The sequence below is a fragment of the Chelonoidis abingdonii genome, chromosome 8, assembly GCF_003597395.2.
Source record: "Chelonoidis abingdonii isolate Lonesome George chromosome 8, CheloAbing_2.0, whole genome shotgun sequence".
Classification (NCBI taxonomy): Eukaryota; Metazoa; Chordata; order Testudines; family Testudinidae; genus Chelonoidis; species Chelonoidis abingdonii.
Genome location: NC_133776.1, coordinates 93155434 through 93227522, shown reverse-complemented (window position 1 = coordinate 93227522; position 72089 = coordinate 93155434). Strand labels below are relative to the sequence as shown.

The window sequence follows — 72089 nt, the reverse complement described above, 5'->3', positions numbered from 1 at the left end:
TCTAACCAGAATTAAAATAGTATGATGTATACATATTTGTGAACTTTGCTAGTATTGAGAGCACTGAAAATATCAAGGTTCATCTTTGTGAATGCTGAGTGTCCAGCTAAAATGATAAAACACAGAGCTCTACTTGAGTGTCTAATGTTAAGGGTAGTTTAATTAATATGATTTAGTCTAAAATTCAGTTGCAAATGAGCCCAAATGCTATTTTTAAGGAAGCTATTCTCTTCTATTTATCATAGGAGTTGCCACCATTTCTCAATGGTTTTAGACTTGGAACTTGGAAGTACAAATCTGAAATGGTCTGAAGTTAAATACATATCTGTCACACCTATCTGTGACCCTATAGGCAAATGGCAGCAGCTCATGTCAGCGTTAACCCATTCTGTTCTCGTCACCAGTCTGCAGGCACACTAGCAGAGAGCCTCCTGGGTTTGCATGGAGAGTGAGCCAATCAAGGCTTTTGCAACATGAGCTGTTTCCTGGTTGTGCAGGGTGGGCAGTAAAGTTTTCCCACAGTGCACCATGCACTTAGGGCTAGACTGGCCACATTTTGTGGGGGGCGCTAGGGACTCCGGGATAGTTATTTAGACTCAGGTCTGTGCACTGTAGTGTGGATGCCAGGGCCCTACGTTCAAACATGGGTCAGAAAACTCTTAACCTAGGTTTTAACTACAATGTAGACACTTCAAGCTGAGGATTCCCTAACACGGGTGAGCTGACGTGAGTCCGGCTAACCCTGGGGTTACACTGCTGTATAGACAAACCCTCAGTGAACAATCCAAGGAGCAGCTCGGAGGCTCAGGGATTGTAGTGTGTCTTTCACTAATCAGCAGAGACACAGCAGGGCCCACAAGACCTAGAGGGGAGTGCTTGTGTTGCCTGTGGCCAGGGGAGTTGGAAGCCAACCCATGGCAGGCACAGATAAGTTTCCCTCATGCTAAGGGCAAGTGGTAGTGAGATGCCTCACAACCCTGGGTATCCAAAGGACGCGTCACACCACCATGAGATATTTACCAGAGATAGTCACAAAATCTAAACAAGTGTTCACAAAAGGACCCAGTACAGACCAAGAACTGTAATTACCACCTTCATTTAGTGACAGGCAATATCTTACCAGCCACTGACACTGTAAAATATAAACAGATTAAACTGATGTTTCAGACGTCTTTAGGATGCTGTTCAAACTCAGTCTGGCATATAGCAAGAGGGAGTTATGTACAAAGGGTATTTCTGAGATCACTTGGCCCTTCAGGGCTTTACAGAGGACAGTCAGAATCATCCTGCCCTGCTATGCTTAAAAGCATGTGTAAACACAGTCTACTCTGGCTGGAACTAATGATACTATTCATGCTGTCAAGTAACAATGAAGACCTGCTAGCATATCTTCAAAACAGAGCTTGCTGTTGGGATTCTGGGACACCAGACACAAGCATGGGAAGAAGAAAGAACTTAGACCAGAGATAAATATTAGAAAAATATATGAATGGTTGAAAGGCATGTGGAGTTGTGTGCACTCAAGTGTTTCCAAAACAGCATGGAATAAGCTCACTCAAGTCTGAATACAAGTAATATACAAATTGAAATAACATCTGCAGAATACAGCATTTTGCTTTTCTTAAGCCCCAATACAAAGCCTGCTGATCAAGAGAAGTCCTTCCATGGACTTTAATAGACTTTGGATTGGGCCTTCAAAGACCAGGAGGAGAACATCTGTGTTTCTTAGAGAAGAACCATGGATAGATACAGGGTTACCAGCTGGAGAGACACAGATCAAAAGAACAAGGATGAAATCCTGGCCCCATTGAAGTCAATGGCAAGACTTCCGTTGATATCAGCAGGCCAGAATTTCACCACAAGAGAGCACCTTAACTTTTGGATGTCATTTTATTTTCTTCCTTGCTTGTCAGGCCTGCTTTCTACTCCCAGCATCCCTCCACATCCTTTCCAGTAGCGTATTTCAGTACTGCCTTGACTTTTCTTCCTTATTGCCCTAGGTACTTTAACTTGAGATTAATGTTTCTTTGTGAGTAACTAATAAATGTAGACACACTCCTGCTCACAGACACAGATGAAAGTGTTAACAGTCAGAGACTATACATTGGAAAACAGCTTCCCCAGCAAAAGACCATTCCTTCATTCTGATCCCAATGTAAACAAGTCAGATATACCTCTCATTGGATCAACACTTCTGCCTGTCGCTTAGATTAGTTGGTAAAATGTGCTAGCCAAATTCTCCCATTTGCTGTAATGGTTCTGTAATGGTCATAAGTGATCTTTTCCTTTTCTCTTATCTTCTCCTTTCTTTCCAGAAGACTGTCAGGCACAGAAATTAAAGTGTGTGAGCGCTGATGGACGTTAAAAAGTAATGGATGTTTAATCTCTAGGGGGAAAACATTTAAGATGTGCACTGGGATGTATTTAATAAAAATTTCACTAATTCAAATAAATCAAGTTAAAATGACAGACTAGCCTGTCTGTCACTTTTCTGAAAACCTTTCATTCAGAAAAAGCAAATAAAAACGGTAAGTCCATTTGTCCTTCACTTTTTGACTTGGAGTGGGGCTGACATTGATGTTGTCGTGAAAGACATTAGTATTTAACTACTTGAAGAAATTCATATAACCGTGTCCTCTAAATTGCTGTAATTATGTTCGCCACATAAGTTGCTATTAGCAACTGTTAAAACTTATATTACTGGCTTGAATTGGGCAGAGGGGGGTATTGTATTGAATTCTTTAGAGCTCATCCACTCAGAAATGTTTGAAATGAGATGAATTTTTTTTTCTTTCTAAAAGGTACTTCTGTATTCCAAAAAAGATATTGTTCATTGTAAACAGAGTCCCTAAAAGCCAGCATAGCTGAGAAATAATGACTGAGTTTAATTATATAAAGTAAAACAAGTCCTTCTTAGATTATTGAACTTACCCCTCAAACATCACTTTCTAGCTTCTCAGCCAAAAATCCACAATATGGATATATTATGATATGGCTCATATTTAAAATGGGTCGTAAGTGCTTTGCAGTATCTATGAAAAGAAAGCCAAGTAGGAATGCAATAATGTATTTTATTCTGCATACAATTTTCCAAATTTGTTTCAACATAAAGATCTAGAATAGCAAATTAGTTTTCCCTTTCAATTAATAGAGTTGGAATGTAACATATTTAGCGGTGAAGTTTGCAAATATATTTAATCAGTACCTAACTGAAGCACTTTAATATGCAGTGCCAATTCGTCTCCAAGCAGAGCTTTTCTTGAAGGATGGATGAGTTTCCCTCAAATGTGCAAAAACCAATAAAATATTAAGACATAACATCTGCTTCATAAAATAGAAATCCCGGATGATGACTTTGGCTCAAAAAAAAAAAAAAACAAAGTGGGTTGAACTGATAAATTCTGTATGTAACAAACTGAAGGTCCAGTTGGGGGATACATGAATAGATGGGAATCTCATTGGCTTAAATACTTGCTCCTCCAAAATAGCCAAAATGATAATTAGCAACAAGCTTCTAGATTTTGAATGAGTAGTGAAAGGGGTCAAATAAAAGGTTTTACTTACTTGCACCTAATGATGCTGTTTTTCATATCAGCGTTGTCAAATGAACACCGTGGAAGAGAACAAGACCGCCCTGTTTGGGAATGTGTTAACATTCTCAAAAGGAAGGAAGGATAACAAGAGATCAAATCAGGGCAGGATTCCCAGGTGCTAGGCCCTGTTCTGCTTTATTTACTCTGTAACTTTGGTCAGCTCACAACTGATCTGTGCCTCAGTTTCCCTATCTATAAAACAGGGTATTCATGCTTCCCAACCTTAAGTGAGGCTTAACTAGGGTTTTTGAAAGCACCTCAGATTTAGTTTCTATACAGATATTATAAAATGAAAACACATTCATTTTAGTAACTCAAGAGCCTCAAGTTTCAGGAACAAAATTGTTTCTCGTTATTAAGAAATCTGCCTCTCTCACTCTGCCTTATAGTCTCTTCTCATGCCCATCTTAAAGTCAAACCAAAATCTTCTTTCAATTTTAGGAAGAGGAGTGCAAAGCTTATTGCTATGAATCAGAAAAGACAGGAAATCCTAAAGCTTTTCAATTTAAACTCAAATTTCACAACTATCATATTTTCTTCGCAGGGGAAACCTTACTCAGTAGGAGTTATCCCATTATTTCAGTGGACTAATCAGAGTGTGTGACAGGACTTGGAAAGTCACACGAGTGTCATTGTAAAGTAATGTTACTGTACACAGGACCTGACTGTTATTTGTTGCCTCAGGATATTTGTTAGAAACATGGAAGACAGCAGCCATAACAAAAACCTGTACATTTCTTCCCAAGTGCTTGAAGGAACGTGATCATGTGAGATATGACCACACTGGCAAGATTCTCCCCCCTCCCCCCGTCTTCGGCACTGATTCAGCAGCCCATCCCTATTCAACAGAGCATACATTTAGCTTTAGGCACATGCTTAAATGCCGTGCTTCGGTCCTGGCAAACACCTGTGCACGTGAGTAGCTTTAAGCATGCAAATAATCATCTTGACTATTCAAGAGAGAGTAAAGTTAACCATATGCCAAAGTTTTTGTAGGATCGGGACCTTATTTCTGCTCTCCACCCAAATAATCAAAATCTTGGTGTTCTTCTTAGCTTTTGTTGTTTTTTGGGTTGTAGTGTAGCATCTAATATCCTAGAATAGATAAGGACAGCATTTAAAATAGCATCACCTCATTATTCTTTTTCACCAGTTCGTGGTTTGGAGGGGGTGGGGGCAGTCACCATGGGGTTTGGTTTTTTGCTTAGCTTCTTGCTTGCAAGCTTTTTTTTGGCCCATGGGATCTAGACTTCATTCAGCTCTTGAATTCATTTTTCTACTGCATCCTAAATCCCCTGGAGATGGCTGGTTCAGAATATTGAGAGAGAAACATACGCATTTGGTGGAGCATTTCATTTCCTCAAGGTTTCTAAATCAAAACTAAACAGTTAATGATTTATTCATACAGATTGAGCATTAACGTCATGATGTCATGTTAGTCATGATATGGCAAGAGGCCCCATTTTGTCAAACAGATGTAGATTAGCTTCAATGACTCAGATTACTTTATCCAAACAATTCTAGGTGTCAGCATTTTCCTACTGATCATCACTAAGGTGCATGTAAAGTGGTTAATTCTTAATTGAAAAGCTGAATAAGAGTCATTTGATTTCCAAGGTGCCTACTTGAAGCACTGCTATCAACGGAATATAGAGCAATAGTGTTGAAAGTGTACACAACTAGTTCCAGGTTCCTTTTAAAATCAGGATTCGTCACATTGAAAGCCCTTCTCTAGCTACAGTATCTAGCCTTATGGCCGTATAGAAAAGCTTAAATATAAACTCCAATGACTCAAAAGCCAAAAGGCAAAATTCATATATATTAAATATAGACACACACCATAGATTAGATGGATGGATGGATAGAATCTGTAAGTTTCATGATTAACTTGATATGATTTTGGATTCTAGCTCAGGATTTTTGAACACTTGAGCCGGAAACACTGTCCTGAACAGGACAGCTGGGCAGGAGGGATAGCTCAGTGGTTTGAGCATTGGCCTGCTTAAACCCAGGGCTGTAAATTCAATCCTTGAGGGGGCCACTTAGGGATATGGGGCAAAAATCTGTCTGGGGATTGGGCCTGCTTTAAGCAGGGGGTTGGACTAGATGACCTCCTGAGGTCCCTTCCAACCCTGATATTCTATGATTTTGCAACTTTGCTGAGGATCTTGGCGTATATTTTGGTTCTTAAACCAGAATATTCATCACAATGGGTTTCAAAGTTTCCAGATTTGACCCACAACATGTGTCCTTTCATTTGTTTAGCAGTTTGCTCACATCAGCAGAAATACATTTTAGAGATAGTGGTGTCTGGCTGCACGAATGTTTGTAAGTCATTTTTTCCTACGCCACTAATCACGAGTCCTTGCTCTGCATAAGCTGTTTTTTGTTTGCTAAAATGCGACTCTCAAAAAAAGGAAATACTTTTTTATTTGTCAAATCAGTGGCTACCATGGCAACATTGATGTTAATTATTGCCTCAGACCACTTTTGGGGTGACTATCCTACTCAGCTTCGGTTGATTGGTCTTGCACTGGAGAAAGCACTGTGAAATATTTCAGAACAGGCAAGAGACAGATGGTTAGCCATAAAGAAATAGTTTATGGGAATATGGTAGAAATCTGTGCATTATTCTCTAATACTTAAATGTTTATCAAAATTATACAATGAGGTCATGTGTATTTCACCAACATCCTGCTTGTTGAACTTTCTGCACAAAGTGCAACATACACTTGTTATGGGGATTTTTTTTTAAATAGAGCTCTGTTGTGCTGTGCATGGCTCACACTATTACTTTTATGCCTCTTATAAAGGTAGGAATGGGGTGCTCTTAAACCAGCCAGGCAAAATTGCCTGCCCTTTTCCAGGATGAAAACTAGCAGTATCTTACTCAAAAAAAAAAAATTACCCTAGGTGAGTAGAATTTTGCAAGACTGGTTTAAAACTCATAGTGCTGGCTTTATGAAGTGCATTTGTGTTTGCTATTTCCATTTGCCTGGGGTGAGGTGTAACAAGTGGGATTATTAGTCATTCTTTGCATTACAATAGTGCCCATAGGCCCCAGTTAAAAGAAGGGCCTTGCTCTTCTAAACACCGTACAAACAGACAAAAGAAGAGACAAAAGATGGGAAGACCTAGAGAGAGGTGCAGTGACTTGCTGAAGGACACGCAACAAATGATTGACAGCCAAGAAGAGAACCCCCAGCTCACCTGACTCTTAGTCCTGTGGCCTGTCCACTGGACCATGGGATGCAGATAACCATTATCACCACATCTCTGGATAAGAGGTGCTATAAAAATACATAGTATTATATTACCAATAGCCAAAAACAGAGTAACGCAAATGTTACCAAACAATATTTTAGTCTCTTATTCCCTCTTGCAATGCTCTTCAACACGTAGCAGTTCTCCCCCTAGATTTCCTTATGAAAGTTGACAGACTCCTCTTCCATAAACTCAAACCTCCCTTCCCAATACACATTTTCAGAAATGTCTGTTTGAAGGGCAAGGACACAGCTGGATTAGAGTCAAGTGGAACACAGATGAATCATCATTAAAATTGTGGTGCTAACATAGCAAGTGAACCCTACAATTCTGATCTAATAAAATCCTAAGAGAGTTGAGAGCACTCATCAGCTTGCAGAATTGGGCCCAATACGAAAAACTAAAGTGAGGAATTCAGCCCCGAGTGGAAGACTGTCATATTCAGGATAAAATTATTTTGGTTCTGCAGATGCAAATTTGTTATTTCAAATACTATTTTGGTTTGACCAACTGGAATTATTAAATTTGAAAGGGGGGGGGTGTTTGTTTTAATCTATTGCCTTTTCCCTCTCCCCCAAATCTGCGATATCAAAAATTGACAATTTTTTTTAACGACTGATTGTTCAGACATATTCCCAGTCCCACATTGACAACAAGGCAATTCTCTGCATGCACAGAAGATAAATGGAGTTAATGCCACTAAGCAAACATGGCATTTTTGTTGTACTGTGATCACAGATGAGTCACTAAGTAAAATGATTAATCACAAATCAATGTTACTAGGCTCATTTAGAGACGATTCACCCTCTGCAAAGCAGGTAGAAGCTCTAAATTTATAAGCTAATGCGTTTATTCTAGCTGTAGCAGTCTCGTTATTGGTCTTAAGCATCACAGTCTGCAGGAAATTTGTGTGCAATTAAGCTAAAGTGATGGCCTCTTTATACACATTTTGGCACTTTTTTATCTAATAGTGTGTTGTGCAAATATACAAATGAATTCAAGCATTACATAGAAATTACAGTTAATGCAATACTAAGAAAAAAAGAGACATATTCTAGAATTTTAATACATATGCCAATAAGGTATTTAGAACTATCAATTACACTCATTTTATCAGCCTGCAAATGGGTTTGTATTAAGATTTTAGTCACTGCTTCATTTTCGGTAGACTAGCGTTTGTAACTTGAAACAAACAGTTTTATGATCTAAATCCTTTCAGGAGGAAGTGCATGGATTTGTTAAGAATAATAGGTTAGTAAGCCGCACTTATGCTTTGAATGGCTTCTATTTGGTAAATAAACTCACCTTATTGAACATATTTCAGTGCTAACAGATGAGGATGTTGTCTTTCAGACTTCATAAAGGACATGCTCCCTTCCGTGTCAATATACATTTTCTCTTGGGATTAATGAAAATATTTATATACATATTATTTTCATCTGCCTACCAAATAAACCAATATAAATGGTTTCTGATAATATTGTTTCCATGCTGACAAGAATGACTGTTTAGAGCAACAGGAGACATTGCAGCTTAGGTACACTGTATAGGCAGCCAACTTCCTACTCTATTTAAAACAGAGACAGCCAAATAGTACTCAAATAGTGTATTAGTAGAATATTTTCAAACAGATTACTAGGCCTGTCTTCCCCTCCCCCCCTCCATGATTCAACCAACTCTAGTAAACAGGTCCACTACTAGAAATCACTCACATTCTTGTTGATTACACTAAGGATATTATCCGATTGCAAATCATTGCATGATATAAAACAAGAATCAGTTTGGGCTACTTTGAAGGCATGGACTTGCACAGTTCCCAAGCTTTGTAAGGTATATATTGTGCTCATGGAAGGTGCTGGACTGAGATTTGAAGACTAGATTTCTCTGTTTGTCAACCAACCAGATATAACTTAGCTAAGGCAAGTTTCCCCACATTGCTCTATCAAGTTGCCTATTCATCCAAAGGGATTTAAGAATGAAGTGTCTAAAGCTACGAGGCTAACAATTTAGGTGTCATTAAAAATCAGCTACTGGAAGGTAGCCAATGTTTTATTTATCTTTAAAACAGGGAGTGTTTCTGGGAATTACAGATCCATGAGCCTTACTTCAGGTAAATTAGTTGACACAATAAATGAAGTTATAAAACACCAGCATAAGAATAACCTAAGAACAAACCAGCATGACTTGTGGAAAGGAAAATTGCATCTCCAATCTACTAGAATTCTTTGAAGTCAACATGGTAGCAAATAAAGGCGAACCAGTAGATATTTAGCTGGACTTTCAAGAAGCATTTTTTTTAAATGGTCTTCCTCAAGAGACCACCAATACAGCAAAACATTCACAGGTTGAGATGTAAAGTTCTGTCATGGACTGGACCCTAATTAGCAAGTAGAAAACAAGAATAGGAATAACTGGTCAATTTTACACATGGTCACAGGTTAATTGCAGGGTGTCCCAAGGACTTGTACTAGAAGCGGTGTTCTAATGATTACCTGGGAAAAGAGGGGAATATGGAGATGACATTTCCAGTGACATTATTTAGGTTGCAGAGAATTGCAAGGAACTTTAAAGGGACCTCAAAGCCCAGTGATTGGGAAACAACAGATGAAATTCAGTGTGGACAAGTGCAAGGTGACACCCAGTGGAAACAACAATTTCAAGCACTGATACAGGTAATTTAAGAACTCATCAGTGTGTAACAACTCAGAGAAAAAGTAGTAGGTGCCATCGTGCACAGCTCAATCTGAGTATCTGGTCAGTAGTGACAAGATATTAGGCTGCCTTAAGAAAGGGACAGATTATAGAATGTTACTGAATTGGATGGCTTGTCTATCACAAACCCTGTATTCCGTTCTCAGTGCCCTAACTCAAGGGAGTTCTATCATGAAAAAGAAAAAATCGAGAAGGGCTCTAAAGAAATGGTTAGAGAAACAAAGACCTCCAGGCAAGTCTTTTTGCTCTGTGTTTGTACAGGACCTAGCATAATGGAGTTATGCTCAAGTGCTACTGCAATATAAATAGTAATAAGAGAAAATAAAACATTTAGGACTATTAGGTTAGAAGAGAGAGAGTCAAAATAAGTAAGATAAATGGTAGAGAAGGGTTCAGTTGGTCTCTTCAGTTTGCTTTTTCTTATAATACAAAGCCAAGGAGAACAGCCAAGGAAATTAACTGGCACATATTTAAATACTGATGAATGGCAATAATTAACAATTCCTAATTAACCTGTGCAACTCAGTGCCAGAAGATATAGGCTAAGAGCTTCGTTGCATTAAAAAACAAGACTAGGAATTTTAATGAGTAAATCCATCCTACAATTACTTCAGCTGTTCCTTCTGATTTTTTGCTTTATCATTATTTTTAGATGGTAAAAGCCTGGTTTTACAACTCCAGTGACCTTCCTTATAGCACATACAAAATTGTTAAACGGATACAATATAGGATCTCTCTCTAAAGGAGGTCAATAATTCCAGCATACCATCAACAGAGAATTTATGGATCAACCCATAACATTCAAGGACATTTCATACGACAGTCTAAAAGGACAACAGAAATTAAGAAAAATAAATCCAAAACACAAAAGGCATAATGAAGAGGGAACATAGCTATTAAATATTAAGATCCCCATGTCCGCAGTTTTCTTTGATGTACAACTGCTGAACATTTTAATGCTTTATTCCAATTTGTATTGTTTAGTACTAAGAATTGTATTTAGTTATGTGGAAAACATAGGGCTACCTCAGGGGTGGCCAACCTGAGCCTGACAAGGAGCCAGAATTTACCAATGTACATTGCTGCAGAGCCACAGTAATACGTCAGCAGCCCCCCTTCAGCTCCCCATACCTCCCCCTCCCTCACTGCACCTCCTGATCAGCTGTTTTGCAGCATGCAGGAGGCTCTGGGGGAGGAGGAAGGGTGGAGGGAGGGCACGGCAGGCTCAGGGGAGAAGGTGGGAAGGGGTGGAGTGGGGGCAGGGCCTGTGGCAGAGCCAGGGGTTGAGCAGTGAGCACCCCCTGGTACATTGGAAAGTTGGCACCTGTAGCTCCAGCCCCAGAATTGGTGCCTATACAAGGAGCCTCACATTAACTTCTGAAGAGCCTCATGTGGCTCCAGAGCCACAGGTTGGCCACCCTTAGGCTATCTTTGGGTTGGGTTGTGTGTGCTGTTACAGTGGGGAGAAAACACAGGCAGCTACACATCCCCAAGCAGCATTGCACTGCGGAAAAGAGATGCCCAACGAACATGTCCAAAGGGATGTGAACAAATGGTGTATCTAGTTGTAACTCACACACCTCTTTATGCAGCCCTGGTCTCTCCTCTGCACCACCATTTCAACTTCCTTGTAGGTAAAAAAGGTACTGCAAGATTGGGAAGAGGAGAGGACTTTTGATGACCAAAGAATGCCATTGTTAATAGCTGTATGGTGTATTTCATTACCTTTTCAAAGTATATTCCCTCACTCAGAGGCTCTTTGGGTAAACTTTTGCTAGGGCCAGTATTCTAGAATTAGTTACCTAAAAATCTGTCCATCCGAGAAGTTTGCACAGGAAGCTCCTGTTTCTTTACAAAACATTAGAGCAGATTTCATGTGGCTGCAGATATAGACTCAGTACCAAGAGTTTTGAAACTTTGCACCTCCACTCTTCAGCTCTTTCACTCCCTCCCTCCATCCCACTTACTGATGATGTATAAGGAAATGAAGTGCCGCTGGGAATACTTTACATTACAGTAGGTGAGGAGCAAAAATACACATGGCTGCTGAAGGAGCTGAACTGTCAATTTTTCCAAGACAGTTTTCCCCTTCTCAGAGGGAAAACGTGTATGAATAGGAAACCAACTCCACTATTGGAAAGCAGTAAAGAACACTGCAGCTGAGCACGTCATTAAAGGATACGTTGCGTCCGAGACTGTTTGTACATGCAGCATGTCCAACTCTAATTATGCAGCAAGGGTCAGCCTGCTACTAGTAGGATCTAAGCTCCTCCCTCCTTGTAGAAACCAGGAGAGAGAGAGAGAGAGAGAGAGAGAGAGAGAGAGAAAGTGCACGTGTGTGTTTAAAGTTAGGGAGGCTCCTGAGAATTAAGTCCAACTACAGAGAGGCCTAAGAAGGGGCCGGCTGCTAAGTAGCAATTAACGTCAAACCTGCCCACAGGGCAAGGCTTTCAAGCGGGTGAGGTCTTTCCTGGGCAGAGCACCTAAACTCTAAAACAGGGGTTGGCCACCTTTCAGAAGTGGTGGGCCAAGTCTTCATTTATTCATTCTAATTTAAGGTTTTGTGTGGCAGTAATACATTTTAACATTTTTAGAAACTAAGTCTATAATATATAACGAAACTACTATTGTATGTAAATAAGATTTTTAAAATGTTTAAGAAGCTTCATTTAAAGTTTAATTAAAATGCAGATCTTATCAGTTTAGTGTGATCCTTGCCCTCGCTGAGTTTTCCAATGCCTGCTGGCATGTATTTGGATACTTCAAGCTGGACACAGGCTTCCGAGCGATCAGTTGTTTAACCAGCTCCAAGAGGGACAGAGGACAGATTTCATGTGTGAAAATACCTGTTCATTCAGATATGTGGATCCAAATGCTGAAACCATTGCAAATGCAATTTTCTTCAAACAGTTAAATTTCACTGGCAGGGACGTCCAGCAGGTCGGAATAGAGGCCCCATGATCTCTCTCGGTAGCTTCAAGGCTCTCCGCAAATCTCCAAACTTTGATGCCCACAATTCTGAGCTTTTTCACTGAGTCAGCTGCATTTCGAAATCTTCAACACCCATCCGCTGAAATACAGATAAATCCAAGTCGCTTTTGTTGAACTTTTCGTGTTAAATTAGAAAAGAAAGCATTGGGCCAAACCGCTGGAAATCTTGAAATCTGTCAGAAAAGTCTGATTCCTGTTCTTGCATGTACATTGTAATCTCAACATCAAACGCAGTACGCTGTTCCATGTGGCGTAATAGTGATGTAAGCAGCAAATCAGGACTTAAAAATATCCCACCACAGTAGCACTGGAACAATTTTTAAGGTAGGGTGCTGAGCTGCACCCCCTCTTGCCACTGTCTACACCCCTCACTGCTCCAGACTGGGGCCAGTGGGCCATAGCTGCAGAGCCCTGGGATGGCAGCCAGGACCCCACGCCAGCAGTGGAGCACCCAGGACTGGTAGCCAGGACCCAGGCAGTGTGAGTGCCACTGAAAATCAGCTCACGTGCCACCTTCGGCACACGTGCCATAGGTGCCTACCCCTGCTCTAAAACAAGACATTGCTTCCCTCTGTTGGAGTTTAGATGTTCCAGGGGCAAGCACATCCCTGGCTCCAGCCAATCCAAAGGTCACACCCCCATGAGCCTGTCCTGCCTCCACTGTAGATGGTGATCCATCTCTGCACTTTATGGATGCTGAAATCAATGGGAGTTAGGCACCTAAATTGCTCTGGGCCTCTGTGGTTGCAGACAATGCATGTACTGGAGAGTGCCTGAGCATTGCACAAGCAGTGGCTCTGGGCAAGTCCCTGCCTCAGAAATTCTCTCCCTCCTGCCTGTTCTTCACCATGCTAAGCTGGCTATTTACGCAGCATCATGAGGAGGATAATGATACAGACATTGTAGATAAGACACTGTACTGGAGTGTAATACCGTACAGGAAGAGTAGGGCCATAAGCTCCCAGCACGTGCTGAGACTCCAGAGGTACACCAAAGAACACCCTACTCAGCAGTTGTTGTGTATATATTAAGGAAAGATGTTTAATGAGAGTAAAGGGAACAACAGAGACAAGCAGAAGGTGAAGCATTTTGTTTACCTACAGAACAGGTTCAGCAGAGGCAGCAATCCAAGTTTCCCCAAGTCACCAATGAACGAGCCTCAAACTTTACCTGGAATAATCAGTGAAAGGGTAGGAATCAGCACTGCAGCCATTTTTCTGAGGGTGCCAACTGCCATGATCTGAGTTTTGTGATGTAAATACCTGTCCAGCAGAAGGAACTGGATTCAGACTATTTCATTTCACATCAACCACCTAGGCATGCAGCTGTTAGCAACTTTCAGCTAATGTTCAGCAGTGCTGGATTTGAACCAAAGTTCAAGAGACAAAAAGGTTTTCCCTGTTAACTACAGATAGGGTACATATCCAACTTCCAAATACAAGGACTATCAACAGAGAAAAATTATGGCAATGTCACTTATTAAAAAAAAACTAAACTAAACTTTTACAAAAAACACCTGAAGTGTGTAAATTTAATTGTAAAGATAGCTACCACATTCTTTTATAGCTTTCTCTCTCCTACTAAAACATTCTGGAGCACGAATCAGTCATCCTGATAATAAGTATAAAACTTTTCTCTTTGAGGAATAAAGAAAGGGAACTGAATAAAGAACAAGTGTTAAACTGCACTGTCAGAGGAGGTAAATAATACAATCACAGAACTCCCTCTAGTGGAAACAAAGTTAAAAACCTTAACTTTTCTAGATTGCAATTGCAATACTTTGAGATTAAATTGTTTCATTTTAATTGGTAAACCGAGGAGTCAATTCCACCACAAATTCTGCAGCATAGCAGAATACACAAGGCCTTGCCTAAATGGCTCTGAACATATCTATTTAGGATATGTCTTCGCTAGTTAACTCAAGTAATCAGCAGCCAGGGCTGAGCACCCAGGTTAGCCTGGCCCATGTGTGAACTGCCACACTAGAAAGCTCTCGATGCTGCAGTCAGCTGTGTGTGTCACTAGTACTTCTGTAGGCTTGTCCCATGGTTCTTTGTGCAGAGCCACTTGATTCCTTCCCAGTGAATTGTGGGAGAACTTGTCTGTCCTTCCTGGGCTACAAGGGGAAGTGTGGGAAAGCAATGGAGGATTATCAGCCCTCAAGTGGTTTTACCTGCATCTTCACTATAAAGTAGGTGGGTTATCTGCCTGACTGAAAGCCTCACTTGGGCTTTAGCCAATAGGCCAGCTAGCCTGGGTTGAAAGCACCACTAAAGTCAGATCAGAGGTTTGTATGTGGGGATAGATTAAAGACTTCCTGTCCCTATGCACAGCACCATGATCGTAAAGAACAAATGAGAACTTTTGGTGACAGTCTGTACGTGCAAAAACAAGAAGTCCTTGTGGCACCTTAGAGACTAACACATTTATTTGAGCATAAGCTTTCATGGGCTAGAACCCTCGAAAGCTTATGCCCAAATAAATGTGTTAGTCTCTAAGGTGCCACGAGAACTCCTGTTTTTGCTGGTACAGACTAACACAGCTACTACTCTGAAATCTGTAGGCGCAGTCACTGATTAAAGCCAGAGCATTTCTGCTAGCGGGTCTCAGGTTATGTAACTCATTTCCTCTGATCCATCAGAGTTCAACTGAAAGCACATCTGCTTTAGTCAAGTGTATGTTTTACTATAAACCTTTGCTTGGTTATTTATTATGAACAATTAGGGCTGTACATGCTGTCTACTACCAAAGGCAGTTTAAACATGCTGCATTTCTTTATGCCATCTGCCCAGAAGTTGGGCAATGGGCACATAAATCCTATGTCAAACTTTATTGTTCAAAACAAGACACCACATTCAGTTTCATCAGCACATCTTTGCTATGTTACTTTTAATTCCAACCCGTACTTTGATGTTCACATGACTATTTTAAATACAATGCAGAGCTGAAAATAAAGTCAGTCACCAGTGTTGCAGTTCTTCACAACTTCAGAAAAAAGCTTTCTATAAACATTGTGGCAAGTAGGTACAGAATTTACAGAGGACAGTTTTATGTACAAAAGTGCATTGTTGCAATACATGTAGCAGAAACCCTGGAAAAATAGCTCCAATTTAACAGTTTTATACATTATAACTCTTAAGACTATTTGAAGCAGATTTTTCAAATGAGAAATTCCTCCTTGCTTTACTTATGACCTTTAGTCTTAGGGTTCCAATTTAGAATGAATTAATTTGAAAATTTTAACCACATTATGAAATGTTTTAAAGCTCTCTGCATTTCTCTTCTCTGGCTATGATTCATTCAGACCAAAGTGTCAAAAATACAAGGTTTGAGTTTGGCTAAAATCTGCACTTCTCAAATCAAGGGCTGCAAGAATGGGTCTTAATGCACACAACCCATTTCATCTGAGTTTTCCATGCACAAGAATTGCAGGATTAATTAGTCAACAAAGTAATGACCATTAGGCCAGCTAGTCTTAAATGCTGGCCATGAGAAACCGAGGCCTAACATGACGCTTCAGACATCTAAAATACATTTTTAGAAATCACCAATATTTAAAGGCCAACATATCAACCTACTTTTGAAGTTCAAGCAGCCATATAGGAAAAGTACAGGCTTCATGCCTTTCAGCAACTCAGATCTATATATATAGTCAAATTTATATACATTTTTCCACATCTAGTATGTACTCTAATATTTTAAATGCATATGTATAAATTTAAGTAATAATTTCTAAAGAAAGATCTTCACAGGTTTTATTGACCACAATATAAAAAAGTTCACATTCAAAAACTAAATATTGAACCAAGAGATCTGATTTTTGCTTACTGCTCTCAGTAAGCATTCTGTACTGAATGTAAGTTTATCAACTTTCAATCCAATTAAATTTGTCAGGATGTTAAAGGAAAAAAAATACTGAAACCATTTCAAACAAAACAGAAGATGAAATTAGCTATACATATACAAAAAATGAACAGGGCTGTCAGGCAGTTCTTTCTTCTTCACGTTTAATCATGCTCAAGACTTTTGCCTTTTTTTTTTTTTTAAACAATCCTCTTGAAGTTTGATTTTCAGTGCTCCTTCTAAGCCTCTATAGAGAAACAATTCCCAGGCAAACTGTTAATGTTTTTGCAGAGTTTAAATGGATTATATTTATATCACAGCTGTTAGAAAGCTCAAGACAGCCACAGAACAAATACTCAGGAACCAAATAACTATTACCACTTCCTTCTCCACTTGTACATTGCTTCCAAGATTTAAATTTCCATCAAGGGATAAGAAGTAGGATTGGACTTTTAAAAATGCAGTTCAAAGTTCTAAAATTTTAACAGTTTGGGTTCTTTCTATATCTAGGATGCCAGTCCTGCAAAGACCAGATGGGTTGACAAATCGCAGCAATAACTAACATCCATGTGGCAAAACTTAAATAAATATTCTTTTCAACCACAAACCCATAAATTAGATTGACACCATGGCCAAGTACCTGATGAGAATGACACTGCATTTTACAAGCGAATACCAAAATCATTGACAAAAAAGCACTGGGGCTGAAAAAAAAAATTATTGTTTCTTCAAATGTGAGAACTGAAATCTATGTAGGGGCAGAAGTATTTAACTTTTTGCATTCTGTTATGCCTTTTGTTCTTGGAGCTATTTTCCCTCTAGCTCAGATACACAATCTCAAAGTATAAATAAGCACCCCAGAAAAAAGATATTATCTACAGACTGTTTCTGAGGTGCTGAGCACTTGGCCTCTGATGGACTGGTTTTACAAGACAGAGATAAGAAAGTCAAAACATTTAGGTGCATGAGATAAAGAAATGAAGAATGTTCCTTTTGGTGACCAAAGAACCAAATAGTTACAACTGAATAACCAATAACGTAAGATTTTACTTTAGTTGCAGGATGCTAAAAACTACAAACAATTAAAACAGCACCATTTTGGCACCTTTTGGAAGCCATTTTTTCCTCCACTCTTCTTGACTACCATCATCAAATTATACAATGAGGAGCTGAACTCTCCAGGTGATGGTGAACCACCACCACCACCATTAGGCCAAAATAGTTCTGAAACTATTCATCCAAGTTGATGAAAACTGGAACTATCTAACCATTAAGCTTAAATTTAGATTTACACTTCGTTTTATATAGGATCACTAACATACCAGGATAGAAATGCTACTTCTTTTCCTCTCATTTTGTATTGTAAAATATTAATGAAGAATTATATTGGCTAACATTTAAACTGACTCATTCTGCTCTTCATTTCTTTAAAAAATTGTCAGATTTTGTGTGAGGGACCTATTTTAATTAATAATTCATTTTGTAATAATTTTAATTTTGTATTTTTCTTTCCCAATTCATAATTTTAAACAAATATCAGACTCAACTTAAGGCACATTTAAAAGTGATATATCCTCATTATGACAAATGGGGATATACACATCCTTATATACAGAGGTGAGAACTTAAATTAAAGCTTGGAGGCTACTATAACATGTCTTGTTTTAATATTCTAGTATTTTCAAACAAAAAATGAATGTTTTGAATGATATCCAGTTTAAAACAATTATAAAAATAAGTGAAGCATTTCACATAACATTTACCAAACGACAAACAGATAAAAATAGGAAAGCCTCAGGATTTCCATTCCTTTCAGTGAAGTTTCCCATTTCATAGGAACTCTGCTACTGCACATCATCACTATAGCACAATCTTCCTCAAACAACTTAAGGTTTAGATTTAGACATTTATTATTTAGAAAAATTAACTAACTTGCCATTCTGGTAAGTTAGGGTGACAAACTGCTTTGGGGTTCACACTAACATTTACTCTACTCTGAAGTTGGTAATAAGTGACACAAAAAAGTTGCATCTCACCAAAATTAGGATCACCTCTTGCAATAAAAACTAAGAATTTTACGCATTGAAGAGTAGACTTGCTGAGATAGAAAAATAAAGTGACAGTTTCATGCACCAAAAAAATTTAGAGATTGCACCCTTCTTACAATTAATTTCAGCGTTTCAATGCTCTCTGTGACAACCAATGTGCAATTTTCTTTAGATAAAGATGCATATTTCAAAGCCACTGTAGAAAATAAAGGTTGTATTGAGCTGTGATAGATACCTATATGGATTACGTGAAATGTTTCATGATGAATTTGTGAACTTCTGCCACAAAGGTTCAATAACTGGACCCCGAAATTAGCAGTATTAACAGCAATACAATTTCATCTATCCTCCATCTCAGAAACTTGTTAACAGAAAACGTAAGGATTATTTGGTTTGAGTTACACTTAACACTACAAACAAGATTTACTATTAAAGTTTATGGGACTGGTTTTGTATTTTACTATTGCAACCGTGTATAATAGACAAGTAATAATGAAAAATAAAAGCTCACTGCCTAGGACAAGTTACCAGTATATTCAAATGACAAGACAGAAATGACACAGCAGATATTTGAATTTTAAAACTGACAATTAAGATATTTCTCATTGCCACTGAAGAAAGTGGGCAATCAAACTCTTAGTGACTTTTGAAGAATCAACTGAGTAGAAGAGTTTACATTTATTATTTTGACGCTGGACCTCTCTCTTATGGAGCCCTTTCATTTGTCACATGGCATTATAAATACTTAAAGGAATAAATACTTACTAGATATTTCAGATCTCCAATATATTTTGCATCAACTCACAGGTGGTCCATGTTCTGGAGTTCGTAGTCAGCCTATGTCATTTACTACCAAACAAACATTTCCAAAGATGCTACAGTCTAAATGTACGTTGTCACGTACACGTATAGAAGTTTTTATTTTGATCTTCCACTGAAAGTGTGATCTCAACTGTAGTATCATTGTTAACATTTTCTTTGTCCACAGATTTTTTTTCTCCTTAATTTAACTTTTGCAGCCCACCAGAAAACAATAAAATTCTACTGTCAGGACTAATTTAGGGCCCAATCCTGCAAACATTTGCACTAGTGGATAGTCACACTGAGTTGACAGGACTACTCACACGTGTAAAGTTATTTACAAGCAGAGTTAGGTCCCAATCCTGAAAATACTCACTTCAGGACTCCTGTTTTCTGAGGCCACATTAAACTGACAGTAAGAGACAAACTCATTTTCTCCAGAGTGAACCATTCTAAATGATATTCATGAAGCACCACTATAAATCAGAAAGGTCACCTTCCTGAATTCAGAACTGGGTCGTTCTAGTCACCTCTTTCACCTCTAATAGTTGCATTTGAATGAACATACAGCAATTGTATCTAAAACAAAAGATGAACTCAACAACAAACATTTCCATAATAAAGTCAGAAATTCATTTACTAATTGTCAAGAATAAAATCATCTCAATTTGAGTTTCCAAGTGCAGAAATAAAAACTAAAAGGTGTGTCTTGTTCTCCTCCGCAACACTTATTCAAAAGGCTATACAACCAAACCAGTACTCTGAGAGTTAGATTAGCAATGATACAACACCTCATAAAAAAGTTCCAACACCTTAAACTATCCTGCAAGTGGTAAATAAACTGGCAGCATACAGTTAAAACACACAGCTGCATCAATAATTAGGTTCTCTTGCCAACAGTAACAACATATAGTTATTCTTACATAGGTTTTGACCATAAAGAAATACCTATCAAGTTTGGGCATCAATTGTTTGCACATTGGTTTCCAGTAACACTTTTAAGACTTTTTTTATGAATGGTATCCTATGACTGAACCGTAGATATTAGTGTAATGTATGAGATTTTCATTTTTTAGGGTTGTTTTTTTCCTTAACATCAAGAAAGAGGATGTACTGATTAACCATTAACAACATAAACAAGACTAGCAAAGAAACCAAAAAACTAATCATTCAAATATTGAGGAGCAAGATAACCTTTTAGAGACTAAGTTTTACATCTTAAAGAACAGCCAATTCCTCCTAGAAAAAATTCTACTTTTGAAAATGACCGTTTTCTTCTACATTGTTACTAGCTGACATTTGCATTACAGCTTTTTGTGGTGAGAAGTCTGCTTCTGCTTATTACTCCCTAATGGCTTCATAATTCTTTAAATGAAATCATAACCATAATTTCCAAAAATCCAATTTAATTTCATGAAGTACTAGGATTTGATAGGGTGAGGGGCAAGAACAGAGCAACTTATATAACTAAGATCCTGTTTTCATGAAAACAAACCTTCTAATAAGAAATAAGGGAACACACAGAACAAGATAAAGATGAGATTTCCTGTTTAGAAACAGTTTTTTTTCAAAGTTTGCTATCAGTATCAGTGTGTCTAAGAAAGAGTATCAACCCATTTAACAGAACAATCCATTCCCGTTAGCTTCTTGAAACCAAATACCACACAAACCTAATTCAGTGGCTTATTTTTTAGACAATATCTTCTCAGCAGCTTGTTAAAGTCACTGTGAAATTGTCTGTTGAAGTCTCAATCTTAGACAAAATTGTTAGTCTTAAAGAGTCAGCTCACTCTAAGAAATTCTAAATGTCCAAGTTATTAAAATTACACTCAACAGAGGGTTCTGTTTGATACATTGTTAACTCTGTCCTAATCAAAATTTTGGTCAAGAAACGCATGTAAACAAAGATAATACACTTAAGGCTTAGAAAGAACACTGATAAATTCATCCCTGTCACATTAAAACATCCACATCTCCTTCATGGCCCTCCTCAGTCACTTTCAAAGAGAGCACTTCTTCATTAAGAAACAATCCACTCAGTCTTTCCTTACGAGCCTGTCTCTGCTCTTTCAGCTGTCTCTTGCGTAAAGCCTTTTGCTGTAGCTTCCGCTGCTTAGAACGTTTCTGTCAAAATAAAGACAAATGTCAAAGTGAGTTCTTGTATATCTGGACTACTGGAATAAACGGTCCTTTATTAGAAACATTAAAGGTGGATTTTAGTGAACATAAAACTGCTCTGAGAATTGACTAAAAAAGGCACCCTTACTCAGATCTATTCCATGTGTTTATTCAAAATCATACTTAATTTTGTCACTAAAATAAGCAACTTTTTACTGTTTAGCCATGCAGAGCCAATGAAACTAAGAGTGAGCAAGATGCAAATTCTATTCCATGTTGTGCATTGTCCAAACTGTTTAAGTATCTATCAGTTATATTTGTGAAAACTCACTGGAAGAGGATGCATAGTAAAACTGAGCCTTAGAGATGAAGAACCTTAACTGTAAGTGATGAGTCACGAGACCAAGAGAAATCAGCTTATCTTAAATCCCAGACTGAGTTTGCAAAATTGGAAGAAACACACATACAAAATGAAAATCACTGAGACACAGATGCTGTAATGTTACTTTTAACGAATCACTTCTCAGTGTACAACTATGCTTGCATGGGCAAGTAACCTATGAGAAATATGTTGAATAAACAAAAAGAAATTAGGAAATCAGACAAGTTATATCACAAAGATCAAGTATTCTTGAATATTCATGTACTGTGCTCTGAAAGATTAAATTGATCTTTAATAAATTCAAAGAAAGAACACATGCTTTTACCATTAAAAAAGTCAAGTTGATTTATCAGCTCTTTAAATATTCAAAACAAACAAATCCAACTAGTCTAAGCCCTACCACATACACACATCTCAAAATAATTCTTCACTTGCAAAAAAGTTGCACAAAGCAATATAAGAACACCTTTAGACATTTTACTATCATGTCATGGGGCAACGAGTCAAAAAATTTCCTTGGGTCCTGCAACTATCAGTGATACTTTTTCTTTCAGTAAAAATATGACAATCAGTTCACGTAAGTGACTTAAACAATTGATGTGCACACACACTCTCTCTCACATACACGCGTGCGCATAATTGGAAGTTTTACTTTTGAATCCCGGATTCTCTCTGCAGCACTCGTGGATAAATTACTATCACTGTGCGCTCGACTCATGTTGGCACTGGAATTTGAAGCAGAGTTGCCAACACTGGAACTGCTGCTGCTTGCTGAGCTGACCATACTGGCACTGCTACTGCTGGCACTTGCACCACTCACACCACTGGTGCTTGCACAACTGTAGCTGCTTCTCTTCCAGCTTTCCCTTGCAGACCGTTGTCGAGGACCATGTTCCTTGATATAGTTTCTCACCTTTAGAACAAAAGCATTAAAAATGATAAAACCTTGATTGGTACGGGACTGTTTTGTGACAGCATATTTAGTGGAAAAGCTGCACATTTTATGTTTATTACAACTAAGTTCTGGGGGAAAAACTAAACCAAGAGTAGTCTAACACAGTGATTCAGTTAGCCAGTTAAAACTACTTATTGTAATGACCACTACTAACATCGTCACTTCAGCTCTCTTACAACAGGCTTAATTAGCTAGAGAATTACTTGCCTGACATTCTTTTTACTTTAATATAAACAAACATTCTTCCCCTTTCTATTTAATGTATTACAAAAAATATACCACCACATAGAAAGTCAGCCACAGTAGTAAAAAGACAACTAACATTTGTTTAAGCAAAGTATGTTTTATAAACTTATTGTACCACACAGACATACCCAGTAGTAACCCTCAGAAGAATAGATTCTTACCCCTTTTAGGTTAGGATTAGGGTTTTTTAAGTGTTCTGAAATATGAAATGGGCATGAATCTATGAGGGACCTGAGTGCACTCAATTTCGATTGAATTCAATAAAAGCTGAGGGTGCTTGGCATCATGCCAAAACCGGGCCGCAAAACAGGTTCAGCAATAATATAAGTGGAGGGAAAACAAAGCTTATGATAAAGATGAAGCTATGCGGTACTGTCCACCTCATCAGGTGACACTAAGGGTTGGCTGAGTAGCTACTCTGCACACGCAGTGAAGAGTTATTACTGCTCTATTTTCTATAAGGCCAATAATCCTCTTGCTTCAATAAGTTTTTTCCCCAAAAAATGTTCATATAGAAAGCTGCCAAATCAATCAGAAGAATTATGTCGCCTCTCATGAGAATTCCAGTTTTGTAAGAACAAGAAAAAGGGTAAGCTACTTACAAAGTAATGATCCAGCCTTTAATCAAATCTACTCAATATGTGCCTTTGGGTTTTTGTTTTTTTTAAAGTTTAGTTTTGTTTTTGCAGGTACATTAAGGCCCCAGTCCTTATGTAGGTGTATAAGTATAGTCCCACAAGCAGTACCTTCACTTTGGGACTACTCATATGAGTGAAGTTACACATCACAGGAAGCAGTTGCAGGATTGAGGCCTAAATCTTGAAAAAGTTACTCAGCAAGTATTTTGTCTGAAATTGTTTCATATGCCAGAACTAACTTACCACTTCAGCCACATTTATGTAATTACTGTGTTTCATATAAGGTCCAGGATCACATACTGATATGAAACTGTTGAAAAAAGCCAAAGTTCAACAAACTTTGTGTTCCATCCTGCCCACTGGTACTCCATGAATACGGAAAAAAATCATAAGTCACAACCCAATAGATGATGTTCTGAGACATGTATCAACACATACCACAGGGCAATGGTAACTCCAATTCAACAGACACATACTAAAATTTTAACCTACCTGTTTCAATTTTTCATCTGTGAGACAGTTTAATTCAATAATAAACTCGCTATCTGTAGGCGAGATCTGAGCAGTGGGATCAATAATTTTAATAATATCAAGTTGCTCTCGAAGACCCATCTCAGTACTGACTTTCCGACTCAGGTATTCAATATATTCAACCTAATAAAAACAAAACACAAAGTTATTAAAAATTGTTAGCTCTTAATATGAGTCAAAGCAGAAATAAAAGGAAGGAACCAGTACCATGTGGGATCAAAGAAATGCTCTCAAATGTTGCATTTCCTATGATTCTTGACTCAGCCTAGTTGAGTATCATCGAAGACAAAAATTCAGAATGAAAAGTAAAGGAAAAAGATAACCATCTCAATATGAATGCTTGACAAGGAATTTCATCTCTCACTTCAATAGCCATGTACAATTTTTCAAAATCATGCTTATATTGCTGTAACCAATAAAACTTTTATTAAACTAACAATTTAATTGAGTCTTAATTATTCTGTACATCCACACTGGTTCTCTCCAATACAAATGAAAACAAAGCTTACCTGTTCATCATTTGTCATTGCGCTCCATGGGAGTTCATCAAGATTCCTATGTTTGTTTTTCTTTTTTGGAAGCAAGCTCGGAGAGCTTGGAATACTAGGTATGACATCAGAAAGTACATCACTCCCACTTGCAATGTCACTGCCAGGCAACTTATACGTGTACAAAGAAAAAAAAAATAGAACAAAATCTCAAAATATGCTAGGTAGGAGTAAAAAAAACAGTCAGATCAATACCATTAACCATGCAAAATATGCTGTCAAATGGGCAAAGTATAAGTTCTTAATCCAAACAAACCAACAATGATTTACAACTGCAAAGCATAAAAGTTAATTTCATGAACCATCTACGGTAGTGACGCGTAGCAAACTCAGACTATGCAGTTTTCTACTTCATGATTTCCCTTTTCAATTTGCATTCAGGGAAATGGCAGAATTATGCAGCATTTCACTCTTCCCTATCCATTAACATGCTATGCTAGTATATTCTATTCCTGGGGGAATTCTGCACCACTGTGTATGTGCAGAATTTATGTCCCCCCCGCAGAAAAATTACTTCCTGACGAAGAAGCAAAGGGAAGCCACAAGAGCAGTCGCGAACCCCCCCCCCATCCTCCCATCAGTACTGGATGCCCAGGGCAGCTGGCAGAGAGGTAAATTGCTGTGGGGAAGAGGGCAGGACTGGCGAAGACACGGCTGGTAGCTCCTACCCTTGCACTAGGCTCAGCTGCTAGTCCCGGCTGGACTAGGGAGGATTGGACTTCCTCTTCCCCTGCACAGCATCCGGGGATGGGTCAGACCCAGCCCCAGATATCTCCCCCAGCTGTAGGTGTTAGGCTATAGATATTCAGGCCTGTCTGCAAAGGCCTATACTTTTAAGAATTTAGGTGTATTCTTATCACTTAGCTAGTTATAGAGGTACAAAAGAATCAAAATCACTGTCTGCCGGTGTAAGGGCCTTCTCTTATTGTGACAGTCTGAGGCCTGGTTCTTAGGCTAAGGCCTTCAGCTAAGCAGCAGAGTCCAGCCATAAACTGGGAAGTGTATGGTCACATCCTCTTTCCAAACTAGTCACACTGAAATAAGGTGCTACTGGGCTGTTAGGAACACAATCCTGTCCTGATATTCCTATTACCTCCAGAGAAAGGGAAGAGCCTACAAGATGTAAAAGGAAACTTAGTTTGATAGCATCCCGTCTGGCAAGAACTCATTTATCAATAGCTGGAATGTGAAATCCTCATATCTGTATTGTCTATCACTGTAGTCTCCACTTCCCTATTGTTTGTCTGTATAATCTCTGTCTGGTTCTCTGACTGTTTCTGTCTGCTGTATAATTAATTTTGTTGGGTATAAACCAATTAAGGTGGAGAGATATAATTGGTTAAATAATCATGTTACAATATGTTAGGATTGGTTAGTTAAATTTCAATAAAATGATTGGTTAAGGTACAGCTAAGCAGAACACAAGTTTTACTATATAGTCTGCAGTTGATCAGGAAGTAAGGGGAGAATGGGGGTGGGGGAATTGGAATCATGTTTCACTAAGGGGGGGAAATGGGAACAGGGACTGGGGGTGGGGGAATTGGGATCTTGTTTTGCTAAGTGGGGGAATGGAAACAGGAACAGGGACACAGACAAGGCTCTGTGGTGTCAGAGCTTGGAAACAGGACACTAAGGAAGGAAACTGGAATCATGCTTGCTGGAAGTTCACCCCAATAAACATCGAATTGTTTGCACCTTTGGACTTTGGGTATTGTTGCTCTCTGTTCATGCAAGAAGGACCAGGGAAGTGAGAGGGTGAAGGAATAAGCCCCCTAACAGTAGGAAGCTCTGTGAACTCCCCCATGCTTCCTGCACCCATGGCTCTTCAGCCGCAGGGAGAAGGATCCCTGTGCAGGGAGCTGCTTCCCCATTCACCCCATGAATCCGGACCGTCCCACTGAGCCTCACTCCCCGGCACTCAGAACTCCCTCCTGATGAGCCCCACTCCCCCTGCACCTGGACCATGCCAACAAGCCACCCACACCGCGATCCTCACCCCAACAAGACCCATTCAGTTGCATCTGGATGCCCACCCCACTGAGCCCCATTCCCCCAGCATCTGGATGTCCCACTGAGCCCCCCACACCCAGACTCCCCCTGCTGAGCCCCAAACACCTTCACCTGGACCCACCACCCACAAAGTCCCATTACTGTTGCACCCAGAACCCCCCCCCAACAAACCCCTGCGCATCCAGATCTCCCACTGAGCTGCCCGCACCCAGATGGTCCCACATAGAACCCTCTCAACCCACACCTGGATCCCCCCACACTAAGATCCTGCCTTGCTGAGCCTGCCTGCTCACACCTGGTGCACCTGGCACGAAGGGGCAGGGCCTGGACTGTTTCTTGGGCATATCCAGTCCTTGTTCTGCATCACGGTTGGGTGCAGCTTCACCACTGAGTCCGTATCCTGGTGGGGAGCTGCACAGTGAAAGCCCACATCTGTTCAGCCAGTGGCCTGTGCTCCCCAATGCCATAGTGAAGCCTCTCCATCCAACAAATAAAATTTGCAGAATTTTAAAATATTGTGTGCAGAATTTTTAATTTTTTGGCACAGAATGCCCTCAGGAATAATGTTCTCTATTAAAGCATCATTCTCTGCCAAGCATCATCCAACAGGAATGACCATTGTGAAGGGAAATCAAGTGAACCTGATTTGCCTATGTTCTGTTAGAGTCAAACTTTTTATACCAGAAAGAATTAAAAAAAAAAAAAAAAAAAAAATAGCCAAACACAAGCTGGTTAAGCTGGCACTATTGGAGTAGTGCTAGAGCAGCTGGCTACGAACACACTACCTTCTCTGGCATTCTGTCCAATTTCACTCTGTGAGGTTTTGCATGGGCTGCAGCCAACTATATCAATCTGGAGCCTTGCCACATGGCTAATGAATTCTAATGAGAAGGGTTTTAGCCCTTCATTGAGGATTGTTAATGCTTCCCATTGTGAAAGCCAGGGTGCCAGCTATACTTAAATAGCATATGAAGAAGCGCCTGCTCAGAAAATCACTGCTAGTCAATTACTGGACAGTCTCTTACTCACCAATTTTAAGGAAGCTCAGTGACAGAGTGGTACTAAAGAAACTTCAGACAAATACTGAGGTTGAGGGTGCCCTCAAGTAATGCCAGATTTCAGAGGTGGGGACAGGCCAAACTCAATTACAATGGAAGCAATGCTGATGGCTAAGGAGAAGTATCTGGGCACAACTAGCAAAGGTGAAAAGCCCACCTTCCATTTGTGTGGATGTAAGGCCAACCTTTGCCAACAGTTTGCAGTCTGGATTTTACCACTGCACCTGAGGTCTCAGCTATCAGCTGTAACACATACTATCTCTCTTTGTGTATGGCTGGCCTGGAGGTTGTGATCATTGTCTTCTGAGGCATCCCCAAACCAATGATCCATGTTTATTACCTCCAGACTGTGTTACTCCAACACAGGCTACTTGGGGCTAGCCATGAAAAGTCCCTAAAAGCTTCAGTTAGTGCAGAAGGCAGCACAAACCTGTTGTCCGCAATGGCTACTTACTCACTTCTGTGCTGAGTACCATTCAAGAAGATATTTATAATCTGGAACTTCTCTCTCCTCCATCACGTGAGTAACTCTGTCAATATATGTAGCTTAAACTTCCCATGGCAGGGCAAAGTGCTCCTTCTAGAGTCCACTACAGCCAGAGTTTAACATGCTTCAGGGCGGTACAATACTTATCTGTTTGGTCAAATTTCTGAGAATGTTTTATTTAGTTTAAAAACAGGAAGTGGAGGAACAAGGTTTAATTTCTGACCTTTACATTGACAAGCTGGTATTTTATTATATAAAAGTAACTAGTTATTATAAGGTGCTCAGATGCTTAGAAAAGGGAAGCAACAGATTCATAAATAAATTTTAAAATGGTTATTGCAATTGGTTTAAATTGATTTTATAGATTTAAGTTTACTTTGATTAGATTTTGGTTTTCAAAACTGCACGTGTTATATACATACCAATTCCTGGAACATGTGGAATTTGAGTTTTTCACATTTATGTATTAACACATTTTTTTTTAAATGTTTTGAAGGTTTATTTTAAAAAGATGAAGTTTTTGGTTCATTCCTATTAACATAAACAACACTCATTTCAAAAAGACTATTCAAAAGTTTAGAAATACAACTCAAATGACAGTACATTGTTACTTAAACCCAGATGGCCCTAACATTGCAGAAATACTATTGTCATTTAAGGACTATAATTCATTTTTTTTAGACCTACAAAGACGAACGTATGCACATATAAAAAAAATGGTAGCTTTAAATTTCAAAGGGACGCCCTAAAATAAAGGTATTTAATTTTACCCAAAAATTTAATATTCAGTTTACTATATTTTGTTTATCAAGCCACATTTCGAATTATGAGGTTATTTATTAAAATAGACATTCTGAACCATATAGTTCTAATTACCTGCACGTTCGTGTACCCAGGGAACCCATAATTAACCTGTAATAATTACAGGTGTTTAACAGAAGTTATATAATTGGGAATATTTTCCATTGTAAAATAAACATTCTATTCTAAAAGTATGGTTTGAAAATATTGGAAACCTATTTATTTGTACTGTACACAGTAACTACACAAGACACCTGCATCACTTTTTTTTTCCTGTAAGCAACAGCAGAATTTTAACTAGCTTCATTTGTACAACTGACATGTAATTTCTGATCCACTTCAAGTGTAAATGTGACAACTGTATTACTCACTTATGGAATTTGCTGTGTAAGGTTGTAAAAGCAATGAAAAAATCTTTTCCAAAGCTCTACAAGTCCAGTCAAGTAGGTCTCTTCTAGCAAATGCTTACAGAAAAAATGTCCAGTAACCACTCAAAAGGAAAACTGCCAGCTAATCAAACAACCAAGAAATCTTCTTTTAAAATAATCCCACTGTGTCCACCTGGTAATGAACATTTCACATCTCAATGGGGAACTAAGTCATCTGGGTTATTTTCTGAGGTATTTCTATAAGCTGCATTATAAAACTGCAGTTGGAATTCTTTTTGTACAAGGGATATAGTTTAAAATTGGGATTCTAAAGCTGCAGTAAGAAAAACAGAGCTACTTTTAGCTAACGATATCCCACACAATGTCATTTACAGTTTTTCTTTTGCAGGATATCTGTAACATTCCTAATTCATCATGGAATGCTTAAATTGGGGTGGAGGGGGGTTAAATCACATTTGGAACAGAGTGTATGTTTCTATGGCTGCAGAGTATTACACACCCTGTATGATATGACTAAAGTCCATGAAAGATGAAGAGAAGATTATGCTTTTAATCGATGATTACACTTATTCTAGAACAGCATGCTCCATATATTTAACTACAGTTAAAATAATAAAATCTAAACCTGTAACAGAAAGAACATTTGCACGTTCCACAGGTGAAACACTGCTATATGCAAAAACAAAACAAAAATTGTAAAGATACCAAATTAGAATCTGATGTCAGATTGAATTGCACATAACAGATTGGGAGGAAAGTGCCAAGGTAGCACAAACCTCATCTTTGCACTCTGCCATTGGCCTGCTAAACCCAAGGTTGTGAGTTCAATCCTTGAGGGGGCCATTTAGGGAATTGGGGTAAAAAAAAAAAAAAATCTGTCTGGGGATTTGTCCTGCTTTGAGCAGGTGGCTGGACTAGATGATCTGCTGAGGTCCCTTCCAACCCTGAGATTCTATGATTTCTATGATATCCTTGGACCACAGAACATATGGCTGGTCCACAGTGATTACTAATGGCCGCATAGAGCCAAAATCACAAATGGGAATTAAGAGCGCAGCGGCAACCCAGCCACACTGAATGCCAGTGCAAGGTATACACAGCCAGATTCCAATACACATGCAGATGCCCCACATCAAAGGATTTGGCCTCACAGATGCAAGATATGCTAATAACTAAAATTGAACGTGACCATAATATGCAACAGCCCTATTTCAGAAGCTGGTCATGTCTTGTCATCAAAATTCTATATGGGAACTTTGTAATAAAACGGTCTATCAAAACACTTCCTTTACTGCTGAATCTCAGCATAGGCAGTGGGAGTTTATCATGCCATTAAAGAGCCTCAAACATTTACTTCCGAGTCAAAACTGCAAACAGCAGCTAGTAGATCCCACTTCATCTGCTGCGTTGACCACTGAAATAGTTTACCTGCCACTCAAACTCGCTGTCTGACCAATCCCAGTATGTGCTGATAGAAGAAGAGACATCACTGCAGACACTACCCTCTGGGAACAGATCAAAAGATGTGAACTCCTGGTCATCCAATAGAGAGTAGCAGTCATCCTGATCACCAACTGAAACTGACGAAAAGAGCTCCTCGCTGCATTCTGAGCTGGCTACACTTGTTCCACAAGAAGTCAAGTTCCACCTGCAAAGCATACCAAACAAATTAACAGCAGTACACACACTCACCGAAAAAATGCTTTGTCCTTTGAAGATGTACATTAAAATATCCATACCTTTGTATCAGTTGTTACATGTGGATTTCCTGGAAATAAATTCATTCATCTAATAAGATGCATTTAAATAGATATTAAGAGTCTAATTTACACACACAAAATCAAGAAAAATTCAAAGGATGAATACTTAAAGACTATGTGTACTAAAATATTTCAACAGACAGCCATAATTTCCTCATATCTGAGTCTCCGATTTCTAATTAAATGTAGTTTTTAAAAACTATTTCCAGTTTGTTTAAAAGTATTTCCATAATAGGCATGACAAAATTAAAGGTACCAACACTAGATGAGGGAAGGAAGATGGTCTTGTATTTAAAAGACAGAACAGGAAGTCAGCAAGCATAATTCTCTCTCATGTGAGTAGATCCCATGAAGTCAATGCTTGCCAGGGAAATATCTGGGATTCATTTACTCAATATTTTGGGCTCTGTTCTCAAAGCCAAAAAAGATATAGGATACAGAGCTTTTCACTCTAAAGATGACACAGAAGAGCAGAGAATACAGAAAGCGATCCACTTGAAAAAAATCCAATACCTTAATCAATACTAATTAAGAAAGATTGATTATGTTCTCCACAGCTTCATTATTACAAATTATTTAATTGTGCTAATCAGGGAAAGTATATTTCCAACTGGAAAGTCTGACTGGTCCCATAGAAAGCCGTGGAACAGGTTTTCACTCTGATGACCCACTCACATGAAGTTTAGCAAGGTCAGGAAATTTGTTTCAGCATCTCAATTATTTTTCACCAATATGATGAGCAGAGACTTGACTATGTTTCACAATTGGACAGCACGCTGGCCCAATCCCAGAAGAGTTTGGAAAAGTCAAAGGTTTCCAAAAGTCACTGTACAAAGCCATGCAAGCTATGTTTAATATCTGAAGTTTTATCCATTTGACATATTGATTACTATTCGAATATCCCTTTAATCACAGATTGAAGAGCAACACTTTCCGATGTGGGAAGCATGCCTCTCAGCACCTTTACTTGATTTTCACATATGCTTGCTTGTCAACACTTGTTTCTTGGGATGTCATTTGCACATTCCAACAGGCCAAATATTTGCCCTAAATCATTAATGAATGAAGATGGGTGGCCTAAATAATACTGTATTTGCCCATTTCTTATGAGAAGTTCATGGGCTGTAAAAGCCATTGCTAGCCTCCTTATACTTGATCAGACACAAACACCAAAATAGTTCAAAAACTTGATGAAAGAAAGAGTGGTGTCTGGTTGCTGAACATAGTATACCTACATACATAAGAATTGCATTATATTTACCTGAAATTTCAAAAGATACAGAGTACTTGCAGACACTATGGAAGTAAGTAGAATATTCCGAAAGATGACAAGGACAAAGTGAATTAAAAAAAATAATGAAGACAAGTTATACACTTTCCTAAAGAAATGAGGAACTAGCTCAAGGTGCAGAATACTGACGCGTTAACTGACAGAAGCTGGTTACACATGCTCAGAAACTTGAATGACAGGTATGTTATAAGGAGGAACATTTAAAAATAACCTACACATATATTTACAAGCTTGCCACTCACATTTGATCAGAAATACATGAACCTATTGTTTAGGTCACATGCAGGCTTTATAGCAGTATAGTGCAAAAGCCCAGAGGGAGAAAATATAATTGAATTCACACTGAGTAATGAAAGCACACTTATTTGATCATGTTTGTATTAGAATGATGGCTAGCAATGCTATGATTAAGGGCCTGTCAGCTTTTCCACTGTCAACCATGTTTCTAAGGCTATATCTACACTGCAACCCTTACAATGGCACAGTTTTGTTGCTGCCCCTTCTGCAGCCATGCCATTGTAAAGTGCGCTGTGCGGCTGCTCTATTACAGGGAGCGAGCTCGCCTGTCAACAAAATACAACCACCACCAATGAGGGGCAGTAGCTTCATCAACGGGAGTGCTGCTCCCACCGACGAAGCACTGTCCACACAGGCGCTTTTCATCACTAAAACTTTTGTCATTCGGGGCATGTTTTTTCACCTCCGCGAGCGACAAACATTTTAGCAACAAAAGTGCCAGGGTAGACAAAGCCTAAGTTAACTTAGTTTAATGTAAATTGAGCTGGAAGTTGGTATGTTACTTCTCAGTCTAAATTCAAACTTTGCAAAGTACTTGCCATATTTACATTAAATAATAAAAAAGTAAAGTGTGCGGGAATTAGATGTACATGTATAATGCAAAAATATTATAATGCAAGTCTAAACTGAGAATCGTCAAAACTATCTTGAATTCACATCTAGGGCCCAGATCTGTAAGTTGTCGCAACTTCAGCATGACTGATTATTGACATACAGAAAGTCACTTCCATGTACACCTATACAAGATCTGCTTCTTGGGTAGACAAAATTATTTTTTCGCTTTGGGAATTGATTCCTTTGTCTTTTGTAGTAAACAGAAGTGGTAGTTTTTAGCAAAACTAGTTGAGCACTTTTGGAAGTTACACTTCACCAATGCCATAAGACTCGATTTGCGCCAGAAAAATCAAACAGTTCTTAACCGAAAAGTGAAGACTGCAGTAGTTCAAGCAGAAACATTTTGATCCATCCACTCTAGCCATTCTGACTCATGTTCTGAATCTTTGCAGGTTTGCTTTGTGCCCACATTAGTGCTGTTCTAAATTGTTTCAGCTGCAACACCCTCTGAGTTCCTATCCCACAGTTCCCAAACACAATGATTTCTAGAAGATTCAAAAAGGCCACAAATGCACCATAGGATAGCTATCTGAACCCCATTTTAATACCAGCCATAATGTCACTAAACTAATTAGCCCTGCAGAAAGCAAGCCTAATCCAAATGGTATTTGGCATGTATGTGGTCTGGCTGTGTTTTGGGGTGGGAGCTGGGGTGGAGGAGACGCAAATAGTTACTAGGATAGTAAGACAGGATGAAGAGTCCTGTACTCTGTCACTTTTTACAGATCCAGACTAACCTGTCTACCCCTCGGATACTTAGCACAGTATGGGGGTTTTTTTGGCTTACTGGCGTGCTACTATATCACTGTGGCTGGGCAATAATACAGGGATTTGCAAATTTCTTGGGGGTGGGCAAGGAGGGAACTAATGCACAGAAAGGCCTTATCTACACTAGGGAAACGAGTGCAGGTTCCCAACCCAGCTAGCTCAATTTAAATTAGCTCAACTCTTGCCTAAACTCTCATTCTACCTGCCCAAATGTCCAGTTACACTCTGGCGATGGAAGGGTTTCAATGAAGCTGAGCCGACTGCACTCACTCTGCTGGGGGGAACCACCTTTACTCCTACAGGCAGATTCAGGAAAACAGCTCGGTCGGGGACACCCCCATGCGCCCAAGAGGCGGGGAGAGCGCTGAGCACGTATTGCCTGTGCCAAGCACAGCCAGGGGGCGAGGGCAGGGCAAGCAGCACAAAGCCGGGGGCTCGCTCCCCACGCAGGGGATCAGCCCCCCCGGCCGAGCTGCCTAGACGGGGATCCCTGGTCGCCCCCCCGGCCCCGCACCTGCTGGAGTGGAAGCGGCGCAGCGGGTCGGTGCGGTGACACGACGAGAGCTGGCAGCCGAAGTCGCTGACATCCAGGCAGCCCTCCTCGCTCAGGCTGGCGGCCCGCGGCGGGGGCTGGTGGCAGAGCAGCGGGCAGGGCTCGTCCGGGGCCAGGAACTTCTCGTACAACGCCTCGCTCATGGCGCCACGGGCAGGGCAGGGCAGGGCGGGGGGCCCGGGCGGCGGCTCTGGCTCGCCCGGCCTCAAGCACCTGCTGCTCTCGCGGGCCCAGGGCGCCACCATGGACGGGGGCCCGGCCAGGAGAGCGCGGGCTCGGGCTGGGTCCGCGAGCTGCTCACACGCACAGCAGCCGGGCCGCGGGAGCCGCCATTACAGGCCGGCCGGTGCCAGGCTTCAGTCACCTCAGAGCGGGAGCCAGCCGCCGCCGCTTCCGGCTCCGGGAGGAGACCGGGAGGCTGCGCCCCCTGCTGCGACGGAGGGGAACTACAGCCCTAGGCCGCCAGTGATCAGAGCCCAGAGCCATCCACAGCACCGCCAGAGAGAGACACACGGAATCCAACACCACTAGACACATACATGTCCAGCAACACACAACTTATACCCAGGAGCAACCCCAGCCATGCACACAGCCCAGACCCAGCATACACCAGCCACACACACACCCACACGCCATCCCCAGGAACACCCCCTGTCACACACACATCCCCCATCCCCAGCAACACACACACACACACAACTTATACCCAGGAGCAACCCCAGCCATTTACACAGCCCAGACCCAGCATACACCAGCCACACACACACACACACTCCATCCCCAGGAACACCCCCTGTCACACACACATCCCCCATCCCCAGTAACAAACACACACACACACACAACTTATACCCAGGAGCAACCCCAGCCATTCACGCAGCCGAGACCGTGCATACACCAGCCACACACACACACTATACACAGGAACACCTCCTGCCACATACACATTCCCCATCCCCAGCAACACACACACACAACTTATACCCAGAAGCAACCCCAGCCATTCACGCAGGCCATACCCAGCATACATCAGCCACACACACACCATACGTAAGAACACCCCCTGCCACACATACAAACCCCACCCCCAGCAACACACACACACACACAATTTATACCCAGGAGCAACCCCAGCCATGCACACAGCCCAGACCCAGCATACACCAGCCACACAGACACACCGTCCCAGCCACACATCCAATATACACCACACTCAGCAACACTCCCTACACACACCCTATACCAGCAACACACACAGCTGTATACATCCCATATGCAGCAACTATCAGAGCCAGCCACATACACATCCAACATACCCAGCAGCAAATAACTGCATTATACACATAATTCAACAAACCACACCCCGAAACACACACCCCACACACAATAACAGCGACGTCTAAGGGGAGAGCCGGGTCTGCTCTAGAGTGCAGAGGCACAAACATAGATGAGAAGAGGAATGGAATCAATAGTTATTTGACAGCTACATGTGTTAATATCTAGTTCTGTGAGTTTGATCCTGTATCTACTTTTTTGCTTCTCTTTCTTTTTTTAGTCTTTTGTATTTCTTTCTCCTCCTCACCCTCAGGTGCATAGGGTGCCTACCAGTTTCTGCCATTGATTTCACCCTCATGCTGATCTGTTCAGGCTTCTTTCTCTGTTCTTCTGCATCATGCTTCTTTGGGGCACCTTCTTTTTCTCATTTGTATTTGCCTCGTTTCTCTTTCTCTCTTCTATATTGTCCCTTCCCTACAATCCTAGTGAAGCTTGCAGGGAAAGCCCAGGAGAGTGCCTTTTCCCTGTGTTGTGGTGTGTCTGCAATGCTGTTGTTACAGATGCTGGCTATGAAATAGGGCCATGAATTGGTTTACAGGGGGACCTGCAGCCAGCTGCAAACATCTGCACAACGTCGGCAACGCCCTGTGCACTGCAGGGAGTTATTAGCATGGTCTTAGTTCAGGCTAAACTCGGGCCCAAGCATTTTACACCCCCTCCAAGTCCCCGCAGCCCCTTCGCCAACCTCCCAGCTTCCCAAGCGGCGGCGGGCCAGCCGCGGGCGCTTCCGCCTCGGCCCAGCAGGGGGCGCGCTGGGGACGCGGGAGCGGCTGCCGGGCGGGTGGCTGCGGCCGGCATCGGGCCGCCATGGGGCAGCCGGGAAGGCGGGGTCGCCGCACCTACTCGCACCCGGTGCACGGCAGAGCAGCCTGCGGCCGCCGTCGTTCCGGGGGGCCCGGGTGCGCCGCCGAGGGTGGAGGCGATGCAGGGCGTGCGGCCTGGCCAGGAAACCTCTCCGCCGCCTGCTGGACAGGGTAGCTGGCCGGCCGGACTGCCCTCCCCGCCTCCCCTTGGGCCCGGGCTCCGCTCCCCCCCTTGAACGGGCAGGGGCTCCAGGTCCTACCGCGGGAGGTTCTGCCCCCCCCCCCCGCAACGGCAGGGCTCCCAGCTCCTCCCCGGGGCTCTGCTCCCCCCCGCGCAACGGGCAGGGAGCTCCCAGCTCCGCCGGGGGCTCCTGGCACTCCACCCCCGCAACGGCAGGGGCTTCCAGTCCTCCCCGGGCTCCTTGACTCACCCCCCCCCGCAACGGGGCAGGAGGGCGTTCCAGCTCCTCCCGGGTGTCCCTGCTGCCCCCCTGAACGGGCAGGGCTCCAGCTCCTCGCGCGGCTCTGCCCCCACCCCCCGCAGCGGGCAGGGGCTCCCAGCTCCTCCCGGGGCTCCTGCTCACCCCACCCCGGAACGCGGCAGGGTCCCAGCTCCTCCCGGGGCTCCTGTCCCCCCTGTCCCTTGCAGAGGGGCAGGCTGGAGGCAGAGGTAGGACAGTCCGGTGCAATTTGCGAAAGACTGTAGCATGTTTTGGCGTGACGATGACTAGGGGAAAAAGTCACAGGCACTCCACCTTAGAGCTGGGAGGGTGCCGTGAAAATATTTGCAATACAGCAGAACCTCAGTTTTATGAACACCAGTGGTTTAATGTCAGTGGTAAAGATTTCATGCTGAGTTCATTGTGAATTTCCCACTTCCTACTGTAGGGGGAACAGTCTCTCAAAAATGCCACTGTAACTAGAGCATGTAAACAATCTTCCATTGGCTCCCAAACTGTTAGTTAATTTTTGCTTACAACCCAAACAAAACAAACTTTTCCAAAATAAGCAGAGCTAGCACAGGTCTCCCTCTACCCATCTTTTCCTCTTGCTTACATGCTGGTGTATGGTGAGCGTACATGTACTACAAACTATTATTCCATTGAAGGATTGGCAGCCTTGGAAGGCATGGTGAATTTTTTTATATAATATTATAGGTAATGTCATACAACCCCTGAGTTGAAGGTGTAGAAATTCACAAACCAGAGCCTCAAGTTTATCCTGCCAAAGGTAATACAAGCTCTCCTGAATGTAAGTCTGGCAGCATAAACTAATGGCATGTTAGCTCTGACTCAGTGGATGTGTGATGAAATGTTTCATGTTGAAAACAATGTTTGCACTTATACAGCACGCTCTGTTCACTGATCTCAATCAGCATTTAGTTTACCTAACTCACAAGGATTTTTAGCGTTTTCAGAGTTGTATCATTAAGGTGCAGAGAAGTCATCTGTGTCACTTCCAGAGCCTCAATGAGAACCTGGATCTCCTGTGCTCTATCCACTGCACGTGCTGCCTACTAATAGTCAATCTTAAAAAAGGATCAACTGAAAATGTTACTATAATGAGGTTACCAGCATTCCAATCTATCCAGTAAAGCTGTGCAGTTCTAAACAACGTGCTGGATTAAACAGTAGGCATTCTAGGGTAGTGTAATACAGTGGTTATCAACCAGAGGTCTGGGGCTGCAACCAGGTTTCAGGGGGTCTGCCAAGCAGGACCAGCATTAAGACCTGCTGGGGCACAGGGCAGAAAGCCGAAGTCCCACCACATGAGGCTGAAGCCTGGGGCCTCTAGCCCTGCCATCCAGGCTGAAGTCAAAGTCTGAGCAACTTAGCTTCATGAGGCCTCTGGTGGCTTGGGGCCCTGGACAATTAACCTGCTTCCTACCCCCTAACACTGTCTCTGGCTTTTATATGCAGAAAAACAGTTGTTGTGGCACAGATGGGCCATGGAGATTTTATGGCACGTTGGGGGAGGTGGGGCTCAGAAAGAAAAAGGTTAAGAACCCCTTGTGTAATATACATTGTAAAATAGATCAAATGGATTTGAAGAGAAATACTTATAGGATTCAGTAATGAGAGAAGGAGCCTTTTGCTTCTTGGGTCATTTGTTGGCATGTGGCTGCCTGGTAGCCTGTTTGATTATTGATACCAGTCCAATTTCTAGGTCATATCCAAATGAGGAAAACAGGTTGTTTTAAAACATACTAGCTCAGTGGTCCCCAACCTTTCAGTGTGGTGGGCACTGGATGACCAGCCGCCAAAATGCTGCCAAGAAGCGGCCTCATCAAAAAGCGTTGCTGCCAAAATGCCGCTGAGAAGCTTCTTGGCATTGCCGCTTCTTGGCAGCATTTTGGTGGCTGCTTGTCCAGCAGCCATGCTCCTTGGCGGCGGGGCGCTCCCTTGTCAATAGGCGGGTGCGCACAAATACCCCGGCGGGCGCCATATTGGGGACCACTGTACTAGCTGATATGTTGTAAATGACTTAATTTTAAACAAGATGTTGCACTTACCATAGATTGGATTAATTGTGTTTGAAAATGTGTTAGCTTGATCTCACCACCTGCCCCCTCCCATTCTCCTACCCCTGCTAGGGCTGTTCACAACCAGCTAATGCGTTTTAAAACACAACCTGCTTTTCTAGTCTGGACATGCACTTACTGGACAGATATTAATAGAAAAAACGTCCTCACCATTGGTACTAATTGACACTCTTTTAGGCAGTTTCAGCAAAGAAGGAATCTTCCCCTTTTCCTTTAAAGACAATTCCTCAGCTTTAGGGTTGAGTCATTTTCCAACATTGTGGGAAATCTTGTACTTGTACTGGTACTGCCCATATTACATCTGTTCTGTGGATAAATACTGCACCCAACCCAGACACAGCGCAAGGACTTGGTCTGCCCCAGAAACACTCCAGGGTCCTGCCCCTCCATGCCAGGTGCACCGGGCTCAGCAAGACAGGATCCAAGTGTGGAGGGGCTTAGCATTGGGGGATCCAGGTGTGAGTTGAGGGAGTTCTGTGTGGGGCAATTTGGGTGTCGGTGGCTCAGTAGGGGATCTAGGTGCTGGGGGGGGATCTGGATGCACAGGGCCTTGTTGGGGGGATTATGGGTGCAATGGTAATTGGACTCTGCAGGGGGGTCCAGGTGAAGATGGTTGAGGCTCAGCGGCGGAGGAGGGGGTGGATGTGGGGGGATAGAACTCCGTAGGGGGGTCAGTGGGGGTCCAGATGCTGGGAGAGTGGGGCTCGGTGGGTGGGGATCCAGATGCAGCTAGTTGGGCCAGTGGAATGGGGGTCGGGGTGCAGGTGGCTCATCAGGGTGGTCCAAGTGCAGGGGGAGTGGGGCTTGGCAGGGGGTTCTGGATGTGGGAGGTTGAGTCTAAGCGGGGCGGTCTGGGTATGAGGGAGTCTGGATGCACAGGGATTGGGCGGATGGAGGAACAGCTCCCCATACAGTAATCCCTCCCCCTATAGCTGAGGAGTGATGGGTGCAGGGAGTGGGGAGAGTTTGCAGAGCTTCCTGGAGCCTGGGGAGAAATCGGGGTGGGTTGACCTGGCCCTGGATGCCGTGCAGGGAAGAGGAAGTCCCATCCTATCCAGCCCACCAGGGACTAGCAACTGAGCCCAGCGCAGGGTAGGCTCAACCAGCTGGGTCTTCCCCAGTCCTGCCCTCTGCCCCACAGTGATTTACCTCTCTGCTGGCTGCGCTGGGCACCAAAACATACTGCTGGGGAGGGTCACATGATCACTCTTGTGGCTTCCCTGTCAGAAAGACATTTTTCTACGGGGAACATAAATCCTGTGCATGCGCAGTGGTGCAGAATTCCCCCAGCAGTACGTAATGATGAAAGTGTTTGTATCCCATTTCCAGTTCCCTTTGGCAATCTCAAACAGGCCCATGGATGGAGCCCACCCTCCACTCCATGTGTCTGCTTCTCCTCCTTCTCTTCCTCACGTTTATGACAGGGATCTCTGTCTCGAGCTCCTCTGAGATATCCACAGTGGTCGATGGGGCATCAATGGGGGTCTCCAAGTCAGGCATGCGGTTCCTTGGAGAAGCGGCAGGTCTGTGGCCCCACTCCCCCTGCACTTGGACCACCCTGATGAGCCACCTGCACCCCGATCCACTGCTCCTGACAGTTCCACTTCAAACCATAACTCTGATTCCATCAATTTGAGCTTTGTGTGCAAGATATTGTTGCATAACAGACCTGGTGGACAATCAGTTGTGTTTACAAAGACATGGAGTGATATATTAATACTAGGGGGGAACACCAGCCTCCTCATACACACAAATATTTCCATAATTTTGTTTGGATGTCCTTGCACACATCGCATTTTCTCCATTTTAAAGAAGTATCCTGTTGGTTTCTTTGCAGTTGTTGTTAGTGCATTGGAAGGAAAAGATTGCAAAGAATCTGTGAGGGCGATTGCAGAAAGCGTTGATCTGTCAGAAGAGCAGCTCACTTCCCTCATCTCTGGCATGTATACTCTCCTCAGAGAGGCCCTGCGGCTTCCCATATCGACTTTCAAACAAGAAGTAAGTACTGGGAGTGCATGGTGCCTTGATAAATTAAGGTTGTGTCACTTGCAAATGACTGCATAAACTTCTCCATGTGGGGGTGTGTCGCTCAGCTCAAAAAGGTTATGTGAAACTGGTAGAAGGATCTCTGCTGGGAATGCATTTGTTGCTACTAATCTTTTATCTTGTCGTTCTGCTTTTAAAAAGACCTGAAGTACAGATTTACAAGATACTTCTGCAGACATTTATGGAAAAGATTTACTTGCATCCATTTTCTACTTCAGCAGCTTGCATTCTGATTGTGCTTGTCTATTTTATTTGTCTTCATTTTGTAGCAGTCTCTCTTTTTTTGATAATTTGTAATTTCTTTTGCCATCAACTTTTTCCACACTATCTATCTATTTATCTATCTATATGTGTGTGTGTGTTTAGAAAAAACCCTGTGAAATTGTGCTGCACACCAGTTTTTCCTTGCCTTGTATGTGTATGTTGGAGGAAAGACAATGGCATGGTTAGGATACCTGTGTTCTGTTCCTGGTTCTGCTACACGTTCTATGTGCGTTTGGACGAGTCACTTAATCGCTCTGCCTCAATTCCCCCCATTGTTCTATATGATTTTGTTATTTTGTTTCCCTTATCTTTTGCTTTACTTTAACTTTTATGTTTTTCCTTTTTGTCTAATTTTATTTTCTATTTTAAATATGTCTGCTTTTAGCTTCCTGGCATCTTCTGTGTCAAGATGTTCTTTTTCTCTGTCTTAGGGTGGTGTTGGGAGCGATCTCCCATCATGCTGTTACAGTGATGAAGTTTCTTTAGTGGTTAGAGTTTATCTTTTGCAACTTCTGTTTTGTTCTATTAGTTTAAACAAGAACCCCTAAAGTGTTTTCAGGTGACCACAACACGATTCCAAAGGAAGAACATGTCTGTTTAATAAAGATGGAATGACAGAGGTTTTTCTTAAAACTAATGGGTGGAGTTTTTAAATGTGTCTACAAGAATGTCTACAAAGCGCACTCCTTCCAGCAGTGTGTAGAGTACATGCACTGCACATCCCCTATCTAGGGTATAAATAGTAGTGAGACGCTGCTTAGACAAGTAAAGACAAGCCTGAGCCCTGTGGGTGAGTACACTACACAGCTCTCTACATGCCGAAGCAGTGCCTCTCCTGTCTACATTACTATTTTTAGGAGTCCTGCTGCCAGAGCCTTTCACTGATTCATGTAGCTACACGCCACACTGTAGTCACAGCTTGCCTTCCACTGCAGCAGGTAGCTACTTATGCCCTGCATGCTGCTGCCAATGGTGGGCAGTATAGATAGACCTAAGTGATTTAGGAGCACACATCCCAATGAATGTTGATTTCTGTCCTAAGTCGCTTAGGCATGTCTGGAAATCCTATCCAGCATCTATTTTGCCATCTCAGGACTATTAGCATGGAATAAAAATGGGGAGGGGACCCTAACAAGCAAGTAACCACTATTTTAGTTCTTGTAAATGTATATCTTTTTAATGAGGAACCAGTTTTCAGGTCTACATCATGTAAATTGTACATTCCTTGTCTTTGTAGGTTTTTAAGGAAGATCTCCAGGAGCTTAGGTATGCCCATTTATTTCATCTAAATTGCTCACTATAACTGTTTTTGTACAGCTGCTTCCCTGTAGGAGAACAGGCCGCTGTAATCAGCTTTTTAAATGTTATTGTTCTTTGTGGGAGAGAGAGGCTCTGTGTCTCATCACCAATTCCTCAAGCTGGTCTCCTCTAGGTCACCAGTTGAAAACCAGCCCAGGTCAGTATAATCCAAAAGTTGATACTGTCTAGTGATAGCCTTTGTGAAATGAGCTGGTGTTCTCAGTCCAGTGCCCTGTGAACAAGTAACTCCATCACAAAAACACTACCATGATTGGCAGTCACACTTGAGACTCCAAGGATTGGACATGAAGGTAAAACCAGCCACAACCCTAACCAGCTTTTCTCCAGATCATGGCTGACACACACAAAGAGTGTAGTATAAAGGAAATTGTGTTATTGCTGTCTGGGCTGTACCTGCTCAGTAGATAGAGCATTTGAGGCTCCAGGGCTGTCAGACCAGCAGCTTTCACCAAACACTACCTTTTAAAAAAAAAAAAAAATTATAGCTGTTCAAAGTTAGGTTTGTTTTTAAAACGTCAGAGTGATCAATATAGCATCACACCCATGGGCCTCCTGAGACAACTCTTCATCCTTCAAATGCAAGAGCTGAGCCTGCCACTTCATCCTTGCATCACCCCTTCCATCTATTGCTCACCTCCCCCCAAAAAGCTTGATTATCACTTTGCTTATTACCATGATATCAACTGAGCTGTGTGAGATGGTCCTGTTCAGATGTCATTTGCATGTAATAGTTGGATAATGAGGTCATGTGAAGCCAGGAGAAATATTCAGGCGTTGTATAAGTTATGATTTGGCATTGAACTCATGCAGTACATTTCATGCATTGGGGAGATGGCATGATTTAGTCCTTAATGTAGGTCATACAAATGTGACATGCGCTCACACACCCGCCATGCAATATTTTGTTGTCATTATGTTTGCTAAGACAATGACAACATTTCAGAAGTTGAGGAACTGTCCTACTTTTTGCTTTGAAAGGACAATGATATAACACTCATGAATCCTACTGCATTGTTCAGCTGTGATCACTTGTGCTAATTAGCCAGCAAAGCACAATGTTTGTTACAAAGACTTAGTCAAAATCCATTTCAGCCTATCCAGAGAAAATATGTTTGTATAGAAGTTCAGGCACTATAAGCTAGTCTTCACTGCATAGTAGTGATCTTCCTGGTTTGTTGCTGAACACAGAAATGGGGAGAAATAAGAGAAAACACAACCTGTACCCTGCATTGTTTGTTTTAATATTTTGTGCTTCTGTGTAGCATCTTTTGTGCCAGGATCTCAAATTATTTTACAAACATTCTTTCCTAGCTCCTCGCAATTCTGGCTTCTGCCTCTTTCATTCCACCAAAGCTACTTTCCTCAAGGTTGTTGGCAATCACATCCTAGTTGCTAGCAGGGGCTGCTGACTTCTCAGTTATCCCCTCATTCCATCCAAGCCTCCTGCCTAACCCCATCCCTCTTTGTACTCTGCCTCATTTCATCTTTGTGTCACTTTCCATGCTACCCCTACTGCTTGGAACAGTCTCCCTCTTCATCTAGGTCAATGTATTGCCCTGCCTCCTTTGCGTTTTCCTAAGAAGCCCTTTCAACACTAACCCATTTTGTTTAAATAAATCTGCACCACTTGGATATTTGACTTTCCAGTCCTTTAACATCTGGTGTACTGGGTCTGAACTTGGTTGCCTAGAATGAGGCAGAAGCCTTGTCTTCTTTGTGGCGGACATTAAGAAGTGCATTAATGTACTCAAGAAATAATAAAACCTCCATGCCACCTGTGAGTAGGTAAATATTATCCCTGTTGTACAGAGGAATTGAGGTTGAGAAATGAAACTTTCCAAAGCACAAGTCCGTGTTAGAGTTGGAAATAGAATCCAGGACTCCTGATATCCACTCCCCTGCTCTTGCCACTTGACCACAGTGCCATTGCCTCACACTTATATGTGGGGTTTTTTCCCCTCCCACTAATAGATTAATCATATTGTTACCAACACTTTTCCCACAGGAAGGTCTTCATTACTCAGCCTAAGTGACTCTTGTTACAGGATTGGTCTGGCTTATTAAAAGAGGAAAGTACACAAGAGTGACAATACACATGTCTCATTGCTGCTGTTAATGTGGCTGGCGTAGCCATAAAAGTTCACTTGTCTGTACATTCATGCTGCTCTCAGACCTAGAAGTTTACAGATAGTCTTCTCTGGTACCCTTGGGAGATTCTAATAAGCTAGTTAATTTAAGGGGAGATGTCTTCTAACATTTTCATCTCTGAATGATTTTTTTTTCCTTTAAATCATTGTCTCTGCTCACCTTGAGGCTAGATTTTTAAATGAGTAAATAGTGTCTTTCTGGTCACAAGGGCACACAGAGATTTTGAAAGTTATGTTTTAGGTATGTTGGCTCTTTTCACAACCTCAGTGATTCTTGTGGGAAATGACATTGATATTGTTGCACAGCATATCTGAACTGGAGACAAAGCACACACTCACTGACGCAGGGATGTATTAATTAACCAAAGAAATATCTCCATGTGCATCAACTGGCGTGGGTCATTGGGCCAAGATTTCTTATTGGCACCACAACCACATGTGCCTGGCTGAGCAACAGCCTCTTCTGTTGATGCTACCAGAATTTGGCCAGAGCAGAGAGTCAGCAAGTTGTCTGTCATTTCTCCTCCAGAAGTTATGGGCTTGAGTCATATTCTTGCTTTCGCCTTCCCCGTACTCTTCACCATTCCCTTCAGTGAGGCTGAAAACTGTTTTGGCTGGATTCAGACAGGCAAAGGTCCTGGGGGGGGATCCTTTAGCAGTGGGCGGACTTCCGCCCACTCACTTCCCGGAAACCCAATAGGTACACTGTTACAGTAATAACATTTTCTAAATTAGAATAATCTTGTGTGAGATGGTCCTGTAAAATTCATATTTTACGTTGAGCTTTCACAGGGATAGGAAATTCTGAGAGGAGTCAATGGTCCCCGTCCATCACCATCTGCTACCCCTGGGGCAGGGGATGGGGAAAGGTGAGGGCAGCAAAACCCACTAGCTGTGTGGCAGTATTTCTGACCAGCATCACCCTGTGTCGGGGGGTGGAGCAAACACAGGGGAAGAGAGGAAAAGTTGTCTGGGCTCCTTCTACCAAGTGGGTCCTGTGACAGGTTGGATCACAGAACCCCCCTTGGGAGCTGCCACCTGACATGTGAAGACTATCTCTGCCTCTGCTTTCCCTGCCAGCTCTGGGCCCCAGCACTGTCTTGCTGAGCCATACACACCCCTCTGCTCCAACACAGACCCAGGGTCTGAATTACTTGCCCCAAAGCTGCAGGTTTACCTGAACGCAGCTCACAAAAGTGTGCTTGTCTTTAACACTCAGAAGCCCAACTCCCAAAGGGGTCTAAAACCCAAATAAACTCTCAGCAGCTTTTATGGTCTTTAGTTCCTTACCCTGCCTCAATAGATCTAGTGGAAAAGGAGGCAGGGAGGGCAAACCCAGTTAGGATTGATTACATCACTGTTGATTGTCTCTCTAGTTGTCATCCAGTATCACAACAGGCAGGTTATCTCCAGGCGTACACTTTCATCAGCAGAGAGAATAGCCATCTCTCAGATTCACCTTTCATTTAGCAAAACAGAAGCTGCTGAACCAGTGGGAGTGAGTCTGTGACCACTGCCAGGAATATTTTTCTCTGCATACTTAGTAGTTCTGTAGCGCTGGTCAGCACATGGTCCAATAACACTGGATAAGGGTGTCCTCACAGCCTGCTCCTCATCCCACAGATCCCTCCTTGAAACATTCTTTTCAACAAATCCTTTGAAAAATGATCACTGCTGGATACTTACACCTTCTCTAGCTCAGCACTGTTTGTCTGATCACTTCCTTCTGTGACTGGACTAAAATGTAAGCTGCTTGAGCCAAGGACAATGTCTGACATTGTTGGTTTCCTGAAAACATAAGCTGAATTGCAAAAATAATGAAATTGCAAAGGTGGTATTAGTACTTCTTATGTGTTTGAGTAATCCACAGCGGGACAATAAAAACAGTGCATTGAGAAGTAGCATTACGTCCCCTTTGTTCAGCCCTTACTGAGGAGAAGCCAAGAAGAGTTGTTTGCCATATGGAACCTTGTTCCTTGCTGGTGTGTTTCAGGTAAAACGCTTGCCCGGATAATACAGACAGTGTTTGTGTTGTAGGACCATTGCCTTTCATGGAGAAGGAGACGTGCACACAGCCAGAAGAGCACTCCTCTTTGCCTCTTGCCCACTTCCCTCTCTGTGCCTTCTTCCATGTGTTTCCATATGCCTGGAATACCCTCCCCACTAATGTAAATTAAACTTCCCCTTCAAGAAGCTATTTAAAATCCACCTTTACCATTAAGCATTCAGGATCTAATGGCCACACCCCACTCTGTGTAAATTCTTACCTTGTTCCTGTTGGTTCCTATCCCACCTGTAACCAATAAGCTGTTCAGGCCAGGGACCTTTCCTTTTCTCTTCTGATCTTCGATTGCTGTGTGCATTAAGGCGTTATGTGAATGATTAATAATATTGCACATTCCATGTAACGTGGCTTTTTAATAAGTGCTCTGAGCTATTCCAGAGATTTCCACATCGTTCTTAGGTGCCATTCTTTGCAAATCTTTTCCTTCTCTTTCCCTTGAACTTTTAAGATGGAAGTAAAATCAAAAAGTGTTAGTTGGGATTTTCCAAAGCACTCAGCATTGGCCTAATTCTGCTCCCATTAAAGTCACTGGTAAAACTCCAATTGACTTCACTGAGAGCAGCGAGGTCAGTGCTGAGCACCTTTGAAATTCACACTTGATGTATCTAACCATTTGCTTTAGAGAATAAAGGCTATCCAAGGAAGGAGGGAAAGGTGAAATGGCGTTCTTAAAACCCCTGCTATAAAAGGTAGTGGAATCCTGCTAGGCTGTGTTCCTCTCAATTTGACTGAACTTAAGTGATTGCTTAAAATCTGATGGTAGTTCTAACTGAGGAAAAAGTGTAAAATGTTGATAAAACTATGTGTTTTGAATTATATAATGGTTTACATAACTTGGAGAGAGAAGGGTGTGAATCTGTGGTTACAGAACACTTATATATTTGTCTTATATTGTTGACCTTTTCTTTAAGGATACCAGAAGAGTTCATCATGGACTTTGCTAGTGTGGTCTTTGGTAACAGGTTAGTAATTTCATAAATCAATTTACATGCTCTCATCAGAAGTCTAAAGCAGCCGTTTTCAACCTTTTTTCATTTGTGGACCCCTACAAAATTTCAAGTGGAGGTGCTGACCCTGTTGGAAATCTTAGATGTGATTGAAAACCACTGTTCTATGGTAACGACAACCTTTTGCGGGCCCCTTAGACATAGTCTGCAGACCCACAAGGGTCCACAGACCACAGGTTGAAAACCACTGGTCTAAAGGATCGTGGGTGATAACCTGGTCTCAGTGAAGTACGGTCCAGGATTTCACCCTGCAACTCTGATTCTGTGTAAAGTGACTGTCTGTTCAAGAGTATACCTCTGTGCAGAAAGCAGCTTCTCTTGCCACATTTAAATCCTTTCTCAAGGCACACTGCTGTCAGGGGACTTTCATTAATGACCCACGACTAATAATAATCTCAAGTATTGAACATATACATTGTTTTTTCCCCAAATCCCTGACCTTCCCCATGAAGATTCAGCCTTCAGTCTATGTAGTTTGTCTTCTGCTCAACCTGATTTGCACTGTAAGCTCCATGAATCAGGGGTCATATTTACTTTTATGCACTGTTCTGTGATGAATACATGCATGTCTATGGACAATTAAAATAATGATTGAGATTTTTTAAAACAGTGCAGGGAATTTAGCCACAGTTCTTGCACTGCTTGGATAGAGGACATGTAGCTGAATCTCTTGAACTGCCTTGAAAATTTCAACTAGTATATCTGCAACAGAGGGCAAGTGGTGAAATCCCAGATTGTGTCAGGTATTCTTGGGGATTTCTGCACCAAAAAATTAAAAATACGGCACACAATATTTAAAAATTCTGCATATTTTGTCAAAATACAATATAATCACACCAGTTTCAATTCTTTGGTAATTTATTTCAAAATACCCATCAGCAAGTATGTCTGTAACAATACAGACAACAGCAAAAATTCAGGAAATGTTATTTGGCAAATAGATTCTCTACTAGGCATATTAATATAGAACGTGATATATTTTGGTGACTGTAGCAGGGCGGATCCCTGCTCCGGCCCTGAAGGGGTTAAAACAGCCCAGAGAAGGGGCCAGGGCTGGAGAAAGCAGCCTTGTAGGCTGAGCTGATTGGGGAAGTGGCTGCAGCTGGGGCGACGCCCCAGACTGAGCCACAGGCCCTTATAAAAGGGCAGAGAAGCCAGGAGCTAAGGAGTCTCTCTCTGCGTTCAGAGAGAGAAGGGCCTGGCTGCTCAGACAAGGTACCTAGCGTGGAGCAGGGCTGGGGAAAGGCAGAGGAGCTGGGGAGCTCCTGCCTGGACAGCCCCAGGCTGTGGCCTAGCAGTAGGCTAGGAGGTACTGGGGTTGCAGGGTGCAACCCAGGGGTGGGCCAAGGCAGCAGGCCCAAACTCCTTTGCCGATGATGAGAGGCTAATACTGCAGTCTGCCCCAGGGCATGGGGCTAGCTAATGACTGGGCAGTTGTCGAGACACTGAGGCAAAGTGGGGATAAAGGGGGGTTCCCTGGGGAGGGGAAACCCTAAAGAGGAAGGGGATATTGCCAGGGGGCAGCACCCCATGTAAAAGGGGCACCGGGGTCCAGGGAGGGACACGGGGCCAGAAGGCGGATCACTGGCCTGCAGAGGGTACTCCAGCTGCATATTTGAGCAAATTCCCAAAGTGACCAGCAGGAGGCGCTGCAGGGGTGAGTCCCGCCCGGTTACAATGACACATTCTGTTTCAGTGAAATTAAATATTATACAAAAATGAGTTATACAAAAGTATTATAATGACCTGACCTAAGAGGGCACTGACATCCTAAAGGACTGTTTTGTGTCTGTCTGTCATGTCTTGTCCAAGTTCAAGCTTCTATATGTATTGTAAGGTTTTTGGGTCACACCACTGTAATGGGAGAAGGGGTTGGTGAGTTTTGTTGTAGGATAGCAGGCAGTTAGCATGGAGAAGAGAGACCCAGCAAAGAGTGTATGTGTGTGTAAGGGTGTGTGTGTGGAGGGAGAGGGGGTGTTTGTGTGGCTTGGGTCGTGTACATAGTTTGCCAGCCAACCCCCCTTCATCTCCAGAGGTGGTATGCATGCCCCCATGCCAGGTGCAGGCGGGATTGCTGGGGCATTCAGTGATAGATGGGAGCAGAGGTGGATGTGTTCAGGCTCATGTGCACATAGAGACATAATGTATATACGTAACTAATACAACTGAAACACGCAAAACTGGAAAAAGAAAGCATTTTGGTGGAAATCACAAATTTTGCATAAAAATATAAAATTATGCAGGGAACATTAATTCTGCGCAAATTCTGCTTTGCACAGTGAGACAGAATTCCAGTAGTAGTAGTCAGGTGCAGTGGAGACCAGCAGTTTCTTTGGGAAACTCAGAATGATTTTGAGTTTGTCCCTCAGTTTCCCTATGTGTAAGATGGGAATAATGATACTTTCACCAACAGATGGAAATACTATGTAAGAGTTAGATATTATGTATGTACAGCCAAAATTCAGTCAAGCATGTAGGGACACAATTAGTAAGGCCAAGGCACAAAATAAGATTAAACTAGCTAGAGACACAGAGGGTAAAAAGAAAACATTTTACAGATACATTAGAATCAAAAGGAAGACCGAGGACAGAGTAGGCCTGTTACCCACTGAGAGGGGAAAAACAGTAAGAGGAAATGTGGAAATCACAGAAGTCCTAAATGCCTTTTTTGTTCGTTTTCACAAAAAGTTTAATAACGATCAGACATCTAATGTAGAGAATTCCCTTGAAAATGAGGCAAGATCTGAGGCTAAAGAACAAGTAAAAAATTACTTACACGGGTTAGATGTCTTCAAGTTGGCATGGCCTGATGAAATACATCCTAATACTCAAGGAGCTGAATGAAGAGATATCTGAGCCATTATCTTTGAAAACTCATGGAAGATGGGAGAGATTCCAGAGAATTGAAAAGGGGCAACTATAGTGCCAATCTATAAAAAGGGGGGAAAGGACAGCCCTTGGGAATTACATACTAGTCAGTTTAACTTTAGTACCTGGTAAGATAAAGGAGCAAATAATCAAGCGATCAAACACCTAGAAGATTATAAGGTAATAAGTAAGTCAACATGAATTTGTCAAGTAGAAATCATGTCAAACCAACATAACAGCTATCTTTGACAGGGTAACAAGCCGTATGGGTAGGGGGAAGTGTTAAATGTGGTATATCTTGGCTTTTGATACTATCTCACATGATTTTTTCATAAACAAACTGGGGAAATACAACCTAGATGGAGGCGGGTGCTGGAAAATCGTTCCCAGAGGGTAGTTATCAGTAGCTCACAGTCAAGCTGGAAAGGCTTATTGAGCGGGATCCCTCAGGGATCCCTTGGGTCCAGTTCTGTTCAATATCTTCTTCAGTGATTTAGATAATGGCATACAGAGTACACTTATAAAGTTTACAGATGATACCAAGCTGAGAGCGGTTGCAAGTGCTTTGGAGGATAGGTTTAAAATTCAAAATGATCTGAAGAAATGGTCTGTAGTAAATGGGATGAAATTCAATAAGAACAAAGTATTCACTTAGGAAGGAAGAATCAAATTCCACACATACAGAATGGGAAATGACTGTCAGGAAGAAGTACCGTGGAAAGGAATGCGGGGGTTATTGTCAGTCACAAGCTACATATGAGTCAACTGTGTAACACTGTTGCCAAAAAAGCAAATATCATTCTGGGATGTATTAGCAGGAGTGTTGTAAGCAAGACACAAGAAACAATTTTTCTATTTACTGCCAGTTCTGGGCGCCACATTTCAGGAAAGATATGGACAAATTGGAGAAAGTTCAGAGGAGAGCAACAAAAATGATTAAAGGTCTACAAAACATGACCTATGAGGAAAGATTGAAAAAACTGGGTTTTTTGGTTTGGAGACCAGAAGACTGAGGGGGGGGACATGATAACGCTCTTCAAATACATAAAAGGTGGTCACGAGGAGGGTGAAAAAATGTTCTCCTTAACCTCTGAGGATAAGACAAGACACAATGAGCCTAAATTGCAGCAAGGAAGATGTAGGTTGGACATTAGCAAAAGCTTCCTGTTAGGATGGTTAAGCACTGGAACAAATTGTCTAGTAAGGTTGTGGAATCCCTTCATTGGAGATTTTTAAGAACAGGTTAGACCAGTGGGGGGCCGGCAGCCAGGACCCAGACCCGAACCCTGCCACATGCAGGGCCAGGCAGCTGGGACCCGGATATTTTTTAGCACGCACCTGGGCCACAGCTGTGTACTAATTGGGCTGCATGCGGCCTGCTGGCCGTGGGTTGGCCACCACTGGGTTAGACGAACATTTATCAGGAATGGTCTAGTTGTTACTTAGTCCTGCCATGGGTGTTGGGGTTTGGACTAGATGACCTATTGAGGTCCCTTCCAGTCCTACACTTCTGTGATTATTCATCATCATTAAGTTTTCTATAACTTACATTGTACAGAACATATTCATTAGCATGCTTCATTGACAGTCTAACCACATGTGCCATGCCATATGCTGTGCTGTAATTGTTAGAAACTTTCTTAGATCAAGTTCAGTCATCCAGCCTGATTGTAAAATTGACCTGAGAATTCAATCCAGGTAATTTGATGATACTCTGGCAGGGTTAATAGCTGGTGCTGCACTAGTCAGAATTCATTTACCTGATAGCTTAATAGATTAATGTGCTACATCAAATCAAGGGGAATTAGAGCAGCCTATTTTTCTCCCCCTCTAGGGGGGTCCTTTCTCCCAGACGGATCCTCTACCCTTATTTAATCTCCCCCCATATTTATAAATGGCTTGATCTTGCATGTGCTGAGAGTTGAGGGCACTCAGCACCTGTGAGAATCAAGCCTAGCATTGTTATTGATATAATTCTTTTCTCCTTGTTCTTGATATTTTTTTTTACCCCAAGCAAATGGATGAATGATGCTACAGAAGTTCAAAATATTGTTAATTTTCCTTGTTTAGGCTCTTTACTCAAAGTACAGATTTCTTGGGAGTAGGTATACATTTTACTCCTCTTTCTTCCTTTCTGTAATTTTCTTTCTGAATTACATCATGTAAGAAAGCAGAGTTCATAGGTGCCAAGTGAAACGTTGGTGATGGAGAGAGACATTTGAAGGGAGGGTAGAATGTGCATGAATTATGTATTTTCATCCAGGCCATTATTATGTTAGAGAATTTAGCTTTTTCATTTTCAGAAGAGTTAACTCCAGCTGTGATTATCCAATGTAATCTGGCTTCATGTTTAAGAACCAGAACAGAGGGACTTGTAGGACCATGTATCATTTCCATGCGAATCTGCTGCATGAGCTAACACCTAATTCTAAATTTTTTTAATGAATTATAAATGTATGTACAGTCGTTCTAAGTACCTGACCACTGGAGTGAGACCTATTAGATTTTTTGATTCAGAACTCATATGAACTAGATATCCCAGCAGAATCCATTTCAAATAAACATTTGACCTTATTTTTATGGTTTTCCAGTTATTCTGGCCTATCCGTGTAATTTTGCATCTTAAATGACAGTTCCAAAACTCTGCAAAATTAAAAATGGTATTTCTCTTTATATCACTGCAGCTTTAGATACGTCAAGCTGTGTAGATAAAGGGAAAAGAGCAGCATGTCTGATAGACACCATGAGATAAACTGCGAGAAATTAAAGCTGCTTTTTGAAAGGGATTACTCTAGATTCTCTAACTTTTAATACCTACAATAAACTTAGTACAATTTAATTTTAATCCAGATTACTGTATTATCAGATCATTGCTTAGAGTGGGTCCCATAGTTCTGTGTCTCACTGATTCGTGTGCTCTTGTTATACAATTGAATTTGCGTATATTCCTTTTAGGCGAATACTGCTGTGTCTGGAATTAGTTTGTCATTAATTTTGACATTGGTAGTTCAGTTACTGCATCTAATCCTGGAGTTCATTCCAGATGCTCTCCTGCTGCAATGCATTTTACTTAGAGTACTCTGAGACACTCATTTAGGTCCCCATGAGTATTGCTATGTCCCCAGTGTAATGTGGTGCATCCCAGTTTGCCCAGTGTTCCTTCACGCACACTGTTTCTAGACAGTTCTGTGTGAAGCGTTGCATGCGGAGAATACATGGGGTCACTGATGGACGCTCTTTACCCAAAAAAAAAAAATTTATTTACTTAAAGTGCTTTTGAAGACACGAGACTCAGCAGGTGCAGTGAAGACTCTGTGAAGTCAAAGGTGTCTTATGTTTTGCAGTGTAAATAAACTCTTCTTTTCCTATCACCAACATCCCATTTCTTTTCACTTTGGCTTGCTGTGTTCTCTTGCATTGATTTTCCATTTCCAGCTGCATTTGTATGGGTGGAGAGAGTTTCATTTTCAGTCAACACTTTCTTAACCATCTTGTAAAGAGAAGTTTATAGCTAGCAGTCCAGCACCAAACTAAAGGTCTAAACCAGGGGTCTCAAACTCCTGGTCCGTGGGCCATCTATGGCCTGCGAACCTTCTCAATGTGGTCTGCAGGGCTCCAGCAGTTTTGAGGCCGAGTCTCTCCCTTGGTCCCACCTGCCACCCCTGGGCACTCTCCCTCACCCCCACCCTGGGGCCCGGCAGTGCAGCTGAGCTGAGCCGCATCTACCTGCTCACTCCAGTGGCTGCTTGACCCTCCCTGCAGCCTCCGCATGCTTCTCCAACCCCAAGTACCCCTGTGGCCAATGGGAAGCTGCAGGTGCAGTGCCTGGGGGCAGCAGCACGCTGAGGCCCCCATCTCACCCCTCCCTGGAGCTCCAGGTAAGCACTGCATCCCCTCCCCACATACCCCTTACCTCCCTCAAACTCCTTCTCAGAGCCTGCATCCCCTCCCCACACACACCCCCAGCCCCCAAACTCCCTCCCAGAACCTGCACCCCCTCTCCACACACCCCTTCCTGCCCCAAACTCCCTCCCAGAGCCTGCAACCCCACCCCTTGCCCCAGTCCAGAGCCTGCATCCAGCACCCAAACTCCATCCCAGAGCCTGCACCTCCTCCCCCACCCAAACTCCCTCCCAGAGCCTTAGGCAGATTGGGGGCAGAGTGTTGGGGGGGCGGGTTCTGGGCAGCGTGAGTGACATTATTGGCCCGCTGGGAGGATTTGAGGACTGGCAGTGGCCCTAAGGTAAATTCAGTTTGAGACCCCTGGTCTAAACTTTGGCCACAGAGTTTTTGTGACTTCTAAGTGAGAGTCTGACGCTAAGTCTCATCACATTTGTTTGCAGTATGGACCTTTAACGCCAACCACCCGCAACCTAGGAAGTGGAAAAAGTCTTCTTATTCCACTTCTGCCCCCAAGACCCTCCTGCCTAACTGAAGTGTCTTCCACTGACTGACATTAGCACGTACAAAGGCAGCAAATTATAGCATGGATATTTTTGAGGTGATCTCTCTACAGACGAAACCCTGCAGCAGCTCGCCATTGAGGGGAAGGCATGTTTGTAATATTTAATCCTGTCAGGATTCTGCTAATGCCCATTTCTAGGCTCTGACTCCTCATAGTCGCACCCAGCTGTGTTGACCTACTTCTTATCCACAGGCTGACTAAGGGCAAGAGCCAGGTGATCTATTTCCTCTGCTCTTGTTTTTGTCCACGCTACTAGGGATGCCTCTCAGTTCTGAAAATAACTTGTGGGTTTTTTGGGGGGGGGGGGCTTTGGCCTTTGCTCTACACCAGAACATCATACTCCCTTAGGCTGTCAGTGTTACACACCTTTGTCTACCTGCTAATTTCTCTGGACAAATTATAAGCAGACAGCATGCAAACGGTATGCCTGGATCTGAGTAGGGATAGCCGTTAGACTATCGAGCGAATGTATCCTCATTTGTGAAAAGAGGAATCTCTTCTGAAATAAAATATGTAATTAGATTATGTGAAGCATCATCCAGCCCTTGGTTGGAGTAGCTTTGAAATGTACTATAAATAACTTACCCTGGCACAAAAAGCTTAGCCAAAAAAAAAAAATGGTGAGTAACACAAGTTCAAACAGTCTCCCCAGCAGACCACCGAGTGACCTTATTCTGGAGATAGTTTGTGAGTACATCTAAAAATGGATGCTTGTTGTGTCTTTGTATCAGATTTGGCTTGTTTTCTTACTCTGAGTTTAAGACGATATTAAAATTTTAAAGACTGCCAGGCATCTGAAGTTTAATCACCGTCAACTTCTTTTTCTCATAGAAAAACACTTAAACCCAGCACATGTGTCTCTTGTAAGAAGCAAAAACTTTCATTTATTAGACTAGACAAAAACATAAAAGCCATACCAGGGCTTGTTGTGACTGAGCATTACATAAGGAACTCTAATCCAATCCACTTTACTTACTCTGACAGGGACCCAGGGATGACATTTTACTGCACGCTTCAGACTGCTCCCTGATATTAACATTTAAAAAAAAAAAAACTTGATGTTAATTGACACTAGGCGTGCTCTGCTGCAGCAGTGCTGTATGTGTATGCTGAGGGGTGGGCAGTTGGGGAGGCGGATGTTGGCACATCTTAATTTCTGTGTTTAAACCCTCTTTTTCCTTTCTTACTTGCTAGTGCTGGCCTCACATGGCAATAAAGGTATATTGGCAGATGGACCCTAGTTGTTAATAGTGCATCACTGACTTATATATTATTCTGATTCCAATTTCAACACTCAGGTCTCTACCATAACCCTTTGGCAGATCATTACGGTGACCTGAGTTTACTGAAATTACCCACAATAGTTCATAAATTATCTGTTGAAAAGTGCAGCAAAAAGCGAGAAGTATGTGTATAGTCTGAGCACAAGATGCAGCCCCTTTACAAAACCTTAATTTGTTCAGCGTGTTCTGAATGATGCTAGACGCAGAGGGGAAATGTGTTCATACTGAGGCATATTTTTTTCCCTTTAGATTTTTGCCTTACACGTGTGCTTCATGATTTCCCTTCCCTGGTTTATCTTCCAGGCGCCCTGTTGTTGAAGCCACAACTATGAAACAAGGAAATAAGCTGCCAAGTGTTAATGACATTAAGTGGAGAGTGGATGTGGCTATATCCACAAGGTAAGAAATAAAAGTCTGCGGGACCAGTGAAGGGGTTTCTAACTCTAAACTTTAATCGCACTTTAAATTCACTTCTCTGTGCTAACATATGTCTCACTGTGTGATTTGCATGCAGTGTTAAATGGTACTGTATGGAGATAACCTTGAGTAACACACACATCAGATTCTACACAAGGCTACTGTTACATAAAATCAGTCTGTTGGAAATGCTTGCATCATTTGTTAATACAGTTATGCATTTTTATGCCTTCTGTTTTAGATTTCTAAAACATGCATGCTAGAAGCTCCCCTCCCAAGCTCTGTGACACCCTTCCAGTATTTTAAAATGTACAATAATAAACTTAATTAGTGCCTTGCCAGCGGCCCATAATTGTAACTCAGTCCAGTCTCACTATGTAATTACACCATATAACAGCTAACCACATCTTGTCTCCTCCCTGAATGCCACAAAGGAAGATGAGCTTTGTAGCCTGTGGAGAAGGTGGATAAAGCTGGACTCTGGCAGGCCGAGCATGAAAGTAAAATGAAGCGTCCCTTTTCTTTTGTATCAGAGGAGTTCCATTTCTAGTGCCTCCACTGACTGCAGCTGTGTTTGTATGGTCCAAGGGAAGAGGCAGTCTCTCAGATAACCTGGGCCTTAAAACCCAAGACTGCCACCTTGACTTTCATCTGGAAGCCCACAGGCAACCTGTGCAGCTCTTGGAGCAGCAGTGCTATGAGCTCCATTATATACTATTAGTGAGCAGGCCGCCACCTTTGGAACTAGCTGAAGTTCCTGAATGGTGTCATAATGTAGTCCTGAGTAGAGTGCATTACAACTGTTACTTGGCTGCTTCCCCCAACTTTCTAACATTATCTCTGTCTCACTTGGACTGAGCCTCGGTCAGCCAACCGTCCTCCGAACCCCAGTCTCCTTTAGATGTCTGGTTATCCTTTCAGATTCATTGGTGGGATCAACTGTAATTGAGAACAGTGGGGCTAAATATCATCTACACGCTATAGACACAGCAGCTCTTGTCTCCTTACTAATCCTCCTTGCAGGCTAATTTATGCATTGACTAAGAGAGACAACAGAGCAGAACCTTTGCAGTACCCTACATGAGAGGGCTCTTGGGTGGATAAACAATCATCCATGATTACCCCTTGAAACCTCTCTTCTGAATAGGAGTGAATCCATTTTAGAATAGTTCTGCCCACTCCTGCTACGGACCTCACAGCTTGTGAACAGCTCTTTATGATCAGCCAGGCCAAAGGCACATCTTACGCAATCAGTGTAGATACATTCTTTGGGTAGAGCCAGGAAGAGAGAGTGATCAGCACTGCTCATGCAGTTTCTGTCCCTCAGACCTGGTCTGAACCAAGATTGATCAGGCCGAAGGTAATATGTAGTCTGCAGATGCTGACGTAGCTGCTTGGCCATCTTTCCCAAAAGAGGAAGTCTTGGTAATCTTTCCTAAAAGAGGCAGATGCAATGCAAGTCAGTACCTGAGATTGTTGGGCTCAAGATAATTTCTTTAGTAGTGGCCCCACCAGTGCATTCCTGAAAAGCTGTCTCCTTACCTTCAGTCAGAGAGAGACTGGGACACCACCAACAGTGGCCATGGTGTCTCACTGATGTCCTTTACCAACCAAGAAGCTCATGGGTCTGGTGCACTGTGGCAACCCAAAATGGGCAATATTGGCCAAAACTCAGCCAAAGAAGACAAAGCATTTGTCTGCTCGAGACATTACCCTGCACCTACAGATGCAGCAAACTATTGGAAGTCAAGCAACTTGCAACTGTACCTCTACCTCGATATAGTGCTGTCCTCAGGAGCCAAAAAATCTTACCGTGTTGTAGGTGAAACCACATTATATCCAACTTGCTTTGATCCACCTGAGTGTGCAGCCCTGCCCCCATGGAGCACTGCTTTACCGCGTTATATCAGAATTTGTGTTATATTGGGTCGCATTATATCGAGATAGAGGTGTACAAGCTGTGCTGCCAACTCAGAGCGAGGAGGATGTTAGGGCACTTGCCATTGGCTGAATTGAATTATACAAAGCAGATAGGGTAGTTACAAATAAGGAGTGCCCTGAGGTGTGTTCTAAAGCAGTGGGTCTCAACCAGGGATCCAGGGCCACCTGGGGGCCGCAAGCAGGTTTCAGGGGGTCCCCAAGCAGGGCCGTTAGCCTTGCTGGGGCCCAGGGCAGAAAGCCAAAGCCCCGTTGCATGGGGCTGAAGCCTGGGGCCCTGAGCCCTGCCACGCAGGGCTGAAGCCAAAGCCTGAGCAACCTAGCTTCATTGGGGGGGGGGGGCTGTGGGTTTTTTTTGGGGTGGGGGGGGGGGGGGGGGGCCTCCAAAGAAAAAAGATTGAAAACCCCTGTTCTAAAGAGTTCCACTCAGGTGCTACTGCACTGCAAATTCTTTCTCTAAAATAGAGCAAAGCATGCAGAGAAATAACCTTAGCTTCAGTGCCTTGAACCCCCACAACAGCCTCACCAGTCCTTCCAAACAACTCAGGAACTGTATGTCTTCCACTCTCTGTATTCTTCTCCTTTATTTTCCTTTCCAGTCACCCTGTCACTCCCTGCCCCCTCAGGATTTCTTGTTTATCGTCTGGCCATCGCCTTTGCTTAAGAGATGAGGAAGCATAGTGATCCCAGGCTTCCAGCTCTGATGCCTGTCAGTACCTGACCTGGCTTTGGCAACATCCGCTGATGGAAACAGCACAGGGATGACTCATTTCCCACTCCTGTGGTCACCAAATAAACTCTGGAATAAAATAGCAAGCCACAGGCTTAGCACAGTCTCCAGGAGAGCTTGATTCCCCAGTTGGGGCTGCATTTAGAGCAAAGGAAGAATGGAAGGGTTTAGGACACTATTGCTTAGTGAAGATGGTCTGGGTTCTTTTTTGCTAACAGTATTCGGGCAATTTTCAACCCTAATGCATCTCTGTAGAAATCAGTAGAATTACACCAGGGTTGACTTTGGCTTATTATCTGTAATGATTGCAAGGTTGAATACCTTTCCTTTTAAATATAAAAGCTCCTTCTCCCTTTTTAGTCTGCTACCTCAGTATGAAAGTGAATTTGATTGAGTTCAGTTAATTTGTGTTCCTCTGAATTTCCTACTCAGCCAAATGTGAATGCTTGATTGAAATGTTTGGAAATTATTCATGTGAGCTATATGGGACCCCTCTCAGACACCTGAAAGGGTTAACTTATAATGCTATATAGTAGCATTGCAAATGTGTACTATTTTAATACTAATCATGTAAATAATTTCAGTTCACTGGCCCGTGCATTGCAACCGTCCATTTTAATGCTGCTGAAGCTTTCGGATGGGACAGCTCATCGCTTTGAAGTAAGTCTTGTTATCCTAATAGATAAAGAGAGAGCCACTTTATAGTCCTTTTAGAAAGTTAAATTGCTATTAAAAATGTTAAAGCCTTCATGGACAATTCATTTTTGTTGAAACTTTTCTTTTCCTTTAGTAAATTCTGATTTCTGTGCAGCCATACACAGTATATTACAAAACTCCAGCCAAAATGATTTCTTATCTTCTTCTTAGGCATGTTTTGTTGAAACTTTGTTTTCCAAAGAAATATTAATCACTCCAAAGTACTGTTGCATAATTTCTGATGATTACTTTATAGTTTTATTATTGACTGTGATCTTAAGATAAGACAATGGGTTTTGATGGCTGGGAAGTTACTGAAAAATTTATGAAATGCATGATGCCCCACTAAGCCTGTTAATTTTGCCACAGAAGATAGTTATCAGGTATCTTTACTCATTTTCTCTTTAATACACATCCTGCTTCTAGAAAGAGAGCAGAAAGCTATGGTCCCTTTTTTACTTCCAATTAAGCAAGGGCATTCTTTTTGACATGGTACATATTGCCTTCCCAGAAAATGGCATGAACTTGTCTGTACTATTAACCTTTGTAATAGACTGCTGCACTCTATAAATAACATTGTGTTGCATGAGTAGTTCACCTTTTAGTGCTTTTGGCTTCAATTCATGCATAAATATCTGGTGGTTATGCACCAGGTATTGGATTAAATGTTTAGCTTCACAACCTTTACTGTGTTTAATGTGGAAAACTGTTTCACAGAAAGACGTAACATAAAGCTGCTTGGAAAGGCCTGACTGTGATTTGCTACACTGTGAAGTCTTTAAGATGCCATATGACAAAGGATGAAATTCATCCCTATGCAGAGAGGCCAGCTCAAGGACTACGCTCCACTTAAGCCCTTAAGTGGTGCATAGGCTTTGTGCTAAACTTCTGCACAGGAGTGAATTTCACCGTACGCAAATAAATGAGCACAACTGATGGTTACAAATTGGAAAATCAGTTCCTCCTTCCCTTAACTGCCAGGATTGGGTTCGGGGTTCCATGTTTTTCTTTCCAGAGGGGACATCAGACACCAAAAGGGCAGTCAGCAATGCAACTCTGCACCTTTTTAAAGGCGGAGCCATCCTGTCAAAGAGATCTGCTGCTGGGTCTCCCCTAGTGCATGCAGATCACCATGCACAAGCAGCATATCTCATTCTGAATCTTAATCCACCAGCCACTTATATCTGGGTACTGCAGAACTTGCTGCGAGCAGGATGTCAACACGTGGTCAGAGTGCCTCCAATAGTTGATATCAGATCTAGGGGTAAATCTGTCTCCTGGTTCAAAGTGCCTTATTCAGGTAGGCAAACATTCTCCACTTCTGAGTCTCCTTTGTGCCCAAACATGCACACACCATGACCAGCTAGCTCAGCCATGTTTGTGTTTGGACTGGGAAACCAAGATAATTAATCCAAAGGATTGTTGCACAATGAATAGTGCTTTAAAATTATTCTATTGCACACACACAAAAGTTATATGCCCTTTGGTCTGCTGACCCTTCTGTCTCAAGCCATGTTTGCTGGCGCTGAGTGGTTAAATAAAGAAGGGGGGACTGCAACATTTTGTGGCACATTGCTTGCCTGTTGTTTAAATGAAAAAAACATGATGCTTTTACTACTCAACTGCATGAGAGAGTCACAATCAGGTGCTGAATTCCTCTCTCTTCACTGAGGTCCATGCTACGCTTAACAAACGTGATCGGAGATAGGAGACTCGTGTTGTCGAAGGAACTTCTTAGTCTCACCAGGGGCATGGCAGCATTAATAGACCACTGCCCCCATTTGGCTCCTTGCAGTTTGCAGTGGTAAAGATAAATCCATTAGATTTGTTTCTTCATGCTGAAAAATGAGTCTTTTCCAAGTGAAGTGAGGAATATGGGTGCAGTTTTTGCATAAACCATGCACAAGAGGCATTCCATTTCCATAACCATGTAAGCTCTGTAATGTAGCCTAGCCCCAGCCTCATTCATGATCTGCTTGTCTACCCTTTGCTTTAAGACCTTGACATTAGTGGATGTATATTATGCATTTGTCCATCTCTTTTTCCAAGTGTAACCATGTCTGAAGTGGTTACTGTACATCACTTATTCCTGTGGTTTTCAACCTGTGGGCCATAGGCCCCTGGGGGTCCACAGACTGTCTAAGATTTCCAAAGGGGTCTGCACCTCCATTGGAAATTTTTTAGGGGTCCGCAAATGAAAAAAGGTTGAAAACCATTGAGTTCTTCTAACGAAGGGCATCACTTCACTAGTGAATGTCATGTGAGAATATAACTGTGAATAGTCAAATTCGCTAACGATGCTAGCCAGGACTTTGAGATAAGGATAAGTCATCTCTGTCATATCAGCTAGCCATGGTTAAACCCTACCCAGATCAAGATTTAAACATGATGGGGCTGACATGATGCTGAATATATAATCCTCCTTCTGTACACCAACTGCAAAATCATGATCTGCATCCTATTAGCTAATTGGTCTCTTCAGAGCAGTGTTCTAACACAATGCCATTTTGTAGCGAAGACAAAGTGTAAGGAGTGTATTATCCGTACCACCTAATATACCTCTGTAGTTAAGTTAATCAGGGACTCAAGGCCCCTTTGTTTTGGCCAGACCACATGCCCTTTTGAAGATCCATTGGGGCCTGCAGAAATGTGCATAGGCTGCAAGGATCCTTATTTGGAGCATGGAAGCATCTGGGTAAGCCATGCTGGTACGTTTCAGCCAGGATAAGTAGTTATTTCTGCAGCTTATCTCTAATCCAGCCCATGGATCTGATGAGCGGATTTTTCCCCTGGTGGTTAGGATGCTAACTAGCAGGGAACAAAGAAACCTCAGGTTGGAAGATAACTTGAAGGAGAAACTGGTTCTCGCACATTTTATTGTATTTTGTCAATCAACACAAACATCCTGTTAAGTGACTGGGTTTATAAAACTTTGTTTAACCTTCTTATTCACCTCCAGGAGGGGGAGGAATAGGAATACAGCCAGCATGCAGTTTTTAATGTTATCTGAATGTGCCTTTTGCATAAAATCATGCGGCCACATTTTTTCATAACTGCCTTAATAATACACCATTGTAATGTAATTGCATTATTATACCTGAGGCATTATCTCCCATAACTACTTTCCAATTTTCAGAACGTGAATAGACTCAGAGTTTTTTTAACTCTAATACTTATCCAAACAGTCTGAAAGTTCAAAAAGTTCTGGCTGTGACTGAACAGTAAAATGTAAATTATTTAAAAAAAAACAAACCCACAACCTTGGTTTTAAATGTTTGATGTTCTTAAGTCACCATCTTGCTTCTAAAAATAAAAAAGTTGCCTCATTTGTGCATTCGAGCAGACTGGAGGCCAGTGTCAGTTTTTTATTGTTAAAAAAAGGGGTGTGAATGCCTTAAAATCCCAACGTGTATGAACTTGTTGAAATTTTTAAAAGTGAAATGTAAGTTATTCTTCTAATTGTCACACCAGCATAAAAAGTAGTCTGGAAACTGGTTACCAAAAATCTCTTGTATAGAGTTTCCACATTGCTGATGGCACTCTTAATAGCAGGTAGTCTGTATGTTTACTAACTTATGTATCAAATTTGTATAGATGCAACAAAAAATGTAATGGTGTAAGTCTGAATTTCCACAAGTGGCTTTAGTTGAGACCAGGAAAGGTTACTGTAATGTTGTTTTTGGTTTGTGGTCTTTTGGGGGTCAGGGAAGAATATGTTTGTTAAATGTTTTGAGATTGGATGAGCTGCTTTGAAGTCTCTGCCATCACTGCAAAGATAATCTTTTTCGGTAGTATTTCTTCTTTCATCGTTGGATTCTTTGGATCTAAAACAAGTATAACATGATATCTGTTGTCCGCAACTAGGGTCAACATTAGTGTACACTGGGAATGTTTCGTTGGTCAGCTAAGCTGTTCTGAAGGATCTTCTTTCACTTGAAAGTCTCCATTTCTGTAGGCTTGTGTTGGATGGTGTTCCTATACTAGGACTACCTCCATACAGTCCAGTGTATTGATGTTTGGAAGTATATGGTCTTCAAAGTGCTTGAGTAAAATTCTCTTGCAGTCCTGGGCAGCACTGTGCACCTTTCATAGACTGCCCTCACTGCTTCATAGGTTTCATTATGCATTTCAGTTGTATGTAGTGTAGGCTACTCACTCACTGCAGCGAAGCATTTCTCCTTCATCTGGTTCTGACACTTCTCTATTGGTTAAGATGTCCTAGACATAGTAGTCTGTGTACTCTCATCATGTTTGTCATGTGCTAATGGCATTTGGATGGGAGTAGGTTGAGTGGGTGGGCAATTCTCTTTAGGCAGAGGGTACTATAGTGCGTCCTGTTGCTATGATCCTGAATGCTGGCCTGTGCCGAGGGGTTCCTCTTCTTTCACACTTACCTTAGACAATCACAGCTGTCCTCATGTTCCTGTGATTTTGCTGTGAAGATCCCACTGTATCAGTTTTCCCTTCTCACAGTTTATAAGTCTAAACCCACACCTGCTTTCCAGGTTCGTTCCTCTGACCAAAGTTGTAATACTTAGCCCTTGCATAGTCCTTTTTCGGCTTGGACCTGGAAGTGGGGTTCTGGTCCCTGACTAGGGCTCCTAGACACTGTGCTAATATGAATAATATTCATTTAGGAGATGAAGGGAGGTACAGAGAACATGGGTTCACACAGCAACCCATGGCAGAGCTGGGACTGGAACACGTCTCCCTGACTTGCAGTCCTATGCATTAGCCACTGACCCCACACTTTCTTCCTATTAATGGGGAGTAAGAATAGTCCTGAGAAGAGATCCCAGACTTGGATGTGTTGATTTCTCTAAGCTACTGGTAATGTTTATATTGACATGTGCAGAAGCTGCTTTTGCTACTAGTTTTGAATAAAAAATAGCACAGAAGTTCCAGTCCTAATCAACCATTATGAACACTCAGCATTCTTTATACACAGAAAAATACTGTTTTGGAAATGCTCCTCTAGGCTGATACTTTCTGTACCCTGGTCTTGGGATGTCACAAGGGAATGGTTTACCCAGCCTGGATTGTGTTCTCTTGCAGCAAGAGCCCAAACTTTCAGCCCTGCTTTCAGTTTATGTGGGTTTTTCCAACTTTTTCTGTGCTGTTGTAAAGTTACAGAAGAGGATCTAGTGCAGGGATGGACAAACTAGGGGCCGGATTCGGCCCGCCAGCCATTTTAATCCCGCCCTTGAGCTCCAACTGGGGAGCCTGGTGTGGGGCTTGCCCCGCTCCAGCTTGGGAGCAGAGTTGGGGGCTGTTCCACATGGCTCCTGGAAGCAGCAACATGGCCCTGCTCCAGTTCCTACATGTAGGGGCAGCCAGGGGGCTCTGCTCTGCATGTTGCCCCTGCCCCAAACGCCATCCCCGCAGCACCCATTGGCCCATACCCCCGGCCGGAGCCTGGACCCTTTCCCACATCGCAGCCCCCAGCCCTGATCTCCTCCCACACTCCGAACCCCTTCCCCAGCCTGGAGCATGCTCCCACACCCCAAACTCCTCATTCCCAACCCCACCCCAGAGCTCACACCGCCAGCCGGAGCCCGCACTCCACTCCCCCACCCCAGCCCAGATCCCCCTCCTGCATCCTGAACTCCTCATTTCTGACCCCTCCCCAGAGCCTGCACCCCCAACCGGAGCCCTCACCCCCTCCCGCACTCCCAACCCCAATTTTGTGAGCATTCATGGCCCGCTATACAATTTCTATTCCCAGATGTGGCCCTTGGACCAAAAAGTTGCCCACTCCTGGTCTAGTGGGCACTTAAAACCAGCGCAGCTAGGAACCATCAAAGCTTCCTCGCCTTGAAGAGCCACAAAGTCATCTTACAATCTTCAGAGGTGCAACAAACTGCTTCGTGCATCTGTAGTAGATATAGTGCAAAGTACCATGTAAATTACTCAACCACGTAGGCCATTTTGTGTGGCCTACTTGGCCTCCCTGTCTTTGCCCTCTTCCCAGTCCTTCAAAAGAGCCACTTTGCAGCAGCCCTCCCTGTGGAGCCACTCCTCCCTATTTCTTGTCAGAATGTCACAACTCTCCCAGTTCCTAGAGACTGAGCACTCCCATCACCTGCCAGCCATGAGATGCTCAAGAAGTGAACTCTGATCCCCAATGTGTTATCTAGCCTCCAGCTCACATGTCCTTTAAAATTATACTGTCATTTGCAAAATGCTGATGCCAGCCTTATGCAGCACCTGTTGCACTTCGTGCTTTGGCAAATGGATCTTACTGTAATTTTAGTTTTTCCTTTTATTCAGTGGGTGTTTTCTGGAAGTTTGTTCTCCTGTTAGTCATTGTTAACCGTGCATTCCTTGATGTTATCTATTCCTCAGCTTTGCCAAAAGCACCCTAACCAGACACAGAACTTCCGCTTTCTGCAGCAAAACTCCCATTATTTGCCTGGAAAAAAAAGTAATTCACTTGCTATTTTTCCTTTTCTGTGACATTGTTAAAATTATCTGATGCTGCTTTTAAGAGGGGAGCTGTGAGAAGCTACAGCAATCAACCAGACACCCCAAAAAATCAGTCCATAGACATCTTTCCCTTCCCTCTCCTGCCTTGTCGTCTTCCTTTCCTGTATCCTTTCTTTTTAAACCCTGTTTTTCACTCTTCTGGCTGCGTGGCCTCCTCAGGGAAATCAGATGCTTCAGCTTTTTCAGTGGAAATGCCTAACTGGGAGTAGTTGCATTCACCCCTGTATTCCCAGGCTGATTCCCTGCACAGGAGTAAGGTAATGATTATTTTTTTTTAATAGTCACACCATTGATTTAGCCAACACACATTCAGCTGTTAAGTCTAAAGATCACTGTGAAGTTACAAAAGGATCTCACAAAACTAGGTGTCTGGGCAAGAAAACGTCAGATGAAATTTAATACTGATAAATGCAAAGTAATACACATCGGAAAACGTCATCCCAACTATACCTACAAAATGATAGAATCTAAATTTGCTTGTTACCGCTCAAGAAAGAAGCCATGGAGTCGTTGTGGTTAGTTCTCTGAAAAGATCTGTTCAGTGTCCAGCAGCAGCAGTCAAAAAAGCTAACTGAATGTTAGGAACCATTAGGAAAGAGAGAGATAATACAACAGAAAATATCATAATGCCTCTATATAAATCCATGGAGTGCCCACATCTTGAACGCTGCATGCAGTTCTGGTCGCCCTATCTCAAAAAAGATTTATTAGAATTTGAAAAGGTGCAGAGAAGAGCAACAAAAATGAGTAGGGGTATGGGAACAGCTTCCATATGAGGAGAGATTAAAAAGACTGGGACTGCTCAGCTTGGAAAAGAGACGACTAAGCGGGGTTAATAGAGATCTATAAAATCATGACTGGTGTGGAGAAAGTGAATAGGAAAGTGTTATTTACCCCTTCACGTAACACATGAATCAGGCATCACCCAATGAAATTAATAGGCTGCAGGTTTAACACAAACATAAGGAAGTATTTCTTCACACGACATACAAACTGTGAAACTTGTTGCCGAGGGATGTTGTGAAGGCCAAAAGTATAACTGGATTCAAAAAGGAATTAGATAAGTTCATGGAAGTTAGGTCCATCAATGGTTATTAGCCAAGATGGTCAGGGATGCAATCCCATGCTCTTGGCGCCCCTAAACCTCTGACTGCTACAAGCTGGGACTCAACCATAGGGGATAGATCACTCGATAAATCGCCTTGTTCTGTTCAGTCCCTCTGAAGCATCTGGCACTGGCCACTCTGAAGACAGATACCGAGCTAGATGGACCACTGGTCTGACTCACTGTGGTCATTCTTACGTTATTACCTAGCATTTTGTTAGCCTCTGATCTTTTGCTTAAAATCTATAAAACTCTTGTCTGAACTTATATGGGCCTGATGTTCTAGAATGATTTCTGTCTGTATGGGTGTATTAGCCAGATGAGTCACAATTCTAACAAATCGTATGTTTCAGGTGCCAGTTGTAAAGTTCCAAGAATTAAGGTACAACGTTGCCCTGATATTGAAGGAAATGAATGATCTGGAGAAAAGAAGCATTCTGAAAATCCAGGACTGAACACTTCCAAACTGCAAATTAATAGAACCAGTTGGAAAACTTGAAAGAGAGTTGTGAAATGCAAAATAAAGATCCAGCACCATTTTGCATGTATCAGTATTGTAACGTAACATTTCTAACATCTGCTGTAAATATTTTTCAATTAAAGTGTTAAAAGCCTCTGCTGTTTTCTCAAACTTATTTTTGCCTAAGAAATATATTTATGAACATGGGATAATCCACTGTTTGTGAGCACTTCTGTATGATTCATCAAAACATTTTTAAAATAACTGTCCTAATAGATGTAAGAACCATTGCTTCATGATAATGATTCATCTCTAATTATTTTAGAAAGCTTGCTACCGAAAGCCCTGTCACTATGTAACATAAGAAAAACTTGGCAATGCTTGAAATTGAAAAGAAACCTCGCTGTAAACAGCACGACAAATATGTGAAATTGAGCAAGTCTCGTAAGTCAGATTGCTGTGTTCTCAAAATATGTGCGTTCTCTGTAAGTGAGGGAGATGCAGTGGCAGTTAAAAAAGGTACTTTAAAGAAAATTGGGAGCCCTTGGAGCATGAAAGAAGAAATCCAGTGCAACCAGCTAGAGCTGTGCAAACAACATGGGGGTGGAACTTCGGCTTGTAAGAAACCCTCACCAGGCTGTCATGGGTGGGCAGTGTTCCATGAAGCATGCTGCTCTGGTTACCTGATGGACTTCCAAGCAGAAATCCAAAGCTGCTCATTGCCCATTGTTCCCTACTCCTCTTGAACAGAAAGGTAGTGCACTGGCGCTTGGGGTCCTGATTCAGGAAAGCGCTTAAGTCATCCCTTTTGAGAAAAGCACGTAAGCACCTACTTAACTTCAAGCCTGTGTTTGTTCCATTGGCTTCAATGGGACAGCCAGCACGAGTTTAAGGGCTTTGCGGAATAGGGTTGCATGTGTTCATGAATCCAGGCTTGAGTGAGTTTTGCTGCCAGGGGAGATGTGAAGGCTGGGTAATAGCATGAAGACAACACTGCGCATAGGCTTTAGAACCATGGGATTTACCTGTCAAAAGTATTTTACATAGCATGTATTGTAATTTTTAAGCACTGGCTTTAATTAGCTACCTGCTGATCTTCTGGCCCAGTAGCACTGAGTATTCGTTTGGCCACACACACACACACACACACACACAAAAAATTAAATGCTTGGCGTTTCAAGAAAGCTTTTTTCCCTCCCCCGTGTTTTTGTGTGGGTGAGGACAAGTGGGTTCTTGGTTTTTTCAGAACCACAATAGGCATAAAAATACACTGACATGATGTTGGACGGACTTCAGACTGTAGCATTATTTCAGACTGCGTGACTTCCTGCTGAAACTAATCAAAATATCTGAAGATTGCAAGATCACATCTTGTTGCCAAAAGCCAGACGTGGCGCCGTATCCAAATGTTCTATTTTCCTCCTGAAAGTCCAATGCAAATAAGAGCTAAAGGTCAAACGGCAGCATGCAGTGGATGGATGGGTGGGAATGCACAGTCCTTTGAGAATGATCATGTTTTAGTAGGATGTGTAACTGCTTCCGTATCATGTTTGTGACAACTATAGTTGTCATTGTCAATTTACCACATTGTTGTGAGCCCTCTTTACAAAATGGCCATTATTCTGTATTCCTGTTGCTCAGTGCCAAAGGATTCTAACATAACCAATATCTCTAGATGTCAAGTATTCTAGATCCTAGCAAGTGTCCCCTCTTAGCCAGCCACTAGGACAGCTGTGAGCACAATCCATAGCTCTGTGCTCTGGATCTCTGGGGTCTGTTAAGCTTCTAGAGCATCAGCTGGCTGCAGGACTAGTTCCTCCCTAGGTCTCTCTGACACATTTCCTGGGTGCTGACTCACATCTGTTACTACTTCAAGATAATAGGGATCCTTGGTCCACCTGCACTAGGTCCCAGGGGCCAGCACTAACTTCCAAGCTACCCCAGTTACTTTAAACACACCCCCTCCCGGAACTCAGCCCCAAAAGGTGTGAAGTTTCTGGTTTCCAGTTTAACTTTCTCAGAGCCATGCAGCGGTTATGCAGCATTCAACATACAGAGAGAGACTTTACTCAGTCTTGCACCTTTGTGCTCGTCCGTACTTAATCATGTAAAACAGGAGAGTACAGATCATACAAAACAAACATCTGAAACTACAATGTCCCTCACTTTCTAGCTCATCCTTCCCTTGTAAGCCAGGCAGAGAGGGTGTCCCCTCCTCATGCAGGCTGTTCCATGCTAGCTGGTATCTCCTTCGGGGGGAGCCCCTTACCCAGTTCCTGTGACCTTGTTGTCTCTTGCCTCATACTTCCTCCTCCTGTCTCACTTCCCTTGTTCCTGTGATTTTTACCCTTTCTGGGCACCTTCTTTTGTTTTACTCCCAGTTAACTTTCCACAGCTCCTATCTTCAGAGGAATCAGCTAAACTGTTTTTTCAAAGAATGCAGCTGTTCTTTTGTTTTGTTTTTTAGCATAACCTTTCTGAGGTCTAAGTATTGTTTTTAACCTTAATTGTTTCCCATTTCCCCTGTCTAGTGTGTACCTGCTACTGTGCCTGTCAGCAGGGGTGGATCCATGTACATAAAGACACATGATAAAACAGTTCTTCAGAACACACCTTCACAATATAAATCAGAATTCATAAGTTGTACAGCTAGAGCCCTAATCATCATATCAATGACCTCTCTAATCCTCTCTCATTGAAAAAATATATTTGAAGCCTTTAGCATTTTCTATGGTATAAGATGTACTGTTGCTGCTTAAAAATAAAGGCTTGTGCCTCTGAACCCCTAGAAATCTCAGGTATGTGCAATATAACAAGATTTCCCTTCCCTTGTGCAAGGTCAAGGAACTGGGTTGAGGCTCTGAGTGAATGAACAGAGATAGCTGATAGGAGCAGCGTGTCTCAAGCATTTCCACCATAATTAACGATAATACTTACCTTTCATCTGAGGATCTCAAAGTGCTTTGCAAACAAGCCAACAACATGTCCCTAAGGCAAGGTGTGTTTATTGGCCCATTTGTCAAAACGGGTCAATTGTCATAGATGGATATTGACTTGTGCAAAGTCATGAGCAAATTAGGAGTGGAGCTGGCAATAGAATAGCAGGGTCCTGAATCCTGGTCCTCTAATACCAGCGGGCATGCGGCTAATTTCTATCAGTTTCCTTTTGTGCTAGATTCTAGCATATCAGCCCATCGCAGTCCCTATAGAACAATTGTCTTGCCAACTAGCTAGTGAGGCAAGTCCAATCTCCTCCACCTGCCTTGGCAGGTCTTTGGTGCTTCTGGAGAAAAATGGCTCAGTAGAGGGAATATATATTTTAGGAGGAGTTTTCTTTGAGGAGAGACAGTCCAAATCCCAAGGCAGAGAGTTGTCTGAGTCCACAAAAAATATCCTCTAGGTCTATGAAATCT

General features: G+C 42.3%; 2 protein-coding genes across 2 annotated transcripts; one reads left to right on the top strand and one right to left on the bottom strand.

Moving 5' to 3' along the window:
• Positions 1 to 19862: 19862 nt before the first annotated feature.
• On the bottom strand, positions 19863 to 35071 carry FAM199X (family with sequence similarity 199, X-linked). Its single transcript, XM_032767029.2, has 6 exons — positions 34661 to 35071; positions 30844 to 31063; positions 24632 to 24781; positions 24084 to 24245; positions 22405 to 22665; positions 19863 to 21376 (listed from the first exon to the last, which is right to left on the bottom strand). Exons 1-6 carry the CDS (start codon positions 34942 to 34944, stop codon positions 21206 to 21208), a joined length of 1248 nt encoding a protein of 415 aa, XP_032622920.2. The 5' UTR covers positions 34945 to 35071; the 3' UTR covers positions 19863 to 21205.
• A 1777-nt stretch (positions 35072 to 36848) lies between these two features.
• Positions 36849 to 68830, top strand: COMMD5 (COMM domain containing 5). The gene is made up of 7 exons (XM_075068858.1): positions 36849 to 37008; positions 41217 to 41377; positions 42927 to 42955; positions 48133 to 48183; positions 57148 to 57243; positions 60514 to 60589; positions 68570 to 68830. The coding sequence occupies exons 1-7, from the start codon at positions 36957 to 36959 to the stop codon at positions 68669 to 68671; spliced, it is 567 nt and encodes a 188-aa protein (XP_074924959.1). The 5' UTR covers positions 36849 to 36956; the 3' UTR covers positions 68672 to 68830.
• The last annotated feature ends 3259 nt before the right edge of the window (positions 68831 to 72089 follow it).

Excerpts from the sequence above, each read along its gene's own strand:
- COMMD5 (XM_075068858.1), top strand. The coding sequence starts at position 36,957 with ATGCAGGGCGTGCGGCCTGGCCAGGAAACCTCTCCGCCGCCTGCTGGA. Across the intron at positions 37,009-41,216 it reads TCCGCCGCCTGCTGGACAGG|TTGTTGTTAGTGCATTGGAA; the intron begins GTAGCTGGCCGG and ends GTTTCTTTGCAG. Across the intron at positions 48,184-57,147 it reads AGTGTGGTCTTTGGTAACAG|GCGCCCTGTTGTTGAAGCCA; the intron begins GTTAGTAATTTC and ends TTTATCTTCCAG.
- FAM199X (XM_032767029.2), bottom strand. The coding sequence starts at position 34,944 with ATGGTGGCGCCCTGGGCCCGCGAGAGCAGCAGGTGCTTGAGGCCGGGC. Across the intron at positions 24,782-30,843 it reads ACAGCGAGTTTGAGTGGCAG|TTGCCTGGCAGTGACATTGC; the intron begins GTAAACTATTTC and ends TACACGTATAAG. Across the intron at positions 22,666-24,083 it reads CAGATGAAAAATTGAAACAG|GTGAGAAACTATATCAAGGA; the intron begins GTAGGTTAAAAT and ends TTTGTTCTAAAG.